Source organism: Oncorhynchus keta, chromosome 32, assembly GCF_023373465.1.
Source record: "Oncorhynchus keta strain PuntledgeMale-10-30-2019 chromosome 32, Oket_V2, whole genome shotgun sequence".
NCBI lineage: Eukaryota > Metazoa > Chordata > Actinopteri > Salmoniformes > Salmonidae > Oncorhynchus > Oncorhynchus keta.
This window is the reverse complement of record NC_068452.1, coordinates 16,825,250-16,886,490: the sequence shown is the minus strand read 5'-3', so window position 1 is coordinate 16,886,490 and position 61,241 is coordinate 16,825,250. Positions and strand designations below refer to the sequence as shown.

The window sequence follows — 61,241 nt, the reverse complement described above, 5'->3', positions numbered from 1 at the left end:
CAATATGGAGGATGCACTTCAATGTGTACAAACATCCTGACATTGTCAGGGCAAAAAGAAAAATCCTTCATTACAATGAGCCCATAGGAAAAGTGGCTGGGGGAAGGGGCTTCAGAATAGCATGCACTATCACATGTATTGGGTTACATGTACTGCCTGAAAGCAAAAGTAACTGAAACCATGTGTGTACCTGCCACATCTGACCAAAAGCAAATAGTATCGTACTTTTAACCAGGTGATTGAAGAGAGATGACCTAGGCAACCCAACGAGTTCATCGTTACATAATGCTGATACATGCAATAAGCTAGTGATAATAATAATAATGTTGAGTGAGCCAGCCTAGCAAGCAAGAATTTCACTGCACCTTTTACGCATGCTGTAAACTGTGCACAACAAATGCAATTTGATTTAATTTAATCAACCTCATTTTAAAGCACATAGTTCAGAATGGCATTCAAGAAATTAATACAGAAATGTAGGATTTCTAAGCATCCATATCTTCTCTTGTCTAGCACTATTACAGAATGTCCCCATACATGAATTCTAAGCCTCCATCCTCGAACACTGTTGTCCCCAAAACAGCACCAACGGGGCAAGAGTTTCCCCTGCTGGCCTGTTGACATCACTTCAAGCAGATCAGAACATAGCCTAGCACGCAGACATTTCACTGCACCTTTTATACATGCTGTAAACCGTGTACAGCAACAACAAAAAATGGATTTGATTTAATCTCCCAGTGTATTCAACCTAATTTTAAAACGCATACAGTAAACGGTCAAAACTTTGGACACACCTACTCTTTCAAGGGTTTTTCATTGTTTTCATTATTTTCTACATTGTAGAATAATAGTGAATACATCTAAACTACAAAATAACACATGTGGGATCATGTAGTAACCCAAAACGTGTTAGACTAATCAAAATATATTTGAGATTCTTCGAAGTAGCCACCCTATGCCTTGATGACAGCTTTGCACATTGTCTCAACCAGCTTTATAAGGTAGTCACGTAGAAATGTATTTCAATTAACAGATGTGCCTTCATAAAAGTTCATTTGTGGAATTTCTTTCCTTCTTAATGTGTTTGAGACAATTCGTTGTGTTGTGACAAGGTAGGGGTGGTATATAGAAGATAAGCCTACTTGGTAAAATACCAAGTCCATATTATGGGAATGCTTGAATCAATGGAATATTAGGCACTTTCAATGTAACACACCAAAAAAAAAAAATACTATGCAAAACTTAGTATGGAAAACATTGGAGTAGGATTCTATTGCATTGACAGGCAAGACTCAGGTCCACACTCTACACAGACTGGTGTGCCATAACCAGCTCAAATAAGCAACGAGAAACAACAGTCCATCATTACTTTAAGACATGAAGGTCAGTCAATCTGGAACATTTCAAGAACTTTGAACGTTTCTTTAAGTGCAGTTGCAAAAATCATCAAGCGCTATGATGAAACTAGCTCTCATGAGGACCGCAACAGGGAAGGAAGACCCAGAGATTCCTCTGCTGCAGAGGATAAGTTCATAGAGTTACCAGCCTCAGAAATTGCAGCCCAAGTAAATGCTTCACAGAGTTCAAGTAACAGACACATCTCAAAATCAACTGTTCAGAGGAGACTGCGTGAATCAGGCCTTCATGGTCGAATTGCTGCGAAGAACCCACTACTAAAGGACACCAATAATAAGAAGAGACTTGCTTGGGCCAAGAAACACGAGCAATGGATATTAGACCGGTGGAAATCTGTGCTCTGGTCTGATCCCAGATTTTTGGTTCTAACTGCCATGTCTTTGTGAGACGCAGAGTAGGTAAACGGATTATCTCTGCATGTGTGGTTCCCACAGTGACGCATGGAGGAGGAGGTGTGATGGTGTGGGGGTGCTTTGCTGGTGACACTGTCTGGATTTATTTAGAATTAAAGGCACACTTAACCAATATGGCTACCAAAGGATTCTGCAGCGATACACCATCCCATCTGGTTTGTGCTTAGTGGGACTATCATTTGTTTTTCAACAGGAGAATGACCCAACACACCTCCAGGCTGTGTAAGGGCTATTTGACGAAGAAGGAGAGTGATGGAGTGCTGCATCAGATGACCTGGCCTCCACAATCACCCAACCTCAACCCAATTGAGATGGTTTGGGATGAGTTGGACCGCAGAGTGAAGGAAAAGCAGCCAACAAGTGCCTAGCATATGTGGGAACTCCTTCAAGACTGTTGGAAAATCAGTCCCGAGTGGGCTCCCAAGTGGCGCAGTGGTCTAAGGCATTGTATCTTAGTGCTAGAGGTGGCACTACAGACACCCTGGTTTGATTCCAGGCTGTATTACAGCCGGCCGTGGTTGGGAGTCCCATTGGGCGACACACAATCGGCCCAGCGTCGTCCGGGTTTTTCCGGTGTAGGCCGTCATTGTAAATAAGAATTTGTTCTTAACTGACTTGCCTAGTTAAATAAAGGGTGAAAAAGGGTGTCTACTTTGATTACTACATGATTCCATATTTGTTATTTCAGAGTTTTGATATCTTCACTATTATTCTACAATGTAGAAAATAGTACAAATGAAGAAAAACCCTTTAATGAGCAGGTTTGTCCAATCTTTTGACTGGTACTGCAGTTGAGAATGGCATTCAAGTGATTACAGTTTTTTTTTTATTGATTACACACTAAAATTAAAAGTAGTACACTATTAGCAAAACCTTACACTCAAGAAGCAAAACATCAGCCCACATTTGCACAACTATAAGCACATTGTCAACCTCACACTTGTAGCAAACCTCTACACACAGTGATTTGCAAAACATTAAAAACACTTAACGTACATTACACACAAAAGTCTATCATGAAGTCACATCCTTGCAATACCAGAGCACTGACTGTCAGATAACCACACCCTCCAACCTATTGGTTCAACACAGTCATCAGGTGTGCAAACACTCGTTTGCTTAATTGTAGACACACCAATCAGGTGTATTAGCACTATAAAAAGCAGCAGGTGAGTTCATCGGCCTTCAAGCACAATGGAAAGAGTCAGAGAAAGAGGAGGACGAGGAGGACGAGGAGGTGCTCAAAGAGGACCGACTCTGACAAATGAGATCCGCGCAACACTGGTTGACCACGATGTCAACCACGGCCTGACGCTGAGGGAGGCTGGACTGCGAGTACAGCCAAATCTAAGCCGATATACAGTGGCAAGTGTGATGAGAACATTTAGACTGGAAAATAGGTATTGTAAAAATATCATCATATCAAAAACATCTGCACGGTTTCAGTAACTGCTTACAGTACTGTATTCTATGCACTATCCGCACTTCTGTTACCTTTTCCTGTGAAATTACTGTACTATTTTATACTGTTTTTTCTACATAGGATTGAGGGTTAGGGACCACGAGGGGGAAGGCCTCCTATGTTCACAGAACAGCAAGAGAGGGAGATAGTAAACATGGTTTTGGCCAACAATGCTATACCACTCAAGCAGCTCCAAGCTAACATTGTCAATAACCACGTCATTTTCAACGATATCCATCAGGTCTCAACATCAACACTGCCACGCATCCTAAAAAAAAAACATATTCAAATTAAGCAAATTTATCAAGTTCCTTTCGAGCGCAATTCTGAAAGGGTGAAACTACTGCGGGATGATTATGCAGAGGTATGTATTCACTTTAGCAGTGTGATCTTGCATACTGTCTCATAATCTTTTACTGTACTGTAATATGTATACTAGATCGACACTGAACTACACAATTTTGCCTGACACTGTTTTTCAGAGAGTTTTATGAATGGATGGAGAGCAGATCCAGCATGAGTTCATTTACGTAGATGAGGCTGGGTTCAACCTGATGAGAACACGAAGGAGGGGAAGAAACATCATTGGCCACAGGGCTATAGTCAATGTCCCAGGGCAACGTGGGGGTAATATAACACTCTGTGCAGCCATTACACAGAATGGTGTCCTCCACCGCCATGCCCATATGGGCCCTTACAACACAGCACTCATACTTACATTCTTGGACCAATTGCACAACATCACAGCAGCAAATCAAATCGATCATATGCAATACATTGTTGTCTGGGACAATGTGTCTTTCCACCGCTCTGCTCTGGTTCAGAACTGGTTTCATCAACATCCACATTTCACCGTCCTATATCTTCCACCATACTCTCCATTCCTCAACCCTATAGAAGAGTTTTTCTCAGCATGGTCGGTGGAAGGTATATGATCTCCGTCTCCAAGCTGAGGTACCCCTCATCCAAGCCATGGAGGAGGCCTGTGACCAGATGGAGGTAGCAGCAATGCAAGGATGGATTCGTCATTCAAGACGTTTCTTTCCAAGGTGTCTTGCTAATGACAACATTGCCTACGATGTTGATGAAATTCTCTGGCCAGATCCAGCTAGGCGAAGAGACAATGTCTAGTTGTTTTTTATTTTATTTTTTTGATCTTACAATACGTAAAGTGACGTTTGGTTACAGTATTATGAATCTCCATGTCAACATTTTGGGCGTGTTGAGAAATAAATGAGTTTCTTCAGTCTGCAACATTGGTCTTGTGTAGTGTTTGGTGAATTTACATTATATTTGTACTTTGTTGATAGTAGCCTACTCTAATCATAGTGAAGTAGAAGTGCTAAAAGTGTTTTAGGTTTATCACAGCAGAGTGTAACTCGTACAAACAGAGTATAATAATGTGAAACTTGTGTGTTTCATATGGTAACAAAGTGTGGTTTTTAAAAAGAAGTATATCGTTTTTACAAGAGTGTTTAATTTTGCAAAGGATCTGTAGTGTTTTGCTAATTGGGTGTGTGGTTGTGCTAATTGTGTGTAGTGTTTTGAAAACACGGGCCCTGTTTTGGAAATCGTGCTTAAGCAATAAAAAAAAACTGTAATACAGCCATTTCGAATATCTAAGCACTCATATCTTCTCTTGTCTTGCACTACAGTATGTCCCCTCACATGAATTCTAAACATTCATCCTCTCTAACACTCTTGTGCCCACAACAGCATTTACGGGGGAAGAAAAGAATAACCCCTGCTGGCAAAGTTCTTAGAGTATTGTAGATTGTAATACAGCTTTAGCTAGTTTCTCTTTTTGGCCCATAGCCAATTATATATCCAGTTGGCATGAATCGCATTTATAGTAGGGGAGACCAGGAATGGTTGTAACACTTGCAATTCCTCCAATCAGGAGTAAGGTAGAATCCTGTGATTCACTGTGCATATGCTCAGTTTAGTCTTGAACCCGTATGTGAAAAAGTTAGTCCCTATGATAAACTCTGCACATTCTACTGACAGAAATCTGATTTTGAGTTAGGTAATTATTTTGACCCAATTTTTTTTGTGATGGCATCAACTGCTTTGTAGTTCCATTCACCAAACTTATATCAGGGTTATACCCATTCTGTGTAGAGATATTTGATGTAAGTTAGCAATGCTAAAGTTTAAACTAAAATGTTTAGCTGAAGAGTTGAGCTAAAATGATAGCTAGCTAATGGCTGAAAGGGTCAGAGTTAGTTGTAACAACTTGTGAGAAAATGAAACTACCCAGAGTAAAACAAGATGTTTTTGCTACATTTTTTCTTTTACTTTCAGCATTCCTGGATCATGGAAAAGAAAATCTGACAGCGGAATACCTCTCCACAATTTGAAAAGACTGTCAATTTATGTAGCAGAGCAGGGGTCAATCAGATCAGATGCAATGTTGTATGGCATATGTCATGTGATGCTGTACAGATTCTGCAGAGATAAAGAAGCTACTGAAGAAGGGGTCGAGAGAGCTTCCTCATGTAGGCTACCGTAGTGGAAACAGGGTCTTCATGGATGAGCAGGAGCAGAAGTTGTCAGAGTGCCTCGAGGGCAGCTGTGCCCACTGTGCCCACCTCTCCAACTGCCTTCCAGGCCACCTCCCCGGCTACCTTCCAGGCCAACTCTGCAGCTGCCTTCCAGGCCAACTCTGCAGCTGCCTTCCAGGCCACCTCTCTAGTCACTTCACAGGGCACCTCCCCACATGTATCAGGCTTTGGCTGTGAAACACCTGATTACTCTTCTGATTTCAAACCAGTTAATGTACTCCCCTTCCCAAAAGCAGGGCCCAGGAAAATTACAACAAGGGGTAGGAAGAGGAGAAAAACTGTGATTTCGATGGATACACCCATCAAGCAGGCACTGGATGAAGAGCATAAACAGTCAATCACTCAGAAAGCAAAGCGAATATGATTCTGCCTTAAAAAACAGCTGGAAAGATGCAAGCCAAAACAAACCACACTGAAACAACAACAACAAAAAAACTGTCTTGCAACCTCTCACGGATAGGCATCCCCTTAGCGGGACAACTTCCGGTGAAACTGGAAGGCTCGCAATTCAAATATATAATCATAAAAATGGATATGGATATGGATATGGATATTATGGATATTAAACATTTAGGGACATACAAGTGTCTTATATTGATTGAAGGCTTAAATTCTTGTTAATCTAACTGCACTGTCCGATTTATAGAAGGCTTTACAGCGAAAGCATGCCATGTGATTGTTTGAGGATGGCGCCCTTCATCAAAATATTTTTCCACCGGCACAGGTTTCATACATTCACAAATAGCGATTAAATATTCACTTACTTTTTGAAAGTATTCATCTGATTTGTCATCCAAAGGGTCCCAGCTATAACATGTAGTGTCGTTTTGTTAGATAAAATTCTTCTTTATATCCCAAAAAGTCTGTTTAGTTGGCGCCATCGATTTGAGTAATCCACTCGTTCAACAGGCAGAGATAGGAATCCGAAAATATACCCCTAAACTTTGTTTCAACAAGTCAAAATACATTTCTATTTAATCCTCACATACCCTCAAATGTAATCAAACTATAATATTTCATATGGAAAGAAGTATGTTCAATAGGAAACTCGTAATGTCTTCATGGCACGCGCACACACAAATTTCCAAGCAGGTGTCCTTGTACTAAAACTCCTATTTCTTACTTGTTTTGGAAGTTACAAGGCTGAAACCTTGAACAAAGACTACTGACACCCAGTGGAAGCCATAGGAAATGTATCGTGGGAGGTAGAATTCAATATGCCCCTATACTGTCCATTGTAATAGCATGGGCTCTCAAAAAAAAATCAGGTTGGTTTTTCTTTGGATTTTCTCCTACCATATCTATTGTGTTATAGTCTCCTACATTTTTTTTTACATTTCTATTAACTTCAAAGTGTTTTCTTTGCAATGGTACCAATTATATGCATATCCTGGCTTCAGGGCCTGAGTAACAGGCAGTTTACCTTGGGCGCATCATTCAGACAGGAAGTGAAGAAAAAGAAGCCTTATGAAGTTTTAAGAAAAAAGCCAAAACAAAGCACATTGAACCAGTAGATTCAGATTCCTCCAACGAGGAAAACTTCTGCATTGTGTCCATGGATCACTTTAACAATTCCAAGTCCAAGGAGGTCTGGGTGAAGTGCTGAGAATGAAAATGATGGGCCCACCAAACCTGTACCCCAGGACAGCCATACCACTGTCACAACTGTGACTCTGATTAAGTGAACATTTCCAACATTCAGTCCCACACACACACACCACAAATGTTCCGGTGTTTAGTTTAGCCAAGTTATTGTTTGGTTGAGAAAGACCATTTAGTGGAGGGTAAAATAATAAACATTTTATTATTTATATTTATTATTATTTCTGCCAAGCAAAATGTTAAACATGGCAATGTTGCTCTCATGCTCTCAATAAAGGTGTTCAATAATTAGTTGCATGTCAGGATTTATGCACTTTTTCAATCTGTTACAATTCACCCCAAGCACTGTTACAACTAAACCCAGACCATGGGGTAAATTGTAACACTTCACTCCTTGTTTTTAAGACAACACCATGCATTTGCAGTTTCATTTACATATATAATAACCACATCCATTTGTAAAGGACAGATGAAGGTTGTTTGTATCAAGTTTTGAATATAATACCATAAACGATCTCTGATAAACTGACCTGAAGGTGAGTACAACATTGGCACTTAATCGCTGGATTACATTGTACAGTTATTTAAAGAAATAAACAAATAATTACATAAACAAATCAATAATGTGAAATCATGTGATATAATCATAAAAATGTATAAAAGTTATGTTCAAACCACATGTGAACACTCGAAAGGTGAGAGCCCGTTGGCAGAGAGCAGGGGAGGGTGTTGCAGGCGCATTCAACACACACAAGTTGCTGGCTCCAAGTGGTGGGTTGGTGGAGACAAGGCAGCGAAGAGTCGTCTCCAGGTATTGATTGGCTCGCTCTGACTGGCCGTTGGACTGAGGGTGGAACCCGGAGGACAAGCTGGCCGGCGACCCAATGAGTGTGCAGAACTCCTTACAGCACCGGGATGAGAACTGAGGATCCCAGTTGGAGACCATGTCCACCGGGAGTCCATGGATCCGGAAGACGTGCTGCACCATGAGCTGGGCTGTCTCTTTGGCAGACGGTAGCTTGGGGAGAGGAATGAAATGGGCGGATTTGGAAAACCGGTCCACTACAGTCAGGATGGTGGTGTTGCCATCAGACGGGGGGAGACCCGTGACGCATCCATTGATATGTGAGATCAGGGACGGTGAGGGACAGGCAGTGGTTGAAAGAGACAGCCGGAACTTGCTGAGGAGTCTTGTTCTGCACACAGATTGTGCAGGCAGCGAAGAACGCAAAGGTGGCGTGACAGCGCGTCTGGCTTGATTTTCTTGGATCCCGGTCGGTAGGAAGTGGAGAAGTTAAACCGGCTGAAAAGCAGGGCCCACCTAGCTTGCCTGGAATTGAGAAGCGTGGCGTTGCGGAGATATTCCAGGTTCTTGTGATCCATCCACACAACAAACGGATGTTCCGCCCCCTCCAACCAGTGTCTCCACTCCTCCAAAGCCATCTTCACCGTGAGAAGATCACAATTCCCTACATCTTAATTCCTCTCCGTAGTGTTGAGGCGATGGGAGAAGAAGGCTCAGGGATGTAGCTTGAGGTCGAGGGCAGAACGCTGGAACAGGACAGCCCCCACTCCGACATCCGAAGCATCGGCCTCCACTACGAACTGACAGGATGATCCAATATGGGAGCAGTGGTGAAGCGGTGCTTGAGGTCCTGGAACACCCGGTCAGCAGCTGGGGACCACGTGAATGGAACCTTGGGAGAGGTGAATGCAGACAGGGGGCGCTAGGGTGCTGTAATCCTTGATAAAGCTGCAATAAAAGTTGGCAAATCCCAAGAAACATTGCAGCTGCACTCTGGATGTAGGCTGGGGCCAATCCACCACCGCTCTTACCTTCCCGGGATCGATCTGTACATTCCCTGCAGCAATGATGTAACCAAGGAAGGGGATGGCGGAGCGATGGAATTCGTATTTCTCCACTTTCATAAAAATATGGTTCTCCGAGAGGCGCTGGAGGACCTGTCGGACGTGGAGCATGTGTTCTTGGGCTGAGTGGGAGAAAACGAGGATGTCGTTGAGCTATACGAAGATAAACCGGTTCAAGATGTCAAGGAGAACGTCATTAACCAGGGCCTGAAACACAGCTGGGGCGTTGGTAAGAACAAATAGCATGACCAGGTATTCATAGTGACCGCTGGCCGCGTTGGAGGCAGTCTTCCACTCGTCCCCTTCCCGTATCCGTACCAGGTGGTAGGCATTCCGCATGTCCAACTTGGAGAAAATGATGGCCCACTGGAGCGGCTCAAAGGCAGAGGAGATGCGGTTCTTCACTGTGATGACATTGAGGCCCCCGGAAGTCGATGCACAGGCACTGGATTTTGTCCTTCAAAGAAGATCCCTGCGCCGGCAGGGGAGGCAGAAGGGCGGATACACCCTGCAACTTAATTATGGGAGTGGGAGTGGTATTGTAGTTGACCCGGGCCTATAGAGCGCCCGTCCAGTATTCTGATGTCCATGGAAATGGACAGGGCCTGAGTGGGGATGCCCGGCTCGGACGCCAAGGATGCGTCCAAAATACTCTCCTCAGGGCCAGTTTGTACTGTCAAGGTTCAGGAGAAGACCCAGATGCAGACAGTTTCGAAGTAACAAAAGTTTATTACAAAAACAGGGGGGCAGGCAAACAACAGGTCAAGGACAGGCAGAGGTCAGTAATCCAGAGCAGAGCCCAAAAGGTACAGAACAGCAAGCAGGCTGAGGGTCAGGGCAGGCAGAATGTTCAAAACAGGGAAAACTAGAAAACAGGAACTAGAGAAAGACAGAAACACAGGAAAAACACTGGTAGGCTTGAAGAAACAAATGAAATGGCAAACAGACAAACAGAGGACACAGGTATGGAGACAAGCACAAAGACCGGTGAAACAGATCAGGGTGTGAGACATATCACATTGTAGTAAAACGCCAAATGGATCTACCTCCTGGTCCTCTTCCCCTGTCTTACCCACCAAGGGTAGAGACAGAGATGACCTCGCCTACTGAAATACCGGATTGGGCAAAGCCACCAGAAGACGACTCAAGCCAACCAACTACTGAACCTGACTGGTGTCAGGAAGAATCACCCTCTGCCTCAAGTGACACCTCTGAATGGGAAAAGTGTTTCCTCATTGTTGCTAGAGTAATGGGCACTGTCATGACCAGAGGCCCATATATGCACTGTAAGAAAAGTGTTTCCTCATTGTTGCTAGAGTAATGGGCACTGTCATGACCAGAGGCCCATATATGCACTGTAAGAAAAGTGTTTCCTCATTGTTGCTAGAGTAATGGGCTCTGTCATAACCAGAGGCCCATATATGCACTGTAAGAAAAGTGTTTCCTCATTGTTGCAAGAGCAATGGGCTCTGTCATAACCAGAGGCCCATATATGCACTGTAAGAAAAGTATTTCCTGTTGTATAAGATATGTCATCACCCTCTCTGCTCTGAGGGAATGGGAGGAGCAGCAGATCGGGTGCAGAGAATCAAAAGGTATATAAAGAGACATTTGCCATTACTTTGGCGCTGACTTCTTGAATTCTGAATTCATTTAGGCAACCATTTGACTTCGGGTAATTGCCACCTGACTCAAATTACTTAAAGATTCTAACTTGCTGGATACCAGGGTAAGAGTCCGTTTACCTATCGACCAGTTGACCCTGTGTGCAGCATACCGTTGGACCGAGTGTACCGTTGTGCCAACGTCTTAATTGACCAGGAACACTGTAGCACCGGCCGGGTTGCTTGCCCCAGACACTGCGGTAGATCAACGGCAGAATTACCACCTGCTGAGAACGGTTGGAAAGTTGCTCGAATCGACTCTGTCTCCGACTGACCCAGTGACACGTGTACTGTTGTAGCACAGTGCCTTGCCCTGGAATCGCGGTTGCAGGTTATTTGACAATACTATCCAGCCTGAGGGCAGGTTAGAGTACTCAGGCTAACTTGAATCTCGAAATTTAGTTGAACCAATGATTCCTCATGGGAGAGATCGATACATAAACTAAATTCTCAGAACTCTGACCGATTGAAACTCTGCTCCTGATCTCGTGGGTCTCCTCGTCATCCCTCAAAGGTAATTAAATAACTATTATAAGCATTTAATATAGAGATAAGTGTTATCATTGTACCAGGCATTTTATAGAGCATTAAGGCAAGTGCATGTTTTTGATTAACGCTGTGTGTGACCGAGTAACAATTGTGTATTTTGAAGTGTGTTTGATTGTAAAAGACAAAAAACAGAGTGTTTTCAAAAATAAACGGTAGTCTTATTTTGTCTCGAGTAAACGGTTCTCTCAAAGACAGTTAACGGCACGGGAGATAACAACTCTGACACTCCCCGCTACCGGGACACTGGAAACGGAGATCAGTACTCTATGACGGAATGAGTTACTATTAAAAGACAAAGAGGAAGGTGTGTCCAGTAGTGATTCATTTAATTGTCTTATCGATCTATCTAAGTTTTATTTTCCAAGCGATACATAGCCGACGGGCAGAGTAGTGAGACTAAGTTGACTAAAGGTCCTCACACTTTAAACTAGATACATCACAGAGGGGAAACACTCAACCACAGGGAAATCATATAGAGACTGGTAGGACTAGTGCTTAATAATAACTCAAGGACCAATTAGTGGTGAAACAAAGAGTCTAGAGGATAAAGGTGGGGTTCACACATCCCAGCTAGAGCTAGACCGTTGAGAGTGACAAGGCAAAAGACCTCTCTACGCGGACAACACTTCGATATAGAAAGAGAGGCAGGGCTACGCGAGCGGTCCTGGTTATACCGAGATAACCTGAAGTACCTATAGTGCCCTGTCCAATCCAGGGAACGGGACGCTAACCACCTCTAGCAACCCCGCTGCCGGCCAAGGGGCGGGGCTGAAGGTTTCGTATCGCGACAACATCATACCATTATACAAATGAATATACAGCACATCTACAATAACTCTATTTTATCCAGGAATTCCAAGTCCTATGAAAGGACAGTGTGCTGCCACATTGGCCTACATAATACACACTTTTGTCTAATGTCATACAGGAATTGACCTTGTTTATCCATTGAGAGCTTTTGGGAGGATCCCCATGATGCCACTTAAAAAAAGATCTATATTTATGACTAAGCTAAATCAATTGTTTGTTTTTATTTTCTTGCCCACCACCCCCCTGCCTCGTTCGGGGGACTAAACTACTATCCATTAAAAGTATTTATTGTTTTTTTGTCTCTTATTCCATATTGTCTTTCCATGTCTTTTCCCCCCATATTTCTTCTCAAATCATAGTAAAAACATAATACATATAATACATTGGACAGAATTTATAAATAAACATCCCACAATGGCAAGTGGGAGCTAAAAGTTCCTGGTCCCCCAGATTATACTCTACACCTCATCCAGATCTCCCCACTCCCCTTCAGCCCACTGCCCCAGTGTGATGACCACACAAGAACAAGAAAAACATGAAATAGTAACCCTCACAAAGTACAAAAACACAATAAAAATAAATGACACAAAGAAACAAAGCTGCAAGCACACAGTACATAAACTTCAAGTAGAAACTGTCATGTGACAGATCAGCGACAAGTTTAATCTGCATCCCCTCTGATGATTGGATTAGGCTGCTCAATATTATCAATCCACTCTCGTTGGTTTCTGACAAGAACGAAATCTGGACAATTTAATACACAATAAGTTTTTATTCACAATTTCAATATTCTTTTTTCATTGATTTTCAAGTGCACAGGCAATACGTTTCAGTTCAATACAGGTACAAAAGAGAAATACAAAATATAAATAATAATTTATGAAAATAAAAAACAATAATTTACGTATTTAAATATAATAAATAAACTAACAGGGTCATACATGATTGTATTCATGCTTTATAAACTGGTAAGTGGGAAACGTCTGAGATGAGTATGGATGCTCAGTACATCTGTCCCACAAGGATATCCAATCTTTGCAGATGACGTTTTGTCTCTTTCCTGATGAGCTCCCACGCCTCTGCACTGTAGTTCTGAAAAACATAGAACATTTGAAATCTTAGTGGGGGGAACTTTCTTGTCAACATAATGACCATATCGTCTTGAACAACAAATAAAGGACTGGTGCCGCTGCTCAAAAAAATAAAGGGAACCCTGAAACAACACAATGTAACTCCAAGTCAATCACACTTCTGTGAAATCAAACTGTCCACTTAGGAAGCAACACTGATTGACAATAAATTTCACATGCTGTTGTGCAAATGGAATAGACAACAGGTGGAAATTATAGGCAATTAGCAAGACACCCCCAATAAAGGAGTGGTTCTGCAGGTGGTGACCAGACCACTTCTCAGTTCCTATGCTTCCTGGCTGATGTTTTGGTTACTTTTGAATGCTGGCGGTGCTTTCACTCTAGTGGTAGCATGAGACGGAGTCTACAACCCACACAAGTGGCTCAGGTAGTGCAGCTCATCCAGGATGGCACATCAATGTGAGCTGTGGCAAGAAGGTTTGCTGTGTCTGTCAGCGTAGTGTCCAGAACATGGAGGCGCTACCAGGAGACAGGCCAGTACATCAGGAGACGTGGAGGGGGCCGTAGGAGGGCAACAACCCAGCAGCAGGACCGCTACCTCCGCCTTTATGCAAGGAGGAGCAGGAGGAGCACTGCTGCCAGAGCCCTGCAAAATGACCTCCAGCAGGCCACAAGTGTGCATGTGTCTGCTCAAATGGTCAGAAACAGACTCCATGAGGATGGTATGAGGGCCCGATGTCCACAGGTGTGGGTTGTGCTTACAGCCGAACACCGTGCAGGACATTTGGCATTTGCCAGAGAACACCAAGATTGGCAAATTTGCCACTGGTGCCCTGTGCTCTTCACAGATGAAAGCAGGTTCACACTGAGCACATGTGACAGACGTGACAGAGTCTGGAGACGCCGTGGAGAACGTTCTGCTGCCTGCAACATCCTCCAGCATGACCGGTTTGGCGGTGGGTCAGTCATGGTGTGGGGTGGCATTTCTTTGGCCGCACAGCCCTCCATGTGCTCGCCAGAGGTAGCCTGACTGCCATTAGGTACCGAGATGAGATCCTCAGACCCCTTGTGAGACCATATGCTGGTGCGGTTGGCCCTGGGTTCCTCCTAATGCAAGACCATGCTAGACCTCATGTGGCTGGAGTGTGTCAGCAGTTCCTGCAAGAGGAAGGCATTGATGCTATGGACTGGCCCGCCCGTTCCCCAGACCTGAATCCAATTGAGCACATCTGGGACATCATGTCTCGCTCCATCCACCAACGCCACGTTGCACCACAGACTGTCCAGGAGTTGGCGGATGCTTTAGTCCAGGTCTGGGAGGAGATCCCTCAGGAGACCATCCGCCACCTCATCAGGAGCATGCCCAGGCATTGTAGGGAGGTCATACAGGCACGTGGAGGCCACACACACTACTGAGCCTCATTTAGACTTCTTTTAAGGACATTACATCAAAGTTGGATCAGCATGTAGTTATGGTTTTCCACTTTAATTTTGAGTGTGACTCCAAATCCAGACCTCCATGGGTTGATAAATTTGATTTCCATTGATAATTTTTGTGTGATTTTGTTGTTAGCACATTCAACTATGTAAAGAAAAAAGTATTTAATAAGAATATTTCATTCATTCAGATTTAGGATGTGTTATTTTAGTGTTCCCTTTATTTTTTTAGCAGTGTATAAAGCTTCTCGGAGTAGGCTGATTTAGGATCATCTTTGCCTTTTAGATCACTATAAATAGGACAGAGGAGACCTGAGAGAAGACCTGATACTAGATCAGCCGTTCTTCTCTGAGACACTTGATACATATGGCCCCAGAACCCTTTTTTTAATGAACACGTCTCCTGTTAAGCCAAGCCTAGTTTATATTAATGTGATTACAACTATTAAACATATTTCCATACGAAACCAAACTCACCATTTTTCTCAGAACTTTTCTATTCAAATTCCTGAAGTACCGTTTCAGTCTCTTCTCAGGTTTCACGGCAGGTGATACCTGTTGGACAAAATTAAACAAAACATTAGCGTCATACAGATGTAGCATCTTCATTTGATCTGGGGTTTTTTCCTGAGAATGGCAGGAAATGGAAAAAAAAATTGTGCGTTCAAGGTGTAAAAAGGATTCTAAAATTAGCAATTTCGACTTCAAAATATCAAACTTGATTTGCCATAATGAAGATACTCACCAAAGCCTACACAAAAAATGTCTGTTAATTATAAACCACAATATTTTGCATTTCTCATTGAATCAGTATTATTTTTGTGATGTTGCAAACTGGCTCAAAATCTGTAATAACCTATATACAGTGCATTCGGGAAGTATTCGGACCTCTTCCGCTTTTCCACATTTTGATCAATTACAGCCTTATTCTAAAATGGATTAAAGAAAAAAAATCCTCATCAAAATACACACAATACCCATTAATGACAACGCAAAAACATATGTAAATACCTTCAACTATTCAGACCCTTTAACTTGAGACTCAAAATTGAGCTCTGGTGCATCCTGTTTCCATTGATCATCCTTGATTGGGGTCCACTTGAGGTAAAATCAACTGTTTGGACATTATTTGGAAGGCACACACCTGTCTATATAAGGTCCTAGAGTTGACAGTGCATGTCAGAGCAAAAACCAGGTCTTGAGGTTGTAGAAATTGTCTGTAAGGCTCCGAGACAAGATTGTTTCGAGGAACAGATCTGCGAAAGGGTACCAAAACATTTCTGTGCCATTGAAGGTCCCCAAGAAACAGTGGCCTCCATCATTCTTAAATGAAAGAAGTTTGTAACCACCAAGACTCATCCTAGAGTTGGCCACCAGGCCAAACTGAGCAATCGGGAGAGAAGCTCCTTTGTCAGGGGGGTGACCAAGAGCCCTATGGTCCCTCTGACAGAGCTCCAGGTTTCCTCTGTGGAGATGAGAGCCTTCCAGAAGGACAACCATCTCTGCAGTACTCCACCAATCAGGCCTTTATGGTAAAGTGGCCAGACGGAAGCCACTCCTCAGTAAAAGGCACATGACAGCCCGCTTGGAGTTTGCCAAAAGGCACCTAAAGGACTCTCAAAGCATGAGAAGCAAGATTCTCTGGTCTGATGAAACCAAGATTGAACTCTTTGGCCTGAATGCCAAGCAATACGTTTGGAGGAAACCTTGCAGGATCGAGGGAAAGATGAGTGGAGCAAAGTACAGAGAGATCCTTGATGAAAACCTGCTCCAGAGCGCTCAGGACATCAGACTGGGGTGAAGGTTCACCTTCCAACAGGACAACGCAGGAGTGGCTTTGGGACAAGTATCTGAATGTCCATGAATGGCCCAGACAGAGCCCAGACTTGACCTGAAAATAGCTGTGCCCTACGCTCCCTATCCAACCTAACAGATCATGAGAGGATCTGCAGAGAAGAATGGCAGAAACTTTCCAAATACAGGTGTGCCAAGCTTGTAGGTATCACGTTTTATGGTATAACCAAGGTGCGGACAGTGTTGAAGAAACAAACGTTTATTCTTCAAACAGGGGCAGGCATACGACAGGTCAAGACAGGGGTCAATAATCCAGAGAGGGTATAAGACACCGGAACAGCAGGCGGACGGACTCAGTTTCGGGTAAGGCAGAGGTCGGTAATCCAGAGTCGAGGCAAGGTACAGGATGGCAGGGAGGCTCAGGGCTTGCAGGAAACGTCAAAACCGGGAAACCAGCGAACAGGGATTATCGAAAACAGGAGCAAGGGTAGGTTTGGTAGGTTTGAACGCTGGTAGGTTTGAACGGACAAAACGAACTGGTACAGACAGACAGAAAACACAGGTATAAGTACCCATGGGGAGATGGGCAACACCTGGAAGGGGGTGGAGACGAGCACAAGGACAGGTGAAACAGATCAAGACGTGACAGTAGCTTCATAACTAAGAAGATTCAAGGCTGTAATCACTGCCAAAGGTGCTTCAACAAAGTACTGAGTAAAGGGTCTGAATACTTACGTAAAAGTGATATTTCATTTTTTTTATTGTGAACACTTTGTCATTATGGAGAATTGTGTAGATTGATGAGGGGAAACGTGTATTTAATCCATTTTAGAATAAGGCAGACGTAACAAAATGTGGAAAAAGTCAAGGGGTTGAATACTTTCCGAATGCATTTTATGTGTAGATTTTTTTCACTTGTAGAGTTAGTAGGCTACACCTAAACCAGGGCTTTCTGATCCTGTTCCTGGAGAACTACCTTCCACACCTGATTCATTAGGTGGTTGATAAATTGAGTCAGGTTAGTTTACAACTGGGGTTGGAGCAAAAACCTACAGGAGGGTACCTCTCCATGAACAGGGTTGGAGAGCCCTGGCCTAAACACTGATACTTTAAAATAGACTTGTTACTTACACAGGAACTAAGGTTCTCAAATTGGCGTTCGAGAATGTTGAGGAAATCGTCCAGGTGTTTCTTGTCCCAGGTGACTGACTTCCTATTCCTATTCCCATCAAACAGTTTTATGATTTGATAGATGGTCTCGTTCAGGAATCTGACTTTGTCCTCAAACTACACAGGATGATACAAAAGAAGAAGAAAAAGGTTAGAAACAGTATAGGCTTCCGTTATGGCATCAATATTACATAGGGTCAAGACCACTATACCAAAGTATATCAGAACATGATAAGTCACAATTAGAGTCTTTACCTCGGCATCATATATGTGTCTGTAAAGTGATGTTGGGAAAAGGACAGGGGCATTCTGCTTTGTGATATCTCCTCCCTGGAAAACAATCAATATAGTATGTCAAGTCACGTGTCAAATACTTATAGAGCAATCAAGACTGACATAAAGTATAGCTTATACTGCAAGTACAGTAGGCCTAATGTAGATAGCCTCTCTGGACCGCTCTGTCATTATAGCCTTAGCCTATATTTGAAGATACATTGTAAAATGGCGCTAACAGTTTTCTAATACAGAGGCTAAACATGAAACATATGACTATTTTACTTGGTTGATTGTTTTGCTGTCCTTAATACATGCATTCAGTCTCCTCTTACAGTGTGCTGATAACTCACCATCTGCTCCAGCTGGGAAAGGTATTCTGCGCTCAAGTGACCGAAGTGGTGTTGGATCCAGTCACAGCACTGACACACGCTCTGCATACTGCAAAGAATAAGAAAAAGACACGTCCAACTCTGCATTGTACACATTGTAAAGAGCAGTTTATTTTGCTTTTAGCTTTCCAGATTAGTTTGAACATCTTGGCGGTGTTAAGTAGTTTTACTGTGGAGTTAGGAAAGGGAAAACTGTATGGAGAATTTCCCCCGATCAACCTACCGGAGGCGGGGACTTTCATTTTCCAGACTACAACATGCAGCAATAAGAATTGCATGCCTCCTCCGTCTTCTGGACCAACAAATCCCAGTAAATCTATACACATTCTCCTTGAAATCAGCTTTGAATTATAGTTGAACCAAAATATAAGATTATTAAATGTACATATCGGCTAGGCTATTAGCGAGAATAGGCTATTCGCGAGCATTGCTTTCAACTGCTAATAACTTCGCGTGAACGATTTAAAAGAAAAAAGGCTGATGAACAAAATCGTCGAAGTCGAAATAAAACCCACAAAACCCATATAATACATTAATTTAGTGTGTTTCTTTCAAAGGTAGTCCGAAATACTGTTCCGCAGTCCTCTGATGTTGCGATACAACTGAAAAGTGAATTGGAGACGTCCGAGCCCTACCCCCACCACTCAACTTTCATTTTCACAATGACGCAACCAACTTTCACCCTACTGTTGTCTGCTGGTGATGCAATGTTGACAAGCAATGACAACATGATTTGTTGGAACGTTCTATTTTGTCGTTTTCTTTAACAACTGTAAATATAATATACTGTAGGGAAGTGGTCACCAAAACTGTCTTGCACGGTACTGGAGACCAGAAGGAGGAGGTGCAGGCTTTTGTTCCAACCCAGTAGAACACACCTGTTCCATCAGGGTCTTGATAAGATGTCATAGATGGTTTCATCCTGAAATGTCATATTGTAGGCTAAAATATGAGATGTGGCCTAACTATTCTGCTGGGAATGTATTCATAAAGTGCCTCAGAGTAGGAGTGCTGATCGAGGATCAGGACCCCCTCTGTCCATTCATTGTAATCTAAAAGGCAAAAGCACCCCTGAGATGCTTTATAAATGCGGGTCTTGGTGTTATTCAATATAGCCTTATTGACAAGCCTTGTGTTTAAAATACATTTTATCTATTTGGGACCAGCCATGAGGATGAATCATAGGAGTGACACTTGAAACGTGATACCAAAGAGTCAGAGAGCAATATTTCCCATCATGTACAGGTCCAGTCAAAAGTTTGGACACACCTACTCAGGTTTGTTCTTTATTTTTATGCCATTCTACATTGTAGAATAATAGTGCACACATCAAAACTTTGAAATAACACATATGGAATCATGTAGTAAGCAAAAAAAAAGTGTTAAACAAATCAAAATATATTTTGTATTTTTGATTCTTCAAAGTATCCACCTTTATGACAGCTTTGTACACTCTTAGCATTCTCTCATCCAGCTTCACGATGTAGTCTCCTGGAATGCATTTCAATTAACAGTTGTGCCTTGTTAAAAGTACATTTTTGGAATATATTTCCTTCTTAATGCGTTTGAGCCAATCGGTTGTGTTGTGACAAGTTAGGGGTGGTACACAGAAGACAGCCCTATTTGTTTAAAGACCAAGTCCATATTTTGGAAAGAACAGCTAAAATAAGCAAAGAGAAACAACAGTCCATCATTACTTTAAGACATGAAGGTGAGTCAATCTGAAAAATGTCAAGAACTTTGAAAGTTTCTTCAAGTGCAGTCGGGAAAAACGATCAAGCGCTAGAATGAAACTACCTCTCATGAGGACAGCCAAAGGAAAGGAAGACCTAGAGATACCTCTGCTGTAGAGAATAAGTTCATTAGAGTACCTGCCTCAGAAATTGCAGCACAAATAATTCACGGAGTTCAAGGAACAGACACACCTCAACATCATCTGTTCAGAAGAGACTGCGTGAATCAGGCCTTCATGGTCGAATTGCTGCAAATAAACCACTAGTAGAGGACACCACTAAGAAAATAGACTTGCTTAGGCCAAGAAACACAAGCAATGGTCATTAGACCGGTGAAAATCTGCCCTTTGGTCTGATGGGTCAAAATTTGAGATTTTTGGTTCCAAACGCTGTGTCTTTCTGAGACACGTCTTTGTGAGGTGAAGGGATGATCTCCGCATGTATCGTTCCCACCGTGAGGCATGTAGGAGGAGGTGTGAGGGTGCTTTGCTGGTGACACTGTCTGTGATTTATTCAGTATTCAAGACACACCTAACCAGCATGACTATCACAGCATTCTGCAGCGATACACCATCAGATCTGGTTTGTGCTTAGTGGGACTATCATTTGTTTTTCAACAGGACAATTACCCAACACACCGTCAGGCTGTGTATGGGCTATTTGACCAAGGAGGAGAATGATGGAGTGCTGAATCAGATGACCTGGCCTCCACAACACTCTCAGGTATTAAAGTGTACGGGGACTTCCGCCTTTCACTTTTGGAACACCTTGCAGAGTTATTGTATAAAGGATCGACACAGGTTGGAGCATGGCAGAACCCGGAAATTTGAGAAATTGATCTATCAGGAAGAACAATTTCTCTCTTTATCCTTTTCGTAAAAACATTTTTTTTTTGTTGGAATTATACAAAATAGGCTATCTTTCAGGAGTGCAACACCACGTTGATTGTGGACAGACCGAGAACTACAATAGCCCCAAGCTAAAATGAGTTCAATCAGCCTTTGGATGTGCTTGGTCCTGATGATTTGCACCTGGCATAAAACCATCGGATGCATTTGGATGAAGACACCTCCTCGGTCTCCGAGCATGTTCCAAGTGTTCAGCAACAACACCATAACTATGCTTCAGAAAATGGTAGGATACTGTGATGTTTTTCACTTGGTCCTGGTCATTGAGCTCTTGCCATCTTTTCAACATTTCATGTGCTGTTGTGTGTTCAATTTAATTCCCTGACTCCTTTATGTACAGTTATAATAATGCAATATTTGTTTGAAATATTTTGGCATCTCAGGGTCATAATGTCTCTGGGGAACCTCACATCACTTTCCCTGACAAGCAATACAGACAAGTCGATCATTTAAAGGTAGGAAATATGCATAGCCTCAACTCTTTAAGAAAAATGACTTTTTCATCCATCACCTTTTTTTCTAAGAGTGGACAGTTAACTCAGAAAGGATTCAGGGCCATTTACTTTTTCCACATTTTGTTAGGTTACAGCATTATTCTAAAGTGGTTCATTTCCCCCCTCATCAATCTACACACAATACCCCATAATGATTTGTCCCCAAACACGGCCGATTGTGATACAGCCTGGAATCGAACCAGCTTATGTAGTGACACCTCAAGCACTGAGATGCAGGGCCTTAGACTGCTGTGCCACTCGGGAGCCCAAATGACAAAGCACTTTTTTTTCATAAATTTGCAAAAATGTCTAAAAACATGTTTTGGCTTTGTCATTATGGAGTATTGTGTTCAGATTGATGGGAGAAAAATATATTTGAGCAATTTTAGAGTAAGGCATGCACTAATACAAATCACTCTTCTTCTAGGCTGACGAACAGATTGCCTTCATTTCGCAAACTCTGAATGCTATAAAGAAATTGTACAGCAGTGGTAAATACGAGTCCACCTCCTCTAACCAGAAAGCATTTGACAAGTTTATGAATGATCTCTATAGCCAGACCTCGGAGCTGGACCAATGCGTAAGTAATTTGTGCCTCTTAACATTAACGCAAAAAGGAAAACATTATCCTATCCTATTATATTATAATGACAAATTATGATATTAAATTAATTATTTGTATGTTGTTCCAACAGGTAAAGGTTATGAAAACTAGACTATCAAAATCTGTCAAAAGTGTGAACAAAAAGATGAGCCTTTACTTCAAATTCCTTGTGAATGATTTGAAACTCGCGGTAGGTTGATCAATTTGTCTTACAAAGAGAGTACATTCACCAAATCTAGATGCATTTATGTGATGATACAACATTTGTCTATTCTAAAATCTTAACAATTGTATTTTATTTATGCAGGAATACAGCGCAAGCGGCTGGGAAGACATAAGGTCAGTGGTGCTGGCACACCTACAAAGACTAGACATGACATTAAGTAGTCAATGAGCGTTACGTTCGTGTGGTGTAGAGATTATTTATGTCTATTTATTCAACTATTTATTTACATGCTTATTTTTGTTTTTTAATCTATTCATTTATTGTGTTGCAATGTATTCACAACTCTGGAGTAAAAACAATTTTTATACTGAATAATTATGTGATTGATTTAGGCTAAACACAATGTAACAATGTTTTCCTGCATTTATTTTTTTGTATTTATGAAGGCCTTTGCATACTATATTTATTATTGCAACCTGATAAGAAGTGGTTGTTATTGTAATGATGAAATGTATTTAATACTGAAATATTGTTTTTTATCAAATCAAATGTAATTGGTCGCATATGCACATATTTAGCAGATGTAATAACGGGTGTAGCGAAATGCTTGTATATGAATGTATGAAACCACCTATATGACATCTTATGAAGACCCTGATGGAACAGGTGTGATCGTACTGGGTTGGAACATGCTGGTCTCCAGGGCCTTGACGATAGTTTTGGTGACCACTTCCTTACAGTATATGATCTTTACAGTTGTACAGGCTTTGTACATTATTAATTATTCCCAATATTCTACACAAAAAGGGAGAAATAAACCAATGCCAAGAGTTGACCTTGCATAGTCATTCAAAAACGTGCACAAGGCCATGAAACACACACACAAACACACACACAACAGTAGGTTATAGACCTGTCAACACTATTCAGGAAAAATATCCTGATATCGTAGCCTAAACCAAGGAACTATAGTCACGTATTATTTCTAATTTTCCCCTTGAAAAGAAAACGACCAATAGAAAGTTCTAACAAATCATGTTCTCGTTGCTTGTGAACATTGCATCACCAGCAGACAACTGTAGGGTGAACGTTGGTTACGTCATTGTGAAAATGAAAGTAGAAAGATCAGAGTAGTGACGCTGACGTCTCCCATTCCTTTTAATTTGAAGCGCAACAGCAGAGGACTTTCCGGAGCTGCGGAGCAATATTTCGGACTAACTTTGAAGGAAACCCACAAAATGAATGTCTTATATGGCTACATTTCTTAAGAAGTATGGATTTTATTTAGACTTTGACAATATTGTTATCCGACTTTTTTTTATCGGTTTACGCAAAGTTATTAGCACTTGAAAGCATAGGTCGCGTATAGGCTGTTATAGCTAATAACCTAGCCAATATTTACAGTTGAAGTCGGATGTTTACATACACCTTAGCCAAATACATTTAAAATCAGTTTTTCACAATTCCTGACATTTAACCCAAGTAAATATTCCCTGTTTTAGGTCTGTTAGTATCATCACCTTATTTTAAGAATGTGAAATGTCAGAATAATAGTAGCGATAATGATTTATTTCAGCTTTATTTCGTTCATCACATTTCCAGTGGGTTTACATACACTCAATTCGTATTTGGTAGCCTTGCCTTTAAATTGTTTAACTTGGGTCAAATGTTTCTGGTAGCCTTCCACAACGAATTTGGTGAATTCTGGCCCATTCCTCCTGGCAGAGCTGGTGTAACTGAGTCAGGTTTGTAAGGTCTCCTTGCTCGCACACGCTCTTTCAGGTCTGCCCACACATTTTCTATGGAATTGAGGTCAGGGCTTTGTGATGGCCACTCCAATACCTTTACTTTGTTGTCTTTAAGCCATTTTGCCACAACTTTGGAAGTATGCTTGGGGTCATTGTCCAATTGGAAGACCCATTTGCGAAAAATGTAACTTCCTGACTGATGTCTTGAGATGTTGCTTCAATATATCCACATAATTTTCCATCCTCATGATGCCATCTATTTTGTGAATTACACCAGTGCCTCCTGCAGCAAAGCACCCCCACAACATAATGCTGCCACACACGTTCTTCACGGTCGGAATGGTGTTCTTCGGCTTTTTTATGGAGGTTTTGGAGCAGTGGCTTCTTCCTTGCTGAGTGGCCTTTCGTTTATGTTGATATAGGACTCGTTTTACTGTGGATATATATATACTTGTGTACCTGTTTCCTCCAGCATCTTCACAAGGTCCTTTGCTGTTGTTCTGGGTTTGATTTGCACTGATCACACCAAAGTAAGTTCATCTCTAGGAGACAGAACTCGTCTCCTTCGTGAGAGGTATGACCGCTACATGTTCCCATGGTGTTTACACTTGCGTACTATTGTTTGAACAGATTGCTCCCAAGGATGAACCAGACTTGTGGAGGTCAACCATTTTTTTTCTGAGGTCTTGGCTGATTTATTTGGAATTTCCCAGGTAGGCCTTCAAATACATCCACAGGTACACCTCAAATTGACTCAAATTATTTCAATTAGCCTATCAGAAGCTTCTAAAGCCATGACATAATTTTCTGGAATTTTTCAAGCTGTTTAAAGGCTCAGTCAACTTAGTGTATGTAAACTTCTGACCCACTGGAATTGTGATACAATTAATTATAAGTGAAATAATCTGTCTGTTAACAATTGTTGGAAAAAATGACTTGTGTCATGCACAAAGTAGATGTCCTAACTGACTTTCCAAAACTATAGATTGCTAACAATACATTTGTGGACTGGTTGAAAAACTAGTTTTAATGACTCCAATCTAAGTGTCTGTAAACTTCCGACTTCAACTGTATATTAAACATTTTAAAATTCAATGAAGTGTGTTTTATCACTGGACAGGGCGGCCTGTTTTGAACAGTGTACTTTGAGCACCTGTACAACTTTCATTCATTCCATGGAGATACTATTACATTATTAGAATTCCTAATTCTGTGGTTCCAACCCATCTATGAAATTGTGTTCCTCAATCAATAGGAACAATATCCACAGAATAGACTGAAAAGGTGCACAGTGAATTCACTAACCCAAGCCCAGCTCATTTAATCCCTACCATTGTGTTGCTGAGTTATCATAATGCTTCAGCAAATGTATATTATCCCAGGGGTATTGGAAGACAACATGTAAGTATGTCCCTCTTTACTGCCCTGAATGATCCTACAGCTATTGTATGCAGCAATCATATTCCTATGTACCAGAGTTCTACTGTTAGCACTGAGGTGGTGTACCCTAGCAGGAAGTCCGCCGTGTGCAGCTCACCCTCCACTAACATTAATTACCCAAATCAAATCAAGCATGTCTACCTCTGCCAAGCCTCCCAGTAAAGTGTTACAGATAGCCCTTGTACATTACTGTCCTGGTTTGTGATTATTGTCTTATTTCACAGAAGAGCCTCTAGCCCTGCTCAATATGCCTTAACTTACTATTTAGTTCCACCTCCCACATATGCGGTGACATCACCTGGTTTAACCGTCTCTAGAGACAATATCTCTCTCATCATTACTTAATGCCTAGGTTTACCTCCAATGTACTCACATCCTACCATACCCGGCCATCCGGGGTGTTAAGCATCTAAGCATGATGCCCACAATCTAAGCTCGATGCCCTCAATCTCAGACAAATTATTAATGAACCCACCAGGTACAACCCCAAATCCGTAAACATGGGCACCCTCATAGATATCATCCTAACCAACTTGCCCTCCAAATACACCTCTGCTGTTTTCAACCAAGATCTCAGCGATCACTGCCTCATTGCCTGCATCCGTAATGGGTCTGCTAACGACCGACCACCCCTCATCACTGTCAAACGCTCACTAAAACACTTCAGCTAGCTTTCTAATCAACCTGGCCCTGGTATCTTGGAAGGATATTGACCTCATCCCGTCAGTAGAGGATGCCTGGTTATTCTTTAAATGTGCCTTCCTCACCATCTTAAATAAGCATGCCCAATTCAAAAAATGAAGAACCAGGAACAGATATAGCCTTTGGTTCTCTCCAGACCTGACTGGCCTTGACCAGCACAAAAACATCCTGTGGAGTTCTGCATTAGCATCGAACAGCCCCCGTGATATGCAACTTTTCAGGGAAGTTAATATATACACAGGCAGTTAGGAAAGCTAGGGGTAGCATTTTCAAGCGGAAATGTTCATCCTGTAGCACAAACTCAAAAAGTTCTGGTACACTGTAAAGTCCATGGAGAATAGAGCACCTCCTCCACTATAATTGAGAATTTCAATAGGCCTTTTTCTACGGCTGGCCATGCTTTCCACCTGGCTACCCCTATCCCGGTCAACAGCCCTGCGCTCCCCACAGCAACTCGCCCAAACCTCCCCCACTTCTCCTTCACCCAAATCCAAATAGCTGATGTTCTGAAAGAGCAGCAAAATCTGGACCCCTGCAAATCAGCCGGGCTAGACAGTCTGGAGTCTCTCTTTCTAAAATGATCTGCCAAAATTGTTGCATCTCCTATTACTAGCCTGTTCAACCCTATTTCGTATCGTCTGAGATTCCCATAGATTGGAAAGCTGCCGCGGTCATCCCCCCCTCTTCAAAGGGGGAGACAATCTAGACCCGAACTACTACAGACCTATCTATATCTATTCTACCCTGCCTTTCTAAGGTCTTCGAAAGCCAAGTTAACAAACAGATCACCAATCATATATAATCCCACCGCACCTTCTCCGCTATGCAATCTGGTAATAGAGCTGGTCATCGATACACCTCAGCCACGCTCAAGGTCCTAAATTATATCATAACCACAGTCGATAAGAGACATTACTGTGCTTACTGTGTATTCATCGACCTGGCTAAGGCTTTCGACTCTGTCAATCACAACATTCTTATTGGCAGACTCGACAGCCTTGGTTTCCCAAATGATTGCCACGCCTGGTTCACCAACTACTTCTCTGATACTTCTCTGAGAGTTCAGTATGTCAAATCGGAGGGCCTGTTGTCCAGACATCTGGCAGTCTCTATGGGGGTGCCACAGGGTTCATTCTTGGGCCGACTCCCTTCTCTGTATACATCAATGATGTCGCTCTTGCTGCGAGTGATTCTTTGATCCACCTCTACGCAGACGACATAGTTCTGTATACCTCTGGCCCTTCTTTGAACACTGTGCTAACTAACCTCCATGGTCTCCAACTGCTCTTAAATGCAAGTAAAACTAAAAGCATGCTCTTCAACCGATCGCTGCCCGCACCTGCCCGCCTGTCCAGCATCACTACTCTGGACGGTTCTGACTTAGAATATGTGGACAACTACATATACCTAGGTGTTTGGTTAGACTGTAAACTCTCCTTCCAGACTAACATTGAACATCTCCAATCCAAAATGAAATCTAGAATTGGCTTCCTATTCCGCAACAAAGCATCCTTCATTCATGTTGCAAACATACCCTCGTAAAACTTACCATCCTACCGATCCTCGACTTCGGTGATGACATTTACAAAATAGCCTCCAACACTCTACTCAACAAATTGGATACAGTCTATCACAGTGCCATCCATTTTGTCACCAAATCCCCATATACTACCCACCACTGCGACCTGTATGCTCTCGTTGGCTGGCCCTCGCTTCATACTCATCGCCAAACCCACTGACTCCAGGTCATCTACAAGTCTCTGCTAGGTAAAGCCCCGCCTTGTCTCAGCTCACTGGTCACCACAGCAGCACCCACCCATATCACGCACTCCAGCAGGTATATCTCACTGGTCACCCTCAAAGCCAATTCTTCCTTTGGCCGCCTCTCCTTCCAGTTCTCTGCAGCCAATGACTGGAACGAACTGCTAAAATCACTAAAGCTGGAGACTCTTACCTCCCTCACTAGCTTTAAGCACCAGCTGTCAGAGCAGCTCACAGATCACTGCACATGTACATAGCTCATCTGGAAATAGCCCATCTATCTCATCCCCATACTGTATTTATTTATCTTGCTCCTTTGCACCCCAGTATCTCTACTTGCACATTCATCTTCTGCACATCCTACCATTCCAGTGTTTAATTGCTATATTGTAATTACTTTGCCATCATGACCTATTTATTGCCTTACCTTTCTTATCCTACCTCATTTGCACATGCTGTATATGATTTTTCTACTTTATTATTGACTGTATGTTTGTTTATTCCATGTGTAACTCTGTGTTGTTGTGTGTGTCGAACTGCTTTGCTTTATCTTGGCCAGGTCGCAGTTGCAAATGAGAACTGGTTCTCAACTAGCCAACCTGGTTAATTAAAGGTGATTTTTTTTTTTAAATACAAAAATACAAAAATAAACATGACCTACTAACAGCTTATTAAACAATATACACATAGTATTACTTTATTAGCTACAGTATACATATCTCCATGGCATGTTAAATGTTTTATGCAGAAGCATACAGTAAATGTTTTAACTCCGCCTTGTTGTGCTGTGCTCACTTGAACAGGAAGGTGGCGCAGCGGTCCTTAGAGGGCAAATTCAAAATCATTCAAGTCTGGAATTGTTTGGATTTATGGTGCTTTCAAGAAAACTGGGAACTCAGAAAAAAAACTGTCTTAACATGATGTCAGTAATCTTCACATCAGAGCCCTCGTCAGAGGCCCGAGTTCCCAACTTGCAATCTTGAGTTAGATGACCGTTCAAAACGTATTTTCCCAGGCAGAGATCGTTTTTTTTTCAGAGTTTCGAGTTGTCTTGAACGCACTGAAGTCTGACATTTCACAGTTCAGAGTTTCCAGTTTTTTTGAACACTGCAGAAGTCGTGCTGGATTGAAAGCATGGCCAATGCGAATGTTTATCCCTTTAAACATGGAAAAGAGAACGTTAAACCCAGATTTACCACACACCCACTCCACTGAATAGCAGGCTAGTAACTGCTTTGAAATGCTTGCAGATAGCCACAGATTCCTTCCAAACCACTCATTGCTGAATTTGCGATTTCCAACTTCTTGTGTAGTGTTTGTTTGTGGCTGGCTGCCACAACACCACTGAAATGACCGAGCAAGGCTAAAAGACCTGCATTTTGGAAATGCCTTACTCAAGAAAGCAAAAAAGAGACCTACTGTGGTTGAGTTGATTGTTGAAAAAAAACGATGTACATATTGTGTGTGCTCCAGGAACAAAGCAAACGGATGGCGCTGTCCAACCAGTTTGCTATGTAGAGTGTGTATTTCCTCTTGTTTTAGTGTTGGTCAGGACATGAGCTGCGGGCATTCATCTTGTGTCTGGTTTGTCTATTTTTGTTGTTTGGCCTGGGATATGGGTTCCCAACCGAGGCAGGTGTTAGTCATTACCTGATTGGAATGGTGTCGTCTGTGTAGAGGTGGATCAGAGAATCATCAGCAGCAAGAGCTACATCATTGATATATTCATAGAAAAGAGTCAGCCTAAGAATTGAACCTTGTGGCACCCCCATAGCGGACATTAAGATTTGTATTAAACACGCTCAGGACATATGCACGGATGGCAGTACAAGTAGTCCTATAGCTGGCACGCCCTGGTTGAAGTATTTTGTGTTTCTCTTCATTTATTTGGTCAGGCCAGGGTGTGACATGGGTTTTTGTATGTAGTGGGATTGTAGCTTAGTGGGGTGTTCTAGGTAAGTCTATGGCTGTCTGAAGTGGTTCTCAATCAGAGGCAGGTGTTTATCTTTGTCTCTGATTGGGAACCATATTGAGGCAGCCATATTCTTTGGTTGTGTTGTGGGTGATTGTCCTGAGTGTCTTGATGTCCTTGTGATGTGTTAGTTGACACAAGTATAGGCTGTTTTCGGTTTTCGTTTCGTTTATTGTTTTGTAGTGTTTTTGTATTGATTCGTGTTACGTTTATTTGATTAAACATGGATCGCAATATCCATGCTGCAGTTTGGTCCGACTCTCCTTCACCATTAGAAAACCATTACAATAGCCTACTAATCCATAAAGGAAAGCCATTAAAACAAGTCAAATGTATCTTCTCAAAATGTAGATATATTCAAATGCATTTTTTCAATTAAGTGTGTTTTATCACTGGACAGGGCTGGCTTGTTTTGAACAGTGTACTTTGAGCACCTATACAAATTCCGTTCCAACCATGGAGATAGTATTACATTATTAGAATTGCTAATTCTACGGTTCCAACCGATCTATGAAATTGTGTTCCACAATCAATAACGTATTAGAAGTAATATTCGCCTAATAGAATGCAAAGGTGCACAGTGTATTCTGTTATCACGAAATGCATTGCTCCAATGTAATTCTTTGCATAGACAGGTATAAAAACTGTTCACTATCTTTACGTTTTTCATGATTCATTTCACAATAGCATAGTTAAGAATCACCCGTTGAAAATTGGGGCTTATCAAGGGAATCATTCAACCTTCTTCACAGTGTTTTCCCTGTACACCAAGTCAGAACCGAAGGATTAAAAAACGGGGCATATAAGCAGACAATGAACGATCTGAAAATATTCGATGATAACTTGTCTTACTCAAGAAAGCAAAAAAGAGACCATGTTTGTATGCAGCTTTATTAACTCAATCAATATTGTTGTTTTTCTACATTCTTTACAAACTGATATGTGAAACGTATTGATGCCAAAATAACAAGTAAAACAGGCAACAACAAAAAAGTTAAACAAATGTACATTTTCGGCTGTTACGGCTAATCATTTTGTTGTTGTAGTTAAACATATGGGGCTCAAAACAGGTGGGTTACGGTTGGAAAACCGGTCGCCACTGGGTGGGTCCAATATCAAATGCTCTCGAATAGAGGCTACATTAATCTGAGCAAATTCTAAACCACCACAAATAGGATGCATTTCGCTGCCTCAAATCACATATGAAACTGGGAACTTCCAAGCGCCTTGGAACACAGCGTATGAGCAGGTGAGATCGTGGGAGAGGAGCTTCGCTACAAACTGGTGCAGTTTAAAAAAATCCTTGACACCATGGTCAAGCTGTGACGAAGTCGACTGCAGAGTCAAGCGGTGAGGAAGAAGCGATCTGATGGACAACCTCATAATCATCATTGGAGATTGGGTGTCCTTGAGGCTGGCTAATAGATAGATGGATGATATTTTTACTGACTGACTGTTTTATTTATTTGTGAAGGCTTTGTAATATTTTTTTATAACACTATTAATTGACAAAATACATGCATCTATTATTATATTGTTTTTTTTCTCATTCATTTATATATCCAGTCATCCATTTATTCATCCATTCAGGCTTTCATGCATTTAGTTGTTTATAGGCAATCTACAGTTAAATTAAACACCATAGTGGTCACTCAACCACTATTCTGGTTCGAGAAAAGTAACCGCTGTCAGAGAGCTATTGATTCAAGTAATGACCATCCAAGAGATCAACATTATAGTTTCAAATACATTTTCAAATTACACAGTATTTGTTTAGATGTATATTGTTTCAAACAATGTCATAAAAAAAGTACATTTTGGGTTCTTTTGAGGTAAGAGAGGTAAACTGAGCACATTAGGCCTTTAAAAGTTATGTATTCTCCAATAGTCAATAGGTAGCCTGTCTATCATTCATTTAAAAGTCCAAAATTGGATTTAGAAATCGCAGAAATTGCCCCTTTATCTCAGCATATCCAAGACGATGAAACTAAGTGTTGTTAGGAATTAGGATTTAGGTATTTTTCTACTAATCTTACGATAATGTTACCACAACAGAGCACATTAGTTTATATAGTCTCACGTCGGTAATAAATAGTCAAATGGTAATGTTAGCCTGATTCTTCAGATACAGACGTCATAAAATGCTGGTTGATTTGTATTTGATCATCAGTTATTATCAACAGTTTAATTGAAATGTACCGACATGAATGGGATTAGAGACAGAAGATGCAAACAGAACGAGATCAATATTAAATCAGCATCTCTCGCTCCCTCTGTCACATACACTCGCACGCACGCACGCACGCACGCAGACACACACACACACACACACACACACACACACACACACACACACACACACACACACACACACACACACACACACACACACACACACCGAGAGAAACAAACAAACAATAAAATAGCAGTTTTGCGATTAACAAACAAACATGGTAGAAGGCCTTCCCTTAGTCCATAAAAGTGATATTAGTTTAATAATCGTGTTTATAAAAACATATAGAGGTCTACTGCATTCATTGTAAAGTTAAGGTGTCGATTCTCTCTCTCTCTCCCCCTCTCCCTCTCTCTCTCCTTCTCCTTCTCCTTTAAGCCTATGAGTTCATTTTTTTTAACATACTTAGGACAATGTTCCTCCTATGAAGGAAAACTCGAAACATGATGAGAGGGAAGTGGAGCACACGAAAAGAGAAATCCGGTCTTGCGGTTCACGAGGCAAAACTTTCCCAAATTCATTCATTTCAACACTTAATTTAGAGAGACACCCTTTCACTTTTTGTACATCCATTCAATCCTCACTATTTAAGACAATCCGCAGATATGGGATCAGAACACAAACCAAATTCTGACTGGAGGAAATTTGCAATATACTGGCAACAGGTAAGTCAACAACATGCTATCATTTGATCATTGATTCAGGCTTCAATTAATTCATTCTTTTCAGGATTATATTCAACTAACAATGACCATCTGTTGCAGATCATCTAACTACCATAAGAATGGCAATTCAGACTATCACTTGGATGAGCGCCTTCCTCTGCCTCGTGCAAGTGTTCTCGATGCCCATGCCTTGCCAGCTACAAGGACAGCTGGTGCGAACAACCCACAACCTACTGAGAGACATGGTACATTTTTTAAATTACTTTTGTTTTGAGATGTATTCTCCAACTATGTTTAACTGAAGAGCTCAACATGAGAAATGTGTTTTCTCTTTCTTTCAGGGGGGTCATTTTCCTCTGGAGTGCCTGCAAGAGAATGTCTTCATGGCATTCCCAGCCACCTCATTTGCAACCTCCGGGGCGCCACAGGTAAGGGCAAGCGAGCATATTCAAGAGTTCTTTACAGCATGAAAGAGTATTTGCAACCGTTGGGATTAGAAAGTAGAACACTTTACACGGCCATTTATGTTAATTGAAATTATTGTTGTTGTCCGTTTCAGTTGAGCAGCAGTGCTGCTAAGGCTATTTACGAGACATTGAAGAACATCGACACATTGTTCGGAACTGACGAACTGCCGAAAATGTGGGACCAACAGAAGTTGGAGTATTTTCAGAACATTATCTACCGTCAGATTGAAGAGAGCGAGTGTGTGAGTACATACCTAGGCCAATACAGATAGCTTAACTGTTTAAGTGTGGTATGGTGACATTTGAATTATTTTATTATTGTGTCAGATGATGGGGAGTGTGGATAAACGTGATTATCTAGTCAGGGCAAAGGTGCTGAATACCTACTTTAGGAACATCGCGGATGTCCTAAAATAAAAAGTAGGGTACAAGCAGATACACTATAATGGATGCATTTAAATTATTATTCATCGCCTGCCTCTTTCTTCCTTTCTGGCAGATGAGCAGTGTGGATACAAGTGATTATCCCATCAGGGCAGAGGGCCTGAAGACATACTTTGGGAACATTGCAGCAGTTTTAAAAGAAAAGGTAGGATATAGGTTGAAAACAAATAGACACATTGTTTTGATAATATCTCTACATAGGATAATATTACTCTACATTGCCCTAACCATTTATTTTTATTTTCACAGAATTTCAGTTACTGCGCCTGGGAAGTGGTTCGAAAAGAGCTCCTGTACACCCTTGAATTCATTCTGAAACACACCTCTGACAGCCTTCTGTGGTCCAACAGAACAGGAATTTGAACTTGCAGATCTTTTTTTACTAATTTGTTTAACAATTGTGCCTGATTTTTAAAGCCTTCTATTCTACAATCATGCAATGTGCAATGTCAAACAGCAATATTATAAATGTATTTATTTATTTATCAACGTTATTTATTGATGTAGGCCTACTTATATATTTATTTATTTATCAACGCTATTTATTGATGTAGGCCTACTTATATATTTATTTATTTATCAACGTTATTTATTGATGTAGGCCTACTTATATATTTATTTATTTATTTATCAAGGTTATTTATTGATGTAGGCCTATTTATGAATCTATTTATCTATTTGAAAACCGTGCCTTTTGTTGCTCTTCATCAAATGTTAAGTTACTAAAATAAAAAATACTTTTAAATATTGGTAATCTGAGTGCTCATTCTGTATCCAAGTCCAAGGTGTGATTTTATGTAGTTATTTTCTATTTCACCTTTATTTAACCAGGTAGGCCAGTTGAGAACAAGTTATCATTTACAACTGCGACACTGCCAAGATAAAGCAAAGCAGTGCGACAAAAACAACAACACAGAGTTACACATAAACAAACATACAGTCAATAACACAATAGAAAAATCTATGTGCAGTGTGTGCAAATGTAGAAGAGTATGGGAGATAAGGCAATAAACAGGCCATAGAGGCGAAAGTAGAGATACTGGGGTGCAAAAGAGCAAGAAGGTAAGTAATAATATGGGGATGAGGTAGTTTGGTTTGCTATTTACAGATTGGCTGTGTACAGCTTCAGTGATCGGTAAGCTGCTCTGACAGCTGATGCTTAAAGTTAGAGAGGGAGACATGTGTCTTCAGCTTCAGTGATTTTTGCAATTAATTCCAGTCATTGGCAGCAGAGAACTGGAAGGAATGGCGGCTCAAGCAAATGTTGGCTTTGGGGATGACCAGTGAAATATACCTGCATATACCTGCTGGAGGCCGTGCTCAGGGTGGGTGTTACTATGGTGACCAGTGATCTGGGATAAGGCGGGACTTTACCGAGCAAAAACGTATAGATAACCTGGAGCTAGTGGGTCTGGCAACGAATATGTAGTGAGGGCCAGCCAACGAGAGCATACAGGTCGCAGTGATGGGTAGTATATGGGGCTTTGGTGACAAAACGGATGGCGCTGTGATAGACTACATCCAGTTTGCTAAGTAGAGTGTAGGAGGATATTTAGTAAATGACATCGCCGAAGTCAAGGATTGGTAGGATAGTCAGTTTTATGAGGGTATGTTTGGTGGCATGGGTGATGGAGGCTTTGTTGTGAAGTAGGACGCCGATTCTAGATTTAATTTTGGGTTGGAGATGCTTAATGTGAGTCTGGAAGGAGAGTTTACAGGCTAACCAGACACCTAGGTATTTGTAGTTGTTTCACATATTCTAAGTCAAAACCGTCCAGAATCGTGTTGCTATTAATGCAAGAGGCAGCGGCAGCAATCGATGGAAGAGCATGCACTTAGTTTTACTAGCAATTAAAAGCAGTTGGGAGGCCACGGAAGGAGTGTTGTATGGCGTTGAAGCTCGTTTGGAGGTTTGTTAGCACAGTGTCCAAAGAAGGGCTAGATGTCTACAGAATGGTGTCGTCTGTGTAGAGGTGGATCAGAGAATCATCAGCAACAAGAGCTACATCATTGATATATTCATAGAAAAGAGTCAGCCTTAGAATTTAACCTTATGGCACCCCCATAGCGGACATTAAGATTTGTATTAAACACGCTCAGGACATATGCACGGATGGCAGTACAATTAGTCCTATAGCCTACTAATCCATAAAGGAAAGACATTAAAACAAGTCAAATGTATCTTCTCAAAATGTAGATATATTCAAATGCCTTTTTCAATTAAGTGTGTTTTATCACTGGACAGGGCTGGCCTGTTTTGGACAGAGCTGGCCTGTTTTGAACAGTGTACTTTGAGCACCTATACAACTTCCGTTCCAACCATGGAGATAGTATTACATTATTAGAATTGCTAATTCTACGGTTTCAACCCATCTATGAAATTGTGTTCCACATTCAATAACGTATAAGAATTAATATTCGCCTAATAGAATGCAAAGGTTCACAGTGTATTCTGTTATCACGAAATGCATTGCTCCAATGTAATTCTTTGTATAGACATGTATGAAAACTGTTCACTGTCTTTACGTTTTTCATGATTCATTTCACAATAGCATAATTAAGAATCACCCGTTGAAAATTGGGGCTTATCAAGGGAATCATTCAACCTTCTTCACAGTGTTTTCCCTGTACACCAAGTCAGAACCGAAGGATTACAAAAAGGGGAATATAAGCAGACAATGAACGATCTGAAAATATTCGATGATAACTTGTCTTACTCAAGAAAGCAAAAAAGAGACCATGTTTGTATGCAGCTTTATTAACTCAATCATTATTGTCGTTTTTCTACATTCTTTACAAACTGATATGTGAAACTTATTGATGCCAAAATAACAAGTAAAACAGGCAACAACAAAAAAAAAGGTAAACAAATGTACATTTTCTGCTGTTACGGCTAATCTTTTTGTTGTTGTAGTTAAACATATGGGGCTCAAAACAGGTGGGGTACGGTTGGAAAAACGGTCTCGAATAGAGGCTACATTCATCTGAGCAAATTCTAAATCACCACAAATAGGATGCATTTCGCTGCCTCAAATCACATATGAAACTGGGAACTTCCAAGCGCCTTTGTGGTGTCATATGACGCCTTGGCAGCGCACCTGCTGTGGTTGAGTGGAGTGAAGACATAAAATACATATATATCTATATATAATATGCTCTCCAGGAACACAACGCATGCGCATGGGAGATCACGCGAGTGGAGGTTCGCGACAACCTGGTGCAGTTCAAGAAATTCCTCGACATCAGAGTCAAGCCATGAGGAAGAAGAGGTCTGTTGGAAAACCACATAATCATCATTGGAGACATGTGACATGTTTCTGATCCCGGCTAATAGATTGACAGCTGATATATTTACTGACTGAATAATTTATTTATAAACATGGTTGACTGACATGTATATGTGGAGGCTATGAAGTTATTCCTTTATAATCAAATCAAATAATTATTCTCTCATCATTTGTATTAATTCGTTTATATATTCAGTCATTCATCCTTTCATTCTTTCATGCATTCATTTGTTTATAGACGGACTTTTTTAAAGGAGCAGTCTGCTGTTCAAACAACACCAAAACGGTCAATGAACCGCTATTTTTCTCAATAGCTGAGGATTGGGGTTGGAGAAAAGTAATCATTGTCAAAGAACTAAGGACGAAAGGAATGTCCATCTACGAGATTAAAGTTATGGGCTAGTTTTAACTACATTTGGAAGCTGTACCGTGTTTTACCGACGTGTTTTACCTACGATAATGTTATCACAACACATTGGTAAATTGGTTTATTCTTGCAGGCCTGCTCGTCTCTACGAACGACGGAGAATTCAAATATTCATGCTCGCCTTTAAATGGTTGAGTATCTACCTGACTGTTCTGTTCTGCTTATACACCGCAGCATCCGATCTGTGCAGGTGGACGCAATTCATGCACTAGCACACACATTTTTGCACCTGTCCACTATTTGATGTGTACAATTTGATGCTCAATATATCTCATTATTAGACCTCAATTTATTGTATTTTATTATGGGACGTTTTATATAACCAATGCCTTCACTCTCTGTACCACAATGTTTCATTTGTGCATACTATTCCAATACAGTTCACGTTTTGATATTGATATGACTTTATTTCAGGGTTGACCATTTCTAGTTCTGTTTCCGTAAAGAAAAGTCGAGAGCATGTTTCCAGAGCATGTTTACAAGAACACACAGGTAAGATACTGAAGTGTATCATGTAGCAAGATTTGGATAGAATAAACTACAGAGTTTGATTTTTTTCCATTTCAAAATGATCAATTGGAAGTTTAACCATGGAATTTATGAGACATCCTCATGTCTAAAACGATGTTTTCTATTATACAGAGCGAGGACGTCTCTGTGGTTGCATTCGAGTCTTTGGAATATATGACCCACTTATTTAACAGCCTGACTCCTTTCACATGGAACAAAGAAACACTGAACCTGTTCAAAAACAGATGACCTAGTTAAGTTAAGAAATTGGAGGGATGCGTAAGTTGTAGCCTAAGTTATATTTGGGGGGCAGACAATAATTGGCATAGGTCTTTATTTTGTGATTTATTCTAAGCGATATATTTTTTTTCTGTACTTTTCTTAAGACGGAACTAATTCACTCACAACCATTTTATATTGTCTTCAGGTCGGGTGTGGTGTTGGGGCATCCTCTGGAGATGGAGGGTCAGTGACTTCAGGCAAAGGGTCTCTGAAAACGTATTTCATCAAGCTGAACACAATCTTGAAACAGAAGGTTTTCAATATCAAATGCACTCGAAAATAGGCTAAATTAATCGGAGGAAAAGTTCTAGATCACCACAAATCGGAGGAATTTCGCTGAAACTTGGAACTTCCAAGCGCCGTTTTTGTGTGTCGTCGGGTGCGTTGGCGCAGCACCTGTTGTGGTTGAGTTGACTGAAAAAAATGCATGTCTTGTATGCGCTCCAGGAACACAGCGTATGAGCACGTGAGATCGTGGGAGAGGAGCTTCGCTACAAACTGGTGCAGTTTAAAAAAATTCCTTGACACCATGGTCAAGCTGTGACGAAGTCGACTGCAGAGTCAAGCAGTGAGGAAGAAGCGATCTGATGGACAACCTCATAATCATCATTGGAGATTGGATGTCCTTGAGGCTGGCTAATAGATATTGATATTTTTACTGACTGACTGTTTTATTTATTTGTGAAGGCTTTGTAATATTTTTTTATAACACTATTAATTGACAAAATACATTAATCTATTATTATATTGTTTTTTTTCCTCATTCATTTATATATCCAGTCATCCATTTATTCATCCATTCAGGCTTTCATGCATTTAGTTGTTTATAGGCAATCTACAGTTAAATTAAACACCATAGTGGTCTCAACCACTATTCTGGTTCGAGAAAAGTAACCGCTGTCAGAGAGCTATTGATTCAAGTAATGACCATCCAAGAGATCAACATTATAGTTTCAAATACATTTTCAAGTTACACAGTGTTTGTTTAGATGTATATTGTTTCAAACAATGTCATAAAAAAGTACATTTTGGGTTATTTTGAGGTAAGAGCGGTAAACTGAGCACATTAGGCCTTTAAAAGTTATTTATTCTCCAAGAGTCAATAGGTATCCTGTCTATCATTCATTTAAAAGTCCAAAATTGGATGTAGAAATCGCAGAAATTGCCCCTTTATCTCAGCATATCCAAGACGATGAAACTAAGTGTTGTTAGGAATTAGGATTTAGGTATTTTTCTACTAATCTTACGATAATGTTACCACAACAGAGCACATTAGTTTATATAGTCTCTCGTCGGTAATAAATAGTCAAATGGTAATGTTAGCCTGATTCTTCAGATACAGACGTCATAAAATGCTGGTTGATTTGTATTTGATCATCAGTTATTGTCAACAGTTTAATTGAAATGTATCGACATGAATGGGATTAGAGATAGAAGATGCAAACAGAACGAGATCAATATTAAATCAGCATCTCTCGCTCCCTCTGTCACATACACTCGCACGCACGCACGCACGCACGCAGACACACACACACACACACACACACACACCGAGAGAAACAAACAAACAATAAAATAGCAGTTTTGTGATTAACAAACAAACATGGTAGAAGGCCTTCCCTTAGTCCATAAAAGTGATATTAGTTTAATAATCGTGTTTATAAAAACATATAGAGGTCTACTGCATTCATTGTAAAGTTAAGGGGTCGATTCTCTCTCTCTCTCCCCCTCTCCCTCTCTCTCTCCTTCTCCTTCTCCTTTAAGCCTATGAGTTCATTTTTTTAACATACTTAGGACAATGTTCCTCCTATGAAGGAAAACTTGAAACATGATGAGAGGGAAGTGGAGCACACGAAAGGAGAAATCCGGTCTTGCGGTTCACGAGGCAAAACTTTCCCAAATTCATTCATTTCAACACTTAATTTAGAGAGACACCCTTTCACTTTTTGTACATCCATTCAATCCTCACTATTTAAGACAATCCGCAGATATGGGATCAGAACACAAACCAAATTCTGACTGGAGGAATTTTGCAATATACTGGCAACAGGTAAGTCAACAACATGCTATCATTTGATCATTGATTCAGGCTTCAATTAATTAATTATTTTCAGGATTATATTCAACTAACAATGACCATCTGTTGCAGATCATCTAACTACCATAAGAATGGCAATTCAGACTATCACTTGGATGAGCGCCTTCCTCTGCCTCGTGCAAGTGTTCTCGATGCCCATGCCTTGCCAGCTACAAGGACAGCTGGTGCGAACAACCCACAACCTACTGAGAGACATGGTACATTTTTTTTATTTACTTTTGTTTTGAGATGTATTCTCCAACTATGTTTAACTGAAGAGCTCAACATGAGAAATGTGTTGTCTCTTTCTTTCAGGGGGGTCATTTTCCTCTGGAGTGCCTGCAAGAGAATGTCTTCATGGCATTCCCAGCCACCTCATTTGCAACCTCCGGGGCGCCACAGGTAAGGGCGAGCGAGCATATTCAAGAGTTCTTTACAGCATGAAAGAGTATTTGCAACCGTTAGGATCAGAAAGTAGAACACTTTACACGGCCATTTATGTTAATTGAAATTATTGTTGTTGTCCGTTTCAGTTGAGCAGCAGTGCTGCTAAGGCTATTTACGAGACATTGAAGAACATCGACACATTGTTCGGAACTGACGAACTGCCGACAATGTGGGACCAACAGAAGTTGGAGTATTTTCAGAACATTATCTACCGTCAGATTGAAGAGAGCGAGTGTGTGAGTAGGCCAATACAGATAGCTTAACTGTTTAAGTGTGGTATGGGGACATTTTAATTATTTTATTATTGTGTCAGATGATGGGGAGTGTGGATAAACGTGATTATCTGGTCAGGGCAAAGGTGCTGAATACCTACTTTAGGAACATCGCGGCTGTCCTAAAATAAAAAGTAGGGTACAAGCAAATGCACTATAATGGATGCATTTTAATTATTATTCATCGCCTGCCTCTTTCTTCCTTTCTGGCAGATGAGCAGTGTGGATACAAGTGATTATCCCATCAGGGCAGAGGGCCTGAAGACATACTTTGGGAACATTGCAGCAGTTTTAAAAGAAAAGGTAGGATATAGGTTGAAAACAAATAGACACATTGTTTTGATAATATCTCTACATAGGATAATATTACCCTACATTGCCCTAACAATTTATTTTTATTTTCACAGAATTTCAGTTACTGTGCCTGGGAAGTGGTTCGAAAAGAGCTCCTGTACACCCTTGAATTCATTCTGAAACACACCTCTGACAGCCTTCTGTGGTCCAACAGAACATGAATTTGAACTTGCAGATCTTTTTTTACTAATTTGTTTTACAATTGTGCTTGATTTTTAAAGCCTTCTATTCTACAATCATGCAATGTGCAATGTCAAACAGCAATATTATAAATGTATTTATTTATTTATCAAGGTTATTTATTGATGTAGGCCAACTTATATATTTATTTATTTATTTATCAACGTTATTTATTGATGTAGGCCTACTTATATATTTATTTATTTATTTATCAAGGTTATTTATTGATGTAGGCCTATTTATGAATCTATTTTTCTATGTGAAAATCGTGCCTTTTGTTGCTCTTCGTCAAATGTTAAGTTAATAAAATAAAAAATACTTTTAAATATTGGTAATCTGAGTGCTCATTCTGTATCCAAGTCCAAGGTTTGATTTTATGTAGTTATTTTATATTTCACCTTTATTTAACCAGGTAGGCCAGTTGAGAACAAGTTATCATTTACAACTGCGACACTGGCAAAATAAAGCAAAGCAGTGCGACAAAAACAACAACACAGAGTTACACATAAACAAACGTACAGTCAATAACACAATAGAAAAATCTATGTGCAGTGTGTGCAAATGTAGAAGAGTATGGGAGATAAGGCAATAAACAGGCCATAGAGGCGAAATAATTACAATTTAGCATTAACAATGGAGTGATAGACGTGCAGATGATGATGTGCAAGTAGAGATACTGGGGTGCAAACGAGCAAGAGGGTAAGTAATAATATGGGGATGAGTTAGTTTGGTTTGCTATTTACAGATTGGCTGTGTACAGCTTCAGTGATCGGTAAGCTGCTCTGACAGCTGATGCTTAAAGTTAGAGAGGGAGACATGTGTCTCCAGCTTCAGTGATTTTTGCAATTAATTCCAGTCATTGGCAGCACAGAACTGGAAGGAATGGCGGCTCAAGCAAATGTTGGCTTTGGGGATGACCAGTGAAATATACCTGCATATACCTGCTGGAGGCCGTGCTCAGGGTGGGTGTTGCTGTGGTGACCAGTGATCTGGGATAAGGCGGGACTTTACCAAGCAAAAACGTATAGATAACCTGGAGCCAGTGGGTTTGGCAACGAATATGTAGTGAGGGCCAGCCAACGAGAGCATACAGGTCGCAGTGGTGGGTAGTATATGGGGCTTTGGTGACAAAACGGATGGCGCTGTGATAGACTACATCCAGTTTGCTAAGTAGAGTGTAGGAGGATATTTAGTAAATGACATCGCCGAAGTCAAGGATTGGTAGGATAGTCAGTTTTATGAGGGTATGTTTGGTGGCATGGGTGATGGAGGCTTTGTTGTGAAGTAGGACGCCGATTCTAGATTTAATTTTGGGTTGGAGATGCTTAATGTGAGTCTGGAAGGAGAGTTTACAGGCTAACCAGACACCTAGGTATTTGTAGTTGTTTCACATATTCTAAGTCAAAACCGTCCAGAGTTGTGTTGCTATTAATGCAAGAGGGTGCGGCAGCAATCGATGGAAGAGCATGTACTTAGTTTTACTAGCAATTAAAAGCAGTTGGAGGCCACGGAAGCAGTGTTGTATTGCGTTGAAGCTTGTTTGGAGGTTTGTTAGCACAGTGTCCAAAGAAGGGCTAGATGTCTACAGAATGGTGTCGTCTGTGTAGAGGTGGATCAGAGAATCATCAGCAGCAAGAGCTACATCATTGATATATTCATAGAAAAGAGTCAGCCTAAGAATTGAACCTTGTGGCACCCCCATAGCGGACATTAAGATTTGTATTAAACACGCTCAGGACATATGCACGGATGGCAGTACAAGTAGTCCTATAGCTGGCACACCCTGGTTGAAGTATTTTGTGTTTCTCTTCATTTATTTGGTCAGGCCAGGGTGTGACATGGGTTTTTGTATGTAGTGGGATTGTAGCTTAGTGGGGTGTTCTAGGTAAGTCTATGGCTGTCTGAAGTGGTTCTCAATCAGAGGCAGGTGTTTATCTTTGTCTCTGATTGGGAACCATATTGAGGCAGCCATATTCTTTGGTTGTGTTGTGGGTGATTGTCCTGAGTGTCTTGATGCCCTTGTGATGTGTTAGTTGACACAAGTATAGGCTGTTTTCGGTTTTCGTTTCGTTTATTGTTTTGTAGTGTTTTTTGTATTGATTTGTGTTACGTTTATTTGATTAAACATGGATCGCAATATCCACGCTGCAGTTTGGTCCGACTCTCCTTCACCATTAGAAAACCATTAAAATAGCCTACTAATCCATAAAGGAAAGCCATTAAAACAAGTCAAATGTATCTTCTCAAAATGTAGATATATTCAAATGCATTTTTTCAATTAAGTGTGTTTTATCACTGGACAGGGCTGGCCTGTTTTGAACAGTGTACTTTGAGCACCTATACAAATTCCGTTCCAACCATGGAGATAGTATTACATTATTAGAATTGCTAATTCTACGGTTCCAACCGATCTATGAAATTGTGTTCCACAATCAATAACGTATTAGAAGTAATATTCGCCTAATAGAATGCAAAGGTGCACAGTGTATTCTGTTATCACGAAATGCATTGCTCCAATGTAATTCTTTGCATAGACACGTATAAAAACTGTTCACTATCTTTACGTTTTTCATGATTCATTTCACAATAGCATAGTTAAGAATCACCCGTTGAAAATTGGGGCTTATCAAGGGAATCGTTCAACCTTCTTCACAGTGTTTTCCCTGTACACCAAGTCAGAACCGAAGGATTAAAAAACGGGGCATATAAGCAGACAATGAACGATCTGAAAATATTCGATGATAACTTGTCTTACTCAAGAAAGCAAAAAAGAGACCATGTTTGTATGCAGCTTTATTAACTCAATCAATATTGTTGTTTTTCTACATTCTTTACAAACTGATATGTGAAACGTATTGATGCCAAAATAACAAGTAAAACAGGCAACAACAAAAAAAGTTAAACAAATGTACATTTTCGGCTGTTACGGCTAATCATTTTGTTGTTGTAGTTAAACATATGGGGCTCAAAACAGGTGGGTTACGGTTGGAAAACCGGTCGCCACTGGGTGGGTCCAATATCAAATGCTCTCGAATAGAGGCTACATTAATCTGAGCAAATTCTAAACCACCACAAATAGGATGCATTTCGCTGCCTCAAATCACTTATGAAACTGGGAACTTCCAAGCGCCTTTGTTGTGTCATATGATGCCTTGGCAATGCACCTGCTGTGGTTGAGTTGAGTGAAGACCTAAAATACATATATATATATATATATATATATATATATGATATGCTCTCCAGGAACACAGCGCATGCGCATGGGAGATCACGCGACTGGAGGTTCGCGACAACCTGGTGCAGTTCAAGAAATTCCTCGACATCAGAGTCAAGCCATGAGGAAGAAGAGGTCTGTTGGAAAACCACATAATCATCATTGGAGACATGTGACATGTTTCTGATCCCGGCTAATGGATTGACAGCTGATACACTGACTGAATGATTTATTTATAAACATGGTTGACTGACATGTGAAGGCGATGAAGTTATTCCTTTATAATCAAATCAAATAATTATTCTCTCATCATTTTTATTAATTCGTTTATATATTCAGTCATTCATCCTTTCATTCTTTCATGCATTCATTTGTTTATAGACTGACTTTTTAAAGGAGCAGTCTACTGTTCAAACAATACCAAAACGGTCAATGAACCACTATTTTTCTCAATAGCTGAGGATTGGGGTTGGAGAAAAGTAATCATTGTCAAAGAACTAAGGGTGAAAGGAATGTCCATCTACGAGATTAAAGTTATGGGCTAGTTTTAACTACATTTGGAAGCTGTACCGTGTTTTACCGACGTGTTTTACCTACGATAATGTTATCACAACACATTGGTAAATTGGTTTATTCTTGCAGGCCTGCTCGTCTCTACGAACGACGAAAACTTCAAATATTCATGCTCGCCTTTAAATGGTTGAGTATCTACCTGACTCTGTTCTGTTCTGCTTATACACCGCAGCATCCGATCTGTGCAGGTGGACGCAATTCATGCACTAGCACACACATTTTTTCACCTGTCCACTATTTGATGTGTACAATTTGATGCTCAATATATCTCATTATTAGACTTCAATTTATTGTATTTTATTATGGGACGTTTTATATAACCAATGCCTTCACTCTCTGTACCACAATGTTTCATTTGTGCATACTATTCCAATACAGTTCACTTTTTGATATTGATATGACTTTATTTCAGGGTTGACAATTTCTAGTTCTGTTTCCGTAAAGAAAAGTCGAGAGCATGTTTCCAGAGCATGTTTACAAGAACACACAGGTAAGATACTGAAGTGTATCATGTAGCAAGATTTGGATAGAATAAACTACAGAGTTTGATTTTTTTCCATTTCAAAATGATCAATTGGATGTCTTGTATGCGCTCCAGGAACACAGCGTATGAGCAGGTGAGATCGTGGGAGAGGAGCTTCGCTACAAACTGGTGCAGTTTAAAAAAATCCTTGACACCATGGTCAAGCTGTGACGAAGTCGACTGCAGAGTCAAGCGGTGAGGAAGAAGCGATCTGATGGACAACCTCATAATCATCATTGGAGATTGGGTGTCCTTGAGGCTGGCTAATAGATAGATGGATGATATTTTTACTGACTGACTATTTTATTTATTTGTGAAGGCTTTGTAATATTTTTTTATAACACTATTAATTGACAAAATACATGCATCTATTATTATATTGTTTTTTTTTCTCATTCATTTATATATCCAGTCATCCATTTATTCATCCATTCAGGCTTTCATGCATTTAGTTGTTTATAGGCAATCTACAGTTAAATTAAACACCATAGTGGTCACTCAACCACTATTCTGGTTCGAGAAAAGTAACCGCTGTCAGAGAGCTATTGATTCAAGTAATGACCATCCAAGAGATCAACATTATAGTTTCAAATACATTTTCAAATGACACAGTATTTGTTTAGATGTATATTGTTTCAAACAATGTCATAAAAAAAGTACATTTTGGGTTATTTTGAGGTAAGAGAGGTAAACTGAGCACATTAGGCCTTTAAAAGTTATTTATTCTCCAATAGTCAATAGGTAGCCTGTCTATCATTCATTTAAAAGTCCAAAATTGGATTTAGAAATCGCAGAAATTGCCCCTTTATCTCAGCATATCCAAGACGATGAAACTAAGTGTTGTTAGGAATTAGGATTTAGGTATTTTTCTACTAATCTTACGATAATGTTACCACAACAGAGCACATTAGTTTATATAGTCTCACGTCGGTAATAAATAGTCAAATGGTAATGTTAGCCTGATTCTTCAGATACAGACGTCATAAAATGCTGGTTGATTTGTATTTGATCATCAGTTATTATCAACAGTTTAATTGAAATGTATCGACATGAATGGGATTAGAGACAGAAGATGCAAACAGAACGAGATCAATATTAAATCAGCATCTCTCGCTCCCTCTGTCACATACACTCGCACGCACGCACGCACGCACGCACGCACACACACACACACACACACACACACACACACACACACACACACACACACACACACACACACACACACACACACACACACACACACACACCGAGAGAAACAAACAAACAATAAAATAGCAGTTTTGCGATTAACAAACAAACATGGTAGAAGGCCTTCCCTTAGTCCATAAAAGTGATATTAGTTTAATAATCGTGTTTATAAAAACATATAGAGGTCTACTGCATTCATTGTAAAGTTAAGGGGTCGATTCTCTCTCTCTCTCCCCCTCTCCCTCTCTCTCTCCTTCTCCTTCTCCTTCTCCTTTAAGCCTATGAGTTCATTTTTTTAACATACTTAGGACAATGTTCCTCCTATGAAGGAAAACTCGAAACATGATGAGAGGGAAGTGGAGCACACGAAAGGAGAAATCCGGTCTTGCGGTTCACGAGGCAAAACTTTCCCAAATTCATTCATTTCAACACTTAATTTAGAGAGACACCCTTTCACTTTTTGTACATCCATTCAATCCTCACTATTTAAGACAATCCGCAGATATGGGATCAGAACACAAACCAAATTCTGACTGGAGGAATTTTGCAATATACTGGCAACAGGTAAGTCAACAACATGCTATCATTTGATCATTGATTCAGGCTTCAATTAATTAATTATTTTCAGGATTATATTCAACTAACAATGACCATCTGTTGCAGATCATCTAACTACCATAAGAATGGCAATTCAGACTATCACTTGGATGAGCGCCTTCCTCTGCCTCGTGCAAGTGTTCTCGATGCCCATGCCTTGCCAGCTACAAGGACAGCTGGTGCGAACAACCCACAACCTACTGAGAGACATGGTACATTTTTTTTTACTTTTGTTTTGAGATGTATTCTCCAACTATGTTTAACTGAAGAGCTCAACATGAGAAATGTGTTTCTCTTTCTTTCAGGGGGGTCATTTTCCTCTGGAGTGCCTGCAAGAGAATGTCTTCATGGCATTCCCAGCCACCTCATTTGCAACCTCCGGGGCGCCACAGGTAAGGGCGAGCGAGCATATTCAAGAGTTCTTTACAGCATGAAAGAGTATTTGCAACCGTTGGGATTAGAAAGTAGAACACTTTACACGGCCATTTATGTTAATTGAAATTATTGTTATTGTCCGTTTCAGTTGAGCAGCAGTGCTGCTAAGGCTATTTACGAGACATTGAAGAACATCGACACATTGTTCGGAACTGACGAACTGCCGACAATGTGGGACCAACAGAAGTTGGAGTATTTTCAGAACATTATCTACCGTCAGATTGAAGAGAGCGAGTGTGTGAGTACCTACCTAGGCCAATACAGATAGCTTAACTGTTTAAGTGTGGTATGGTGACATTTTAATTATTTTATTATTGTGTCAGATGATGGGGAGTGTGGATAAACGTGATTATCTGGTCAGGGCAAAGGTGCTGAATACCTACTTTAGGAACATCGCGGCTGTCCTAAAATAAAAAGTAGGGTACAAGCAAATGCACTATAATGGATGCAGTTTAATTATTATTCATCGCCTGCCTCTTTCTTCCTTTCTGGCAGATGAGCAGTGTGGATACAAGTGATTATCCCATCAGGGCAGAGGGCCTGAAGACATACTTTGTGAACATTGCAGCAGTTTTAAAAGAAAAGGTGGGATATAGGTTGAAAACAAATAGACACATTGTTTTGATAATATCCCTACATAGGATAATATTACTCTACATTGCCCTAACCATTTATTTTTATTTTCACAGAATTTCAGTTACTGCGCCTGGGAAGTGGTTCGAAAAGAGCTCCTGTACACCCTTGAATTCATTCTGAAACACACCTCTGACAGCCTTCTGTGGTCCAACAGAACATGAATTTGAACTTGCAGATCTTTTTTTACTAATTTGTTTAACAATTGTGCCTGATTTTTAAAGCCTTCTATTCTACAATCATGCAATGTGCAATGTCAAACAGCAATATTATAAATGTATTTATTTATTTATCAACGTTATTTATTGATGTAGGCCTACTTATATATTTATTTATTTATCAACGCTATTTATTGATGTAGGCCTACTTATATATTTATTTATTTATTTATTTATTTATCAAGGTTATTTATTGATGTAGGCCTATTTATGAATCTATTTATCTATTTGAAAATCGTGCCTTTTGTTGCTCTTCATCAAATGTTAAGTTACTAAAATAAAAAATACTTTTAAATATTGGTAATCTGAGTGCTCATTCTGTATCCAAGTCCAAGGTGTGATTTTATGTAGTTCTTTTATATTTCACCTTTATTTAACCAGGTAGGCCAGTTGAGAACAAGTTATCATTTACAACTGCGACACTGGCAAAATAAAGCAAAGCAGTGCGACAAAAACAACAACACAGAGTTACACATAAACAAACGTACAGTCAATAACACAATAGAAAAATCTATGTGCAGTGTGTGCAAATGTAGAAGAGTATGGGAGATAAGGCAATAAACAGGCCATGGAGGCGAAATAATTACAAATTAGCATTAACAATGGAGTGATAGACGTGCAGATGATGATGTGCAAGTAGAGATACTGGGGTGCAAAAGAGCAAGAAGGTAAGTAATAATATGGGGATGAGTTAGTTTGGTTTGCTATTTACATATTGGCTGTGTACAGCTTCAGTGATCGGTAAGCTGCTCTGACAGCTGATGCTTAAAGTTAGAGAGGGAGACATGTGTCTTCAGCTTCAGTGATTTTTGCAATTAATTCTAGTCATTGGCAGCAGAGAACTGGAAGGAATGGCGGCTCAAGCAAATGTTGGCTTTGGGGATGACCAGTGAAATATACCTGCATATACCTGCTGGAGGCCGTGCTCAGGGTGGGTGTTACTATGGTGACCAGTGATCTGGGATAAGGCAGGACTTTACCGAGCAAAAACGTATAGATAACCTGGAGCCAGTGGGTCTGGCAACGAATATGTAGTGAGGGCCAGCCAACGAGAGCATACAGGTCGCAGTGATGGGTAGTATATGGGGCTTTGGTGACAAAACGGATGGCGCTGTGATAGACTACATCCAGTTTGCTAAGTAGAGTGTAGGAGGATATTTAGTAAATGACATCGCCGAAGTCAAGGATTGGTAGGATAGTCAGTTTTATGAGGGTATGTTTGGTGGCATGGGTGATGGAGGCTTTGTTGTGAAGTAGGACGCCGATTCTAGATTTAATTTTGGGTTGGAGATGCTTAATGTGAGTCTGGAAGGAGAGTTTACAGGCTAACCAGACACCTAGGTATTTGTAGTTGTTTCACATATTCTAAGTCAAAACCGTCCAGAATCGTGTTGCTATTAATGCAAGAGGCAGCGGCAGCAATCGATGGAAGAGCATGCACTTAGTTTTACTAGCAATTAAAAGCAGTTGGGAGGCCACGGAAGGAGTGTTGTATGGCGTTGAAGCTCGTTTGGAGGTTTGTTAGCACAGTGTCCAAAGAAGGGCTAGATGTCTACAGAATGGTGTCGTCTGTGTAGAGGTGGATCAGAGAATCATCAGCAGCAAGAGCTACATCATTGATATATTCATAGAAAAGAGTCAGCCTTAGAATTTAACCTTATGGCACCCCCATAGCGGACATTAAGATTTGTATTAAACACGCTCAGGACATATGCACGGATGGCAGTACAATTAGTCCTATAGCCTACTAATCCATAAAGGAAAGACATTAAAACAAGTCAAATGTATCTTCTCAAAATGTAGATATATTCAAATGCCTTTTTTCAATTAAGTGTGTTTTATCACTGGACAGGGCTGGCCTGTTTTGAACAGTGTACTTTGAGCACCTATACAACTTCCGTTCCAACCATGGAGATAGTATTACATTATTAGAATTGCTAATTCTACGGTTTCAACCCATCTATGAAATTGTGTTCCACATTCAATAACGTATAAGAATTAATATTCGCCTAATAGAATGCAAAGGTTCACAGTGTATTCTGTTATCACGAAATGCATTGCTCCAATGTAATTCTTTGTATAGACATGTATGAAAACTGTTCACTGTCTTTACGTTTTTCATGATTCATTTCACAATAGCATAATTAAGAATCACCCGTTGAAAATTGGGGCTTATCAAGGGAATCATTCAACCTTCTTCACAGTGTTTTCCCTGTACACCAAGTCAGAACCGAAGGATTACAAAAAGGGGAATATAAGCAGACAATGAACGATCTGAAAATATTCGATGATAACTTGTCTTACTCAAGAAAGCAAAAAGAGACCATGTTTGTATGCAGCTTTATTAACTCAATCATTATTGTCGTTTTCTACATTCTTTACAAACTGATATGTGAAACTTATTGATGCCAAAATAACAAGTAAAACAGGCAACAACAAAAAAAAGGTAAACAAATGTACATTTTCTGCTGTTACGGCTAATCTTTTTGTTGTTGTAGTTAAACATATGGGGCTCAAAACAGGTGGGGTACGGTTGGAAAACCGGTCTCGAATAGAGGCTACATTCATCTGAGCAAATTCTAAATCACCACAAATAGGATGCATTTCGCTGCCTCAAATCACATATGAAACTGGGAACTTCCAAGCGCCTTTGTGGTGTCATATGACGCCTTGGCAGCGCACCTGCTGTGGTTGAGTGGAGTGAAGACATAAAATACATATATATCTATATATAATATGCTCTCCAGGAACACAACGCATGCGCATGGGAGATCACGCGAGTGGAGGTTCGCGACAACCTGGTGCAGTTCAAGAAATTCCTCGACATCAGAGTCAAGCCATGAGGAAGAAGAGGTCTGTTGGAAAACCACATAATCATCATTGGAGACATGTGACATGTTTCTGATCCCGGCTAATAGATTGACAGCTGATATATTTACTGACTGAATAATTTCTTTATAAACATGGTTGACTGACATGTATATGTGGAGGCTATGAAGTTATTCCTTTATAATCAAATCAAATAATTATTCTCTCATCATTTGTATTAATTCGTTTATATATTCAGTCATTCATCCTTTCATTCTTTCATGCATTCATTTGTTTATAGACTGACTTTTTTAAAGGAGCAGTCTGCTGTTCAAACAACACTAAAACGGTCAATGAACCGCTATTTTTCTCAATAGCTGAGGATTGGGGTTGGAGAAAAGTAATCATTGTCAAAGAACTAAGGACGAAAGGAATGTCCATCTACGAGATTAAAGTTATGGGCTAGTTTTAACTACATTTGGAAGCTGTACCGTGTTTTACCGACGTGTTTTACCTACGATAATGTTATCACAACACATTGGTAAATTGGTTTATTCTTGCAGGCCTGCTCGTCTCTACGAACGACGGAGAATTCAAATATTCATGCTCGCCTTTAAATGGTTGAGTATCTACCTGACTGTTCTGTTCTGCTTATACACCGCAGCATCCGATCTGTGCAGGTGGACGCAATTCATGCACTAGCACACACATTTTTGCACCTGTCCACTATTTGATGTGTACAATTTGATGCTCAATATATCTCATTATTAGACCTCAATTTATTGTATTTTATTATGGGACGTTTTATATAACCAATGCCTTCACTCTCTGTACCACAATGTTTCATTTGTGCATACTATTCCAATACAGTTCACGTTTTGATATTGATATGACTTTATTTCAGGGTTGACCATTTCTAGTTCTGTTTCCGTAAAGAAAAGTCGAGAGCATGTTTCCAGAGCATGTTTACAAGAACACACAGGTAAGATACTGAAGTGTATCATGTAGCAAGATTTGGATAGAATAAACTACAGAGTTTGATTTTTTTCCATTTCAAAATGATCAATTGGAAGTTTAACCATGGAATTTATGAGACATCCTCATGTCTAAAACGATGTTTTCTATTATACAGAGCGAGGACGTCTCTGTGGTTGCATTAGAGTCTTTGGAATATATGTCCCACTTATTTAACAGCCTGACTCCTTTCACATGGAACAAAGAAACACTGAACCTGTTCAAAAACAGATGACCTAGTTAAGTTAAGAAATTGGAGGGATGCGTAAATTGTAGCCTAAATTATATTTGGGGGGCAGACAATAATTGGCATAGGTCTTTATTTTGTGATTTAATCTAAGCGCTATATTTTTTTTCTGTATTTTTCTTTAGACGGAACTAATTCACTCACAACCATTTTATATTGTCTTCAGGTCGGGTGTGGTGTTGGGGCATCCTCTGGAGATGGAGGGTCAGTGACTTCAGGCAAAGGGTCTCTGAAAACGTATTTCATCAAGCTGAACACAATCTTGAAACAGAAGGTTTTCAATATCAAATGCACTCGAAAATAGGCTAAATTAATCGGAGGAAAAGTTCTAGATCACCACAAATCGGAGGAATTTCGCTGAAACTTGGAACTTCCAAGCGCCGTTTTTGTGTGTCGTCGGGTGCGTTGGCGCAGCACCTGTTGTGGTTGAGTTGACTGAAAAAAATGCATGTCTTGTATGCGCTCCAGGAACACAGCGTATGAGCACGTGAGATCGTGGGAGAGGAGCTTCGCTACAAACTGGTGCAGTTAAAAAAATTCCTTGACACCATGATCAAGCTGTGACGAAGTCGACTGCAGAGTCAAGCGGTGAGGAAGAAGCGATCTGATGGACAACCTCATAATCATCATTGGAGATTGGATGTCCTTGAGGCTGACTAATAGATAGATGGATGATATTTTTACTGACTGACTGTTTTATTTATTTGTGAAGGCTTTGTAATATTTTTTTATTCTATTAATTGACAAAATACATGCATCTATTATTACATTGTTTTTTTCTTCATTCATTTATATATTCAGTCATCCATTTATTCATCCATTCAGGCTTTCATGCATTTAGTTGTTTATAGGCAATCTACAGTTAAATTAAACACCATAGTGGTCACTCAACCACTATTCTGGTTCGAGAAAAGTAACCGCTGTCAGAGAGCTATTGATTCAAGTAATGACCATCCAAGAGATCAACATTATAGTTTCAAATACATTTTCAAGTTACACAGTGTTTGTTTAGATGTATATTGTTTCAAACAATGTCATAAAAAAATACATTTTGGGTTATTTTGAGGTAAGAGCGGTAAACTGAGCACATTAGGCCTTTAAAAGTTATTTATTCTCCAAGAGTCAATAGGTATCCTGTCTATCATTCATTTAAAAGTCCAAAATTGGATGTAGAAATCGCAGAAATTGCCCCTTTATCTCAGCATATCCAAGACGATGAAACTAAGTGTTGTTAGGAATTAGGATTTAGGTATTTTTCTACTAATCTTACGATAATGTTACCACAACAGAGCACATTAGTTTATATAGTCTCTCGTCGGTAATAAATAGTCAAATGGTAATGTTAGCCTGATTCTTCAGATACAGACGTCATAAAATGCTGGTTGATTTGTATTTGATCATCAGTTATTGTCAACAGTTTAATTGAAGTGTATCGACATGAATGGGATTAGAGATAGAAGATGCAAACAGAACGAGATCAATATTAAATCAGCATCTCTCGCTCCCTCTGTCACATACACTCGCACGCACGCCCGCACGCACGCACGCACGCAGACACACACACACACACACACACACACACACACACACACACACACACACACACACACACACACACCGAGAGAAACAAACAAACAATAAAATAGCAGTTTTGTGATTAACAAACAAACATGGTAGAAGGCCTTCCCTTAGTCCATAAAAGTGATATTAGTTTAATAATCGTGTTTATAAAAACATATAGAGGTCTACTGCATTCATTGTAAAGTTAAGGGGTCGATTCTCTCTCTCTCTCCCCCTCTCCCTCTCTCTCTCCTTCTCCTTCTCCTTCTCCTTTAAGCCTATGAGTTCATTTTTTTAACATACTTAGGACAATGTTCCTCCTATGAAGGAAAACTCGAAACATGATGAGAGGGAAGTGGAGCACACGAAAAGAGAAATCCGGTCTTGCGGTTCACGAGGCAAAACTTTCCCCAATTCATTCATTTCAACACTTAATTTAGAGAGACACCCTTTCACTTTTTGTACATCCATTCAATCCTCACTATTTAAGACAATCCGCAGATATGGGATCAGAACACAAACCAAATTCTGACTGGAGGAATTTTGCAATATACTGGCAACAGGTAAGTCAACAACATGCTATCATTTGATCATTGATTCAGGCTTCAATTAATTAATTATTTTCAGGATTATATTCAACTAACAATGACCATCTGTTGCAGATCATCTAACTACCATAAGAATGGCAATTCAGACTATCACTTGGATGAGCGCCTTCCTCTGCCTCGTGCAAGTGTTCTCGATGCCCATGCCTTGCCAGCTACAAGGACAGCTGGTGCGAACAACCCACAACCTACTGAGAGACATGGTACATTTTTTTATTTACTTTTGTTTTGAGATGTATTCTCCAACTATGTTTAACTGAAGAGCTCAACATGAGAAATGTGTTGTCTCTTTCTTTCAGGGGGGTCATTTTCCTCTGGAGTGCCTGCAAGAGAATGTCTTCATGGCATTCCCAGCCACCTCATTTGCAACCTCCGGGGCGCCACAGGTAAGGGCGAGCGAGCATATTCAAGAGTTCTTTACAGCATGAAAGAGTATTTGCAACCGTTGGGATTAGAAAGTAGAACACTTTACACGGCCATTTATGTTAATTGCAATTATTGTTATTGTCCGTTTCAGTTGAGCAGCAGTGCTGCTAAGGCTATTTACGAGACATTGAAGAACATCGACACATTGTTCGGAACTGACGAACTGCCGACAATGTGGGACCAACAGAAGTTGGAGTATTTTCAGAACATTATCTACCGTCAGATTGAAGAGAGCGAGTGTGTGAGTACCTACCTAGGCCAATACAGATAGCTTAACTGTTTAAGTGTGGTATGGTGACATTTTAATTATTTTATTATTGTGTCAGATGATGGGGAGTGTGGATAAACGTGATTATCTGGTCAGGGCAAAGGTGCTGAATACCTACTTTAGGAACATCGCGGCTGTCCTAAAATAAAAAGTAGGGTACAAGCAAATGCACTATAATGGATGCATTTTAATTATTATTCATCGCCTGCCTCTTTCTTCCTTTCTGGCAGATGAGCAGTGTGGATACAAGTGATTATCCCATCAGGGCAGAGGGCCTGAAGACATACTTTGTGAACATTGCAGCAGTTTTAAAAGAAAAGGTAGGATATAGGTTGAAAACAAATAGACACATTGTTTTGATAATATCCCTACATAGGATAATATTACTCTACATTGCCCTAACCATTTATTTTTATTTTCACAGAATTTCAGTTACTGCGCCTGGGAAGTGGTTCGAAAAGAGCTCCTGTACACCCTTGAATTCATTCTGAAACACACCTCTGACAGCCTTCTGTGGTCCAACAGAACATGAATTTGAACTTGCAGATCTTTTTTTACTAATTTGTTTAACAATTGTGCCTGATTTTAAAGCCTTCTATTCTACAATCATGCAATGTGCAATGTCAAACAGCAATATTATAAATGTATTTATTTATTTATCAACGTTATTTATTGATGTAGGCCTACTTATATATTTATTTATTTATCAACGCTATTTATTGATGTAGGCCTACTTATATATTTATTTATTTATTTATCAAGGTTATTTATTGATGTAGGCCTATTTATGAATCTATTTATCTATTTGAAAATCGTGCCTTTTGTTGCTCTTCATCAAATGTTAAGTTACTAAAATAAAAAATACTTTTAAATATTGGTAATCTGAGTGCTCATTCTGTATCCAAGTCCAAGGTGTGATTTTATGTAGTTATTTTATATTTCACCTTTATTTAACCAGGTAGGCCAGTTGAGAACAAGTTATCATTTACAACTGCGACACTGGCAAAATAAAGCAAAGCAGTGCGACAAAAACAACAACACAGAGTTACACATAAACAAACGTACAGTCAATAACACAATAGAAAAATCTATGTGCAGTGTGTGCAAATGTAGAAGAGTATGGGAGATAAGGCAATAAACAGGCCATGGAGGCGAAATAATTACAAATTAGCATTAACAATGGAGTGATAGACGTGCAGATGATGATGTGCAAGTAGAGATACTGGGGTGCAAAAGAGCAAGAAGGTAAGTAATAATATGGGGATGAGTTAGTTTGGTTTGCTATTTACATATTGGCTGTGTACAGCTTCAGTGATCGGTAAGCTGCTCTGACAGCTGATGCTTAAAGTTAGAGAGGGAGACATGTGTCTTCAGCTTCAGTGATTTTTGCAATTAATTCCAGTCATTGGCAGCAGAGAACTGGAAGGAATGGCGGCTCAAGCAAATGTTGGCTTTGGGGATGACCAGTGAAATATACCTGCATATACCTGCTGGAGGCCGTGCTCAGGGTGGGTGTTACTATGGTGACCAGTGATCTGGGATAAGGCGGGACTTTACCGAGCAAAAACGTATAGATAACCTGGAGCCAGTGGGTCTGGCAACGAATATGTAGTGAGGGCCAGCCAACGAGAGCATACAGGTCGCAGTGATGGGTAGTATATGGGGCTTTGGTGACAAAACGGATGGCGCTGTGATAGACTACATCCAGTTTGCTAAGTAGAATGTAGGAGGATATTTAGTAAATGACATCGCCGAAGTCAAGGATTGGTAGGATAGTCAGTTTTATGAGGGTATGTTTGGTGGCATGGGTGATGGAGGCTTTGTTGTGAAGTAGGACGCCGATTCTAGATTTAATTTTGGGTTGGAGATGCTTAATGTGAGTCTGGAAGGAGAGTTTACAGGCTAACCAGACACCTAGGTATTTGTAGTTGTTTCACATATTCTAAGTCAAAACCGTCCAGAATCGTGTTGCTATTAATGCAAGAGGCAGCGGCAGCAATCGATGGAAGAGCATGCACTTAGTTTTACTAGCAATTAAAAGCAGTTGGGAGGCCACGGAAGGAGTGTTGTATGGCGTTGAAGCTCGTTTGGAGGTTTGTTAGCACAGTGTCCAAAGAAGGGCTAGATGTCTACAGAATGGTGTCGTCTGTGTAGAGGTGGATCAGAGAATCATCAGCAGCAAGAGCTACATCATTGATATATTCATAGAAAAGAGTCAGCCTTAGAATTTAACCTTATGGCACCCCCATAGCGGACATTAAGATGTGTATTAAACACGCTCAGGACATATGCACGGATGGCAGTACAATTAGTCCTATAGCCTACTAATCCATAAAGGAAAGACATTAAAACAAGTCAAATGTATCTTCTCAAAATGTAGATATATTCAAATGCCTTTTTTCAATTAAGTGTGTTTTATCACTGGACAGGGCTGGCCTGTTTTGGACAGAGCTGGCCTGTTTTGAACAGTGTACTTTGAGCACCTATACAACTTCCGTTCCAACCATGGATATAGTATTACATTATTAGAATTGCTAATTCTACGGTTCCAACCCATCTATGAAATTGTGTTCCACAATCAATAACGTATTAGAAGTAATATTCGCCTAATAGAATGCAAAGGTGCACAGTGTATTCTGTTATCACGAAATGCATTGCTCCAATGTAATTCTTTGTATAGACATGTATGAAAACTGTTCACTGTCTTTACGTTTTTCATGATTCATTTCACAATAGCATAATTAAGAATCACCCGTTGAAAATTGGGGCTTATCAAGGGAATCATTCAACCTTCTTCACAGTGTTTTCCCTGTACACCAAGTCAGAACCGAAGGATTACAAAAAGGGGAATATAAGCAGACAATGAACGATCTGAAAATATTCGATGATAACTTGTCTTACTCAAGAAAGCAAAAAAGAGACCATGTTTGTATGCAGCTTTATTAACTCAATCATTATTGTTGTTTTTCTACATTCTTTACAAACTGATATGTGAAACTTATTGATGCCAAAATAACAAGTAAAACAGGCAACAACAAAAAAAAGGTAAACAAATGTACATTTTCTGCTGTTACGGCTAATCTTTTTGTTGTTGTAGTTAAACATATGGGGCTCAAAACAGGTGGGGTACGGTTGGAAAACCGGTCTCGAATAGAGGCTACATTCATCTGAGCAAATTCTAAATCACCACAAATAGGATGCATTTCGCTGCCTCAAATCACATATGAAACTGGGAACTTCCAAGCGCCTTTGTGGTGTCATAGGACGCCTTGGCAGCGCACCTGCTGTGGTTGAGTGGAGTGAAGACATAAAATACACATATATATATATAATATGCTCTCCAGGAACACAACGCATGCGCATGGGAGATCACGCGAGTGGAGGTTCGCGACAACCTGGTGAAGTTCAAGAAATTCCTCGACATCAGAGTCAAGCCATGAGGAAGAAGAGGTCTGTTGGAAAACCACATAATCATCATTGGAGACATGTGACATGTTTCTGATCCCGGCTAATAGATTGACAGCTGATATATTTACTGACTGAATCATTTCTTTATAAACATGGTTGACTGACATGTATATGTGGAGGCTATGAAGTTATTCCTTTATAATCAAATCAAATAATTATTCTCTCATCATTTTTATTAATTCGTTAATATATTCAGTCATTCATCCTTTCATTCTTTCATGCATTCATTTGTTTATAGACTGACTTTTTTAAAGGAGCAGTCTGCTGTTCAAACAACACCAAAACGGTCAATGAACCGCTATTTTTCTCAATAGCTGAGGATTGGGGTTGGAGAAAAGTAATCATTGTCAAAGAACTAAGGATGAAAGGAATGTCCATCTACGAGATTAAAGTTATGGGCTAGTTTTAACTACATTTGGAAGCTGTACAGTGTTTTACCGACGTGTTTTACCTACGATAATGTTATCACAACACATTGGTAAATTGGTTTATTCTTGCAGGCCTGCTCGTCTCTACGAACGAGGAAAAATTCAAATATTCATGCTCGCCTTTAAATGGTTGAGTATCTACCTGACTCTGTTCTGTTCTGCTTATACACCGCAGCATCCGATCTGTGCAGGTGGACGCAATTCATGCACTAGCACACACATTTTTGCACCTGTCCACTATTTGATGTGTACAATTTGATGCTCAATATATCTCATTATTAGACCTCAATTTATTGTATTTTATTATGGGACGTTTTATATAACCAATGCCTTCACTCTCTGTACCACAATGTTTCATTTGTGCATACTATTCCAATACAGTTCACGTTTTGATATTGATATGACTTTATTTCAGGGTTGACAATTTCCAGTTCTGTTTCCGTAAAGAAAAGTCGAGAGCATGTTTCCAGAGCATGTTTACAAGAACACACAGGTAAGATACTGAAGTGTATCATGTAGCAAGATTTGGATAGAATAAACTACAGAGTTTGATTTTTTTCCATTTCAAAATGATCAATTGGAAGTTTGACCATGGAATTTATGAGACATCCTCATGTCTAAAACGATGTTTTCTATTATACAGAGCGAGGACGTCTCTGTGGTTGCATTAGAGTCTTTGGAATATATGACCCAATTATTTAACAGCCTGACTCCTTTCACATGGAACAAAGAAACACTGAACCTGTTCAAAAACAGATGACCTAGTTAAGTTAAGAAATTGGAGGGATGCGTAAGTTGTAGCCTAAATTATATTTGGGGGGCAGACAATAATTGGCATAGGTCTTTATTTTGTGATTTAATCTAAGCGCTATATTTTTTTCTGTATTTTTCTTTAGACGGAACTAATTCACTCACAACCATTTTATATTGTCTTCAGGTCGGGTGTGGTGTTGGTGCATCCTCTGGAGATGGAGGGTCAGTGACTTCAGGCAAAGGGTCTCTGAAAACGTATTTCATCAAGCTGAACACAATCTTGAAACAGAAGGTTTACAATATCAAATGCACTCGAAAATAGGCTAAATTAATCGGAGGAAAAGTTCTAGATCACCACAAATCGGAGGAATTTCGCTGAAACTTGGAACTTCCAAGCGCCGTTTTTGTGTGTCGTCGGATGCGTTGGCGCAGCACCTGTTGTGGTTGAGTTGACTGAAAAAAATGCATGTCTTGTATGCGCTCCAGGAACACAGCGTATGAGCACGTGAGATCGTGGGAGAGGAGCTTCGCTACAAACTGGTGCAGTTAAAAAAATTCCTTGACACCATGGTCAAGCTGTGACGAAGTCGACTGCAGAGTC

The 61,241-nt window shown here is 40.2% G+C and overlaps 5 protein-coding genes across 8 annotated transcripts; 4 read left to right on the top strand and 1 right to left on the bottom strand.

Annotated features, from left to right (window-relative positions):
• Positions 1–13,108: 13,108 nt before the first annotated feature.
• On the bottom strand, positions 13,109–53,554 carry LOC118380663 (interferon a3-like). Of its 4 annotated transcripts, none has more exons than XM_052490708.1 (6): positions 53,277–53,554; positions 18,468–18,555; positions 18,097–18,171; positions 17,803–17,958; positions 15,355–15,432; positions 13,109–13,441 (listed from the first exon to the last, which is right to left on the bottom strand). In XM_052490708.1, the coding sequence occupies exons 1-6, from the start codon at positions 53,318–53,320 to the stop codon at positions 13,352–13,354; spliced, it is 531 nt and encodes a 176-aa protein (XP_052346668.1). In that variant the 5' UTR covers positions 53,321–53,554; the 3' UTR covers positions 13,109–13,351. The 4 variants fall into 4 exon arrangements, with proteins under 4 accessions (XP_052346668.1, XP_052346667.1, XP_035623536.1 ...); XM_052490707.1 differs by lacking the exon at positions 53,277–53,554 and adding an exon at positions 38,473–38,909; XM_035767643.2 differs by lacking the exon at positions 53,277–53,554 and adding an exon at positions 18,730–19,138.
• Positions 21,224–22,639, top strand: LOC118380664 (interferon a3-like). The gene is made up of 5 exons (XM_035767644.1): positions 21,224–21,373; positions 21,531–21,602; positions 22,069–22,221; positions 22,337–22,435; positions 22,553–22,639. Exons 1-5 carry the CDS (start codon positions 21,224–21,226, stop codon positions 22,637–22,639), a joined length of 561 nt encoding a protein of 186 aa, XP_035623537.1.
• Positions 33,041–34,228, top strand: LOC118365758 (interferon alpha-6-like). The gene is made up of 5 exons (XM_035748115.2): positions 33,041–33,177; positions 33,274–33,360; positions 33,492–33,641; positions 33,899–33,988; positions 34,093–34,228. Exons 1-5 carry the CDS (start codon positions 33,052–33,054, stop codon positions 34,204–34,206), a joined length of 567 nt encoding a protein of 188 aa, XP_035604008.2. The 5' UTR covers positions 33,041–33,051; the 3' UTR covers positions 34,207–34,228.
• Positions 40,508–49,155, top strand: LOC127914471 (interferon beta-like). Its single transcript, XM_052490706.1, has 5 exons — positions 40,508–40,644; positions 40,742–40,828; positions 40,960–41,109; positions 41,359–41,448; positions 48,902–49,155. Exons 1-5 carry the CDS (start codon positions 40,519–40,521, stop codon positions 49,007–49,009), a joined length of 561 nt encoding a protein of 186 aa, XP_052346666.1. The 5' UTR covers positions 40,508–40,518; the 3' UTR covers positions 49,010–49,155.
• A 1,809-nt stretch (positions 53,555–55,363) lies between the features above and the next one.
• On the top strand, positions 55,364–56,538 carry LOC127914470 (interferon beta-like). Its single transcript, XM_052490705.1, has 5 exons — positions 55,364–55,500; positions 55,597–55,683; positions 55,815–55,964; positions 56,222–56,311; positions 56,416–56,538. The coding sequence occupies exons 1-5, from the start codon at positions 55,375–55,377 to the stop codon at positions 56,521–56,523; spliced, it is 561 nt and encodes a 186-aa protein (XP_052346665.1). The 5' UTR covers positions 55,364–55,374; the 3' UTR covers positions 56,524–56,538.
• The last annotated feature ends 4,703 nt before the right edge of the window (positions 56,539–61,241 follow it).

Coding starts and splice junctions, on each gene's coding strand:
- LOC118365758 (XM_035748115.2), top strand. CDS start 33,052: ATGGCAATTCAGACTATCACTTGGATGAGCGCCTTCCTCTGCCTCGTG. Junction 33,642..33,898: donor AGATTGAAGAGAGCGAGTGT/GTGAGTACATAC, acceptor CCTTTCTGGCAG/ATGAGCAGTGTGGATACAAG. Junction 33,989..34,092: donor CAGCAGTTTTAAAAGAAAAG/GTAGGATATAGG, acceptor TTATTTTCACAG/AATTTCAGTTACTGCGCCTG.
- LOC127914470 (XM_052490705.1), top strand. CDS start 55,375: ATGGCAATTCAGACTATCACTTGGATGAGCGCCTTCCTCTGCCTCGTG. Junction 55,684..55,814: donor CAACCTCCGGGGCGCCACAG/GTAAGGGCGAGC, acceptor TGTCCGTTTCAG/TTGAGCAGCAGTGCTGCTAA. Junction 55,965..56,221: donor AGATTGAAGAGAGCGAGTGT/GTGAGTACCTAC, acceptor CCTTTCTGGCAG/ATGAGCAGTGTGGATACAAG.
- LOC118380663 (XM_035767641.2), bottom strand. CDS start 18,602: ATGTGTACAATGCAGAGTTGGACGTGTCTTTTTCTTATTCTTTGCAGT. Junction 15,433..17,802: donor TTGAGAACCTTAGTTCCTGT/GTAAGTAACAAG, acceptor TTTGTCCAACAG/GTATCACCTGCCGTGAAACC. Junction 13,442..15,354: donor GAAAAGTTCTGAGAAAAATG/GTGAGTTTGGTT, acceptor TATGTTTTTCAG/AACTACAGTGCAGAGGCGTG.
- LOC127914471 (XM_052490706.1), top strand. CDS start 40,519: ATGGCAATTCAGACTATCACTTGGATGAGCGCCTTCCTCTGCCTCGTG. Junction 40,645..40,741: donor ACAACCTACTGAGAGACATG/GTACATTTTTTT, acceptor TCTTTCTTTCAG/GGGGGTCATTTTCCTCTGGA. Junction 40,829..40,959: donor CAACCTCCGGGGCGCCACAG/GTAAGGGCGAGC, acceptor TGTCCGTTTCAG/TTGAGCAGCAGTGCTGCTAA.
- LOC118380664 (XM_035767644.1), top strand. CDS start 21,224: ATGAGTTCAATCAGCCTTTGGATGTGCTTGGTCCTGATGATTTGCACC. Junction 21,603..22,068: donor GACAAGTCGATCATTTAAAG/GTAGGAAATATG, acceptor CTCTTCTTCTAG/GCTGACGAACAGATTGCCTT. Junction 22,436..22,552: donor TGAATGATTTGAAACTCGCG/GTAGGTTGATCA, acceptor TTATTTATGCAG/GAATACAGCGCAAGCGGCTG.